Consider the following 60,948-nt stretch of genomic DNA (forward strand, 5'->3'; position numbering starts at 1 on the left):
CTAAGACCGGTTCACCAAACATGTGCAATGTGTCCCACTGTCTTTTCACTCACGCGGTGTGGACAATACCGCTGTGAGCAGGGAGCCATACCTCCTTGAGATCCTGACTTCCAGGCTAAGGATGTTGTACAGTGATAGAGGATTGGCCTAGCACATACATGGTTCAGTTTCAAGTACAGCAAAAATAAATATAAGCCCAGCTGGGGATGTCTGGATCATACAGTAATTCTGCTTTTAAGTTTTGGACCCATCTCTGTACTGCTTCTACAGAAATAGTTGCATTGTGCTCTTCAAGATGTCCTCCCTCCCTCCCTCCCTCCCTCCCTCCCTCCCTCCCTCCCTTCCATCTTTCCTTCCAGGAAATAAAGTCTCACCCGCAAGACAATACAGGCTACTGTCACTGCTCTCCTTTGCTCACCAGACCTGACAAGACCCTACTGCTGGAGACACCGTACACTTCAGTCACAGGACCTGGAGAAACCAAGCTGGCACTGACCAGGAAACCTCCCACCTGCTGGCTAACTTGTATACCCAGCTCGTGTACTAAGAGAGGGTGCCGCTGTAGGCTGCAGTATGGGCGGGTGCTGGGTGTCGATAATCTTACCCGTCTGTGAAACCTGGGAGACGCGATAATGATTAACACGGCAAGATTTGCCAGTGGATGCAAGGTGGCACGAGTGCTGTAGTGGTAACCAACTGTGCTCTGATCAGATTTAAGGCCCGCTCCACAGGAGGAAGCACATGCCCGATGCTGTAAACCTAGCCGAGAACCCATGGTTAGGAGCGCACAGACCCGAGGGCTGAACTACCCCCATTATTCTGCTAAATGGACACAGTTATCAAACTGCCCTCTAAGTCCTTATCTCTCAGACCCGATTAGATGAGATTCCTTCTGCAGCGGCAGGCGGCTAGTGCAGAAACTCACAACTGATCAAATGCAGACAGTGTCAGAGGAGGGTTCAACCACAAATGAGGCGTCTCTGTCTCCTTCCCTCCCTGCCCTCAAGATTCAGGCTCATCCAAAGAGCTTGAGTCAGAGGCTGAACAGGACTGAAGCAAAGCAGCGTCTTCTGGACATGAAAAGGTCACTACATCCATGAACTCAGCAGCTGTGGGTGCCCACCAGATGAATGCCTGCAACGTTCCAGCAGGAGGGGGGGGGGCTCAGGAGTCCTCGCCCCTAACAAGAGCCACGGACAGTTACTGGCTTCTGGGGGAGGGAGACTCAGTTTTCTTTAAGGCTGTGATCATCTGCTGTGTGGATGGCACCGTACCCAGCAGGACAATATAGACATCAGAAACTGGTCTTGACGAGTTATTTAAAACAAAACAAAACACACGCGCATACACACAAAGTCGTGGTGGATCTGGTCAGGAGTTAGAGAGAAATATGGTGAAATGACGAAAATACATTGTATAAACTCCTCAAAGAATTGATATTTTTAAAAACCTATTAGAGTTAAGAAAAAAATAAATCAAAGAATTAGGGTCTCACTGTGTAGTTGAGGTGTCTAGACCTTGGAACCCTCCCTCCCCCACGTCTCCCAATCGCTGGGATTTCAGGCATGTGCCACCATGCTCACCTCAAGGCGCTCTTAATGATAGCCTGTTCTGATTAATTGCCAATAAACAGTGTACAGGGAGCCACAGAATCCCTGGTCCTCAAATCAACGACCTAGGGAGTATGGGACATTTGTGAAGTCTGAGGTGGGGCCATGTCACTGAGATACTGCTATAGGTCCCTTTAGATTCTTGTGCTGCGGGGTTGGGGATTTAGCTCAGTGGTAGAGCGCTTGCCTAGATTCTTGTGCTGCTCTGAGCTGTGCCTGCCCCCACCTGGACTGCTCAACCCGAACAGGAAACGAAGCACACTTCATCTGTCAAGATAGCGCTGGAACAATTTCAGCTAGGTGAACGGTGACTGGGAGGATAGGCTGACTCTAGGGAACCCTCTAGCCACCTCAGTGGATTGTGTAGGAAGCCAAGAGTCACTGCATAAAAGGCTGCAGTCCGCTGCTGAGCTCAGCCTGGCCACCCTTAGCTATGGAGACCGTCTAGGGCCACACCTTCCCCTTAGCAAAGGTCTGCTGTGTGTCTCCTGTGTTTCTCCTTCTCATCTGTAAGACTCGGGTGTGAGGGTCAACTTTTCAGTCAAACAGCATATATTGTGAAAGGACTTGACTCAGCCCAGGACATACCAAGACCAAGTTCTCAGCACAAAGGGAATGTGTTTGCCCCCGTGAGACAAAGACAGGAGACAGAGGACAAGAGAGAAGGGAAAAGAAACAAGGGATATTAGCCCCAGAGGGACAAAGGACTGCCTCTGGATAGACAAAAGACAGAAGTAGCCCATAGGCAATGGGCAGTTTATAAAGGAAAAGGGGAAAGCCTTGTTAGGACGAGTTGGTTTGTTTTGATTGGGTGTGTCAACTAGGGAAGCCAAAAGGGGAATTTTGATTGCTTCACTTCCATACTTTGACCATGGTGGTCTGGTCAAGAAGAGGAAGTGGCCAAATAATGGAATAGATCTTGCGGGATAGCTTTACTAATACAATTTAGCAGATTAGCAAGGGGAGAAGAGTAAAAGCAAACCTGTCTGCACCACCTCTGCCATGCCCTGTCTGCTAAAACCATCCATATACCCAAGTCATTCCCAATGTCCACCATGCTCAGGTCTGCTAGACGTTCCCAATGTCCACCCTGCTGCCACCCCCTAAGCTGGAACCCTACCACTTGGATTCTTGGCAAGGCCGACCCTGTGGCTAGTCCCACCTGTGTGCATCTCTAATCACCTCCCACTGCCAACTCTGCCCACTGACACCACCCCCTGCCCCCACTCCACCTCCAACCCCACCCTGCTCAATTGCCCACAGCCAGTGCTGGCCTTTAACCTTATAAGGTTCTCTTTCAGCTTTCATTGATTTGCTGTGGGGCCATCTTAAGCTCTCTAGTCCAGCTTTCTGCACACACACACACACACACACACACACACACACACACACACACGCACACGCACACACACACACCCGCTGTCCCACTCTGCTCCACATGCAGAGTGGAATGCCGACTTTGTTACCTCTGCCTTGGACTACATGTGGCTGAGACCAGTCCACTGAACTCCCTGTGGTCCCTTTCCCCACCGCTGTCCCCACTGTCAGATGTCTAACCACACCAGCTGTTCTGAAATCACCAGCATTTACTCAGGATCAGAAAAGAAGCCCACCTCAAGTCCACCAAAGCCTTGAATATACCTTATTACCAAGTGCTGCTGCTCTGTCTTCAGAGTACAAAAAGGTAAACAGATATTGAGAGAAAGTATCCATCTGATAAATCTCCTGCCTGTTGGTTCAGGCAAACCCTAGGAAGCCTATCCCCTTTGTTCTCCAGTTGAATTGTTTCTTTTTAAAGGATATTTTTATTAAAAACTTACTAAAATATTAAACACAATTTTAAATGAAAACACTGTCATGCCAAGTGCTATTGACCCAGGTGGACCTGTTCCCTGATATTTTTTTCTGGTTATTTTTTTCTGGCTTGCTACTTTTCTATTTCTGTTTTCTATCAATACATCTATTTCGGGGCTGTAATTATATGGTATATCATTAGATATAAGACACTGAAAGCAGCAGTTTCTCCTCCCTGCTTTTATTATTGCATAAATGTGTTTCTGTTGCCTAGGAATTAGCAGTTTATTTTATAAAGGTATTATGTATGTTAGGTATTTGAGTGTATGACACTCATGCTTGCTACCTCCCCTACTTGCACTTTTTTTTTTTTAAGATTTTGTTTATTTTATATATATGATGAGTACACATTAGCTGCCTTCAGACACACCAGAAGAGGGCATCGGGTGATGGTTGTGAGCCAACATATGGTCGCTGGGAATTGAACTCAGGTCCTCTGGAGGAGCAGTCAGTGCTCTTAACCACTGAGCCATCTCTCCAGCCCCCACCACTTGGATTCTTGGCAAGACCAACATGACAGAAGAGTGTATCAGATCCCATTATAAATGATTGTGAGCCACCATGAGGGTACTGGGAATTGAACTCAGGACCTCTGAAAGAGCAGCCAGTGCTCTAAACCACTGAGCCATCTCTCCATCTCCAGGATTACCAGCTTAAACGAGTTGATATTTATGTGTTCTGTGGTTGGTGGTTGGGCCTTTCCAGTTTTTGGTTGGTAAGCAAACTCATCTGTGTAGCTCTTTTTTTAAGATTTATTTTTGGCCCGGTCCTTTCCGCTCGGCCGTTCTCCTGTACAGGAGGCAGCCATGGCGCCCGGCCGGAATGGCATGATCCTGAAGCCCCTCTTCCACAAGGACTGGCAGCAGCGAGTGGACACGTGGTTCAACCAGCCGGCCCGCAAGATCTGCAGACGCAAGGCCCGGCAGGCGAAAGCGCGCCGCATCGCCCCTCGCCCCGCGTCCGGTCCCATCAGGCCCATCGTGAGGTGCCCTACAGTTAGATACCACACCAAGGTCCGGGCTGGCAGGGGCTTCAGCCTGGAGGAGCTCAGGGTGGCTGGTATCCACAAGAAAATGGCACGCACCATCGGCATCTCCGTGGACCCAAGGAGGCGAAACAAATCCACGGAGTCACTGCAGGCCAACGTGCAGCGCCTGAAGGAGTACCGCTCCAAGCTCATACTTTTCCCCAGGAAGCCTTCTGCTCCGAAGAAGGGAGACAGTTCTGCTGAAGAACTTAAATTGGCCACGCAGCTAACAGGACCTGTGATGCCCATCCGGAATGTGTACAAAAAGGAGAAGGCCAGAGCCATCACGGAAGAGGAGAAGAACTTTAAGGCTTTCGCCAGCCTTCGCATGGCCCGAGCCAATGCCCGGCTCTTCGGCATCCGAGCAAAGAGGGCGAAAGAAGCCGCAGAGCAAGACGTTGAGAAGAAGAAGTAATGCGCGGCTGGAGAGTTGTAATAAATTTTCCATAAAGCAAAAAAAAAAAAAAGATTTATTTTTATTTTCATTTATGTCCCTGTGTCTGTCTGTCTGTCTGTCTCTGTGAGTGTGTGTGCATGTGTGCATGAGTGTGTGAGTGAGTGTGTGAGTGTGAGTGAGTGTGTGTGCGAGTGTGTGAGTGTGTGCATGTGTGTGTGCGTGAGTGAGTGTGTGTGTGTGTGTGTGTATGTGTGTGTGTGTGTGTAAAGCCAGAAGAGGGCCCTGGAGGTGTGGTTACAAGTAGTTGTGAGCTACACAACACGAATGCTAAGATGAAACTCAGGTCTCTGATGCCCAAGGTACTGTGACCCAGTAAATTTTCAAGACCACCAATAGGTCACGGGTAGATATTGGCCTCTCCACTACGGTGTCACAGATTAAGCACAACTTTCACACCGTACAGATCTATGGTTATTTCCTTCCCTCCTTCCTCGTTATTTTAAGACAGGGTTTTGCTATGTGGTTAAGACTGGTCTTGAATTTAATTTGTTGTCCAGATTGACCTTAAATTGACAGTGATCCTCCTGCCTCAACTTACAAAATTTCCGGGGCCTTGGAGATGCGCTGCTGCCTTCAGAGGCATCCAGCCTTTTGACATTGTGACATTTTAGGCTGTTTCCATAGCTCCCCTGAGTTCAAATTCCAGCAACCACATGGAGGCTCAACCATCTATAATGGGATGTGATGTCCTCCCTCTTCTGGAGTGTGTGAAGACAGCTACAGTGTACTTATATATAATAAATAAATAAATCTTTAAAAACAAAGTTACTGTTCCATGGGCCTGCACATGCCCTGCTGTAGGAGAGACTTCCTTGACCATCTGGCTTTTCATCCGGACCACCCACACCCACTCCCGGTTGAACTCCAGTTGCCTTCAGTGTGACCCGGAGTCACTGTCCAGCCACACCACAGGAGTCCTGCTGCAGGAAAAGCCCCATCCATCCCCCCTCTCTCCACCTGTCCATCCTGCTTAGCATCTCTTAACAATAAGGAGTGTGGGGGAGGTGGGTGCGGGAGGGGGAGGGGAACACCCGGCCACTATCTAGAGAAAATAAGCCAGTGTTTGATAATAACAAACAAACAATTAAGCAACGACCTCCATGCTGGCTACAGCACTGTTGTGGTTCCGTGGCACCCTGTGTAGCCAGATTTTTTTTGTCTACTTTATTGGTTTCTTATATCTACCACCCTTTTCATCCCCATTGTCTTCCAACCCCCCCAATTCTAGGTAGGAGAGAAGGAAGGTTAGAGGGGAAAAGAGGCGTTGATCTTGTTAGACTACTTCCTGCTGATTAGGGGTGGGGAAGTTCCTTAGGGCAATCTCTGTATCCAATTTCTTCCTCTAAACCACTGGACAGACCCCAGCAACCGGAGCCAGCAGCAGCCTCTCAGGGCGCTGGCGTTTTTATACTCTCTCAAGAGTCCCCAGATTTCCAAACAGACACTGTCTTCAGCTGCAGAATCACGCCCCTGCCAGAGGTACTCCATCTGTGGACCCAGAGAGGACTGGATGGCAACAGAGAAATTGAACAGTTTTAACTGGAGGTGTGGCAAAATTCCATTTGATTTCCCCATTTTATTTAAATTCCTTACAAACATAAGAGGTGCAGGGGTGGGGCACACAGCTTTAATCCCAGCACCTGGGGGGCAGAGGAAGATGCATCTGTAGGAGTTTGAGGCCAGCCTGGTCTATATAGTAGGTTCCAGGAGAGGCAGAGATGTATATTAACAACTTTGTCTCGGGCTGGAGAGATGGCTCAGCGGTTAAGAGCACTGATTGCTCTTCCAGAGGTCCTGAGTTCAATTCCCAGCAACCACATGGTGGTTCACAACCATCTGTAAAGGATCCGATGCCCTCTTCTGGTGTGTCTGAAGAGAGCAACAGTGTACTTATATATAATAAATGAATAAATCTTAAAAAAAAAAGATGCTGTTAAAAAAAAAACAACTTTGTCTCAAAAACAACAACAACAAAAATCAAATGAACTTGTTTAGTCAAGGAACCAAGGTGCACATTTTACACATCAAAGCAGACCTGGCCTCCAGGTTAGGGTCTCCCAGCATTCCTCAGAGTCTCCTCCCTATATAATCCAGACATTTTGGTCTTCTCTTTCCTTCTCTCTGTCTCTGCCTCTCTATCTCTGTCTCTCTCTGTCTCTCTGTTTCTGTCTCTGTGTCTCTGTCTCTCTTTCTCTCTGTCTCTCTGTCTCTCTTTCTGAGATCTCTGTCTCTCTGTCTCTCTCTCTCCCCCTCTGGGCTCTCTCTTTTTCTTCCTCCTCCCTCCCCTTTTCTTTCCCCATGGTGACTCCCCTGGCCTCCTTGTTTCACTGATGGAGAAATAACTTCTCAGAGCTTTTCAAAATGCAGTTGAAGGCATGCAGTTCACACACATGGAACTTAAGTGCAGCCAAATAAGGAGCGCTCCCCTCAGAGGCCTGTGTGTTGGCTAGGGGATCCCCCACCTCTAATCTCAGGCCCAGATCCCCTCTCTCCAGGAACGAGATAGCACTTACCTAGAAGGCCAGTAGTGCAGATAAACTGGACTATGTTATATAGTATATATGATATATATATATATATGTTATATATATGTTTATATAGTTATATAGTAAGTTTATAATTTAGTCATCCTAAATGTGGTTTTGGGGAAACCATGCACTTGGACTCACATACTCTGATGCAGAGGCAAGAGAGCCACAAGAGACCCATCCATCCATTCAAAAATTGCTTTTGGCCTCCCAGAGACTGTGGCATTTGTTTAGGTTATGAATATGTATTGGCCACCTGCTAAGAGTGGCATTCTGAAAAGGTGACTTTTCAGCCTTTCCTGGGGAACGAGGCAGGTTCACCTATCCTGAGAGTTGGAGGACAGGCAGGAAACCCAGCTTTAACTGACAGAGACACCCAGGAGGGATTTCTGGAACAACAGGCTCCCTCCAGAACCCCCTTCAGAGCAGTACCTCAGAAAACAGAGAAACAGAGCAGTCAGGGAGTGTCCCCAGATCCATGGACTCTGTCTGAGGGAGGAGCCAGGCTGCAGGAGCACCTGGGAAAAGAGCAGAAGGCGTCTGTCTCCCAGGGAAGAGCTGGACATTGAGGTGTGGCAGCCTGGAAAAGAGATGGGGTGAGACAGGGCAGCTGCAAACCTGGTTGAAGGGACAGGGTGGTTCCTGTGTCCTCAGCACACCCGAGAGGGTCCTAGGAAGGGACTGGTGCAACTTTCCCACCCATAGCCAGAGCTTTGGGGGTGTGTGGACCCTGCTCAAGGCTTCCTGTAGTCCCAGTTGTCCTGTGCGGCCCTGTGAAGGCCAAGCCCAGGGCTTGTGAATCAAGGGCCTCATGTCGTCCTGAGAGGTCAAAGCAGTCCCTCTCAGAGGCCTCACACCTATGCCTTCCCAGCTAATGTCCCCCCCACCCCCCAGCTTCCCAGGGAAGGGCTGAATCACAGAAAGGAAAGAGGTCCATGACAGATGGGACACCTAGGAACTCGATCATGACTCTCTGTGATACCCTATCCTCACCCAGAGTTCTAGTCAGGGATGGCACAGGAAATAGGTCCACCTGTGCTCTCCTGCCCCCTAATGGTCACCCCATCTTAGCAGCACAGAACTGGACCTTCACAGTCAGAACTTGGCGATTATTCATTCCCAGGGGCCGGAAATCTTTGCTGAGCACCAGCAAATCCCCTTTCCTCCCCAACTTGCTTCTTGGTCATGATGTTTGTGCAGGAATAGAAACCCTGACTAAGACATGCTTTTTGGGTTGTTTCTTTGAGTTTGTTGTTGTTTTGGTTTTTGGATGGTTTTTCTGTAAGCCATCCTGGAACTTGCTCTGTAGACCAGGCTGACCTTGAATTCACAGAGCTCTGCCTGCGTCTGCCTCCAGAGTACTGGGGCTAAAAGTCGTGCACCACCATGCCCAGTCTTATTTTGTTATAAACGTAATAGTTAGGCAGATATATGCCTTTAAGCCCAGCACTGGTTGAGGACAGCCAGAGCTATTACAGAGAAATCCTGTCTTGAAAAAACAAAAAGTAATAAAAATAAAATATTGTATCATTTTGATATTGATTGTACACTGAACTGCTCATGTTGTGAATAAGGTATGATAAATAAAATATGATTAAAGTCTAGTTCATCTGCATCTCTTTGTTCCTAATATGTCTGTCAGAAAGCTTTTCTGTTCCTTCCAGGCTCATTTCTGCTTCCGTTAGGGAGTATTCTTTTTTTTTTTTTTTTTTTTTTCCGGAGCTGGGGACCGAACCCAGGGCCTTGCGCTTCCTAGGCAAGCGCTCTACCACTGAGCTAAATCCCCAACCCCAGGGAGTATTCTTCTAGATCATTGCACCCTGGACATTCAGATCACAAAGACATGCAATGTCTCCACGTCGCTGCTCCCAACTCTCTGTTTGGTGGTTTGAAAAGCACTGCTCAGAGTGGCCTGGTAGTGCATGTGTAAGCCCAGCTCTCAGGACAAGAAAGATCAGAAATGCAGGTCTGTCTTAGGCTACCTGTTACTACTTCAAGGCCAGACTGGATATGACCGAGCCAGCTCAGTCAACAGGTTCTCCAGGGCAGGACCAAGGATTAAAAAGAAAACAGACGGGGCTGGGGATTTGGCTCAGTGGCAGAGCGCTTGCCTAGGAAGCGCAAGGCCCTGGGTTCGGTCCCCAGCTCCGAAAAAAAGAACCAAAAAAAAAAAAAAAAAAAAAACAGACAATTAGACAACATTGTAGCATGACCCCAGCCAGTTCTGAGGCTGCGGAGGGTTTATTTTTTTTTCCTAGTCTGCTTTTATACCATTTTAATTACATGCAGGTAATAAGGTCAGTTCTAGGTTAAGGGAACAAGGGAGACAATAAACAGGAGCAGTCAAGGAACAAGCAAGGCGATAAACAAAGTCCTATGATTACTGTTTCCAGGGGCTTATCAGGATGACCAAGATACCTGAGCCCATTTCCCTGTCCTAGCCCAATGTCAAATCCCTACCTGAGCTAACTCCTGGCCCATTATCAGATTCCTGCCAAGAGGCCCCGAAAGCTCTCCACTTGGATATCAATGAGATCCTGTCTCAAAATAAAAAGTGCAAGCAGGGCTGGGGTTCAGCAATAGAAAGCTGGCCTAATGGGCTGGAGAGATGGCTCAGTGCTTAAGAACACTGACTGCTCTTCCAGCGGTCATGAGTTCAAATCCCAGCAACCACAGGGTGACCATCTGTAATGGGATCTGGTGTGTCTAAGACAGCTACTGTGTCCTCATATGCATTAAATAAATAAATCTTAAAAAAAAATTCTTAGGAAGAAAGGAAGGAAGGAAGGAAGGATAAACTGACCTAACATGTGTAAGACCCTGGGTTCAATCCCCAGTCCTAGAAAATCCTGCTCACCTTGAATCTTCCAGGATGGTCATTTTAATCCCAGAAGTAGATGGCCACTGTAGGAAGGCAGAGGGCAGGGATATTTCCCCCACAGACTACAGAGCAGTTGTCAGAGCAGTGCTAGAGGGTAGGGAAGGCTCTCCAAGACACGGCTGCCTCTGCTTCTTTAAAATTGGGACTTATTTATTTCAGGAGGAGGGGTGTCTTGCCTGTTTGTGTGCCGGTGCACTGCATGCTTAGTGCCCACTGAGGATACGATAGCTAAAGAAACTCCATTTTGTGCTGGGAGCCCATCTTGGTACCAAATAGCCATTTGTCTCCAACTCAAGTTTGTGGAAGGTAAGTTTCGGCAGCCCTAACCCCTTGTCCCTCACCCAGACCTGCACAGGGGTGACCACCTGCTTGTGATGCTACCACTGACTGCAGATTTGCCTTCTGTACCCTGCTTGTGCAGACATTCAAGGACCATCGATCTAATCCTGGGAAGGCAGAACCGCTCCTGTGGTTCTCACCTTGAAATGCCCCACCTGCTCCCTTTCCTGCTTCCCTCTGAGTTGGAGACTGTAGTTAGAGACTAATAAATTCTGCTAATTATAATCTGAATTTAGTCTGGTGGTCTTTTTCCTGGTCATCTCAAACTCCATCACGAGGACAGAAGAAGATATCAAGTCCCTTGGATCTAGACTAGTGGATGTTCGTGAGTCGCTATGTGGGTACGGGAATCAAACCCCAGCTCTCTGCAGGAGGAACCAGTGCTCTTGACCTCCGAGCTTCTCTCCAGCCCCTACACACCACTTCCTAGATGGTGAGCTAGGACTCTAATGGAAGGCAGTTGTTTTGTTTCATTCTGGTGTTTGAGACAGGGTCTCACCAGGTAGGCCAGGCTGGCCTGGAACTCAGAGAGACCCATCTGCCTCTGCCTGCCGAATGCTGGGCTCAAAGTGGTAGAACGCCACACCTGGCTTCCTGATATGTAAGAGTTGTCAGCAGGGCTGGAGAGATGGCTCAGCGGTTAAGAGCACCCAACTGCTCTTCCAGAGGTCATGAGTTCAATTCCCAGCAACCACATGGTGGCTCACAACCATCTGTAAAGAGATCTGATGCCCTCTTCTGGTGTATCTGAAGACAGCTACGGTGTACTTAGATATATAATAAATAAAATAAATCTTTAAAAAAAAAAAGAGTTGTCAGCAATAAAAGGTTTTTGAGCATATGCATCAAAAAACGTCATCAAAAAATCAAATACAAAATGGCTCCCGGGTGTTTCCGGCTGTGTTCCTGTGTTGCAGTGCATGGCTTCACTGCATCCTTGGTTCTGAACACGTGGCAGGCACACTCTATGCTGTGTGTGTCCGCAGACCATGCAATGCCAACAGAGCATATAGCAGAATTTTAGCAGCGCCATTGTATCTGGCAGGAATTCCAGAGTCGGGGCGCCTAGGCTTTGAAATAGCCTTTTGTGAATAGTCCTTGGTTGTTACGTGAGGTTTATAGAGTTGCTCTTCCGGAGGGATTCACAGAGCCTTTGCATCACTTGGTCCTGAGACCTACCTAGCGAATAGGGAGTCTCCTAGGCCTGAGTGAGGCTTAGGTAACTGTTCCTTCAGACACTCCTACCTAGATCAGAGAAGTTTTGGTATTTGGAAATTGACTTGCTAAAAGTGCCTTTTGTGTTTCAATCCAGAGACTCTGCAAAGCAAGTTTGACATTTAACCCTGCTCCTGAGAAGCCTAAATTCATCCTGCAGTGTCTCCCTGTACAGGTCAGCGGACAGCTGCTGGGAGCTAATCCTCTCTTCCTGTCATGCGGGTCCTGGTCAGGCTGGGTGGCAGGGTACCATTACCCACTAAGCCATTTCACTGGTCTGGTTTTTTATTTTATTTTATGGGCACGGGTGTTGTCTCTGTATGCGTGTCTGTGTACCACTTGTGTCTTGGTGCCCACTGAGGTCAGAAGAGAATGTTGGATCTTTTATAATTGGATTTACAGACAGTTGCTGTTGCTTGGAAGCAAACCTTGGTCCTATGGAAGAGCAGTCAGTCACTGTTCTTTACTGCTGAGCCACCTCTCCCAGTCCCCAATATTTGTATTTTTTTTATTGAAGGTCTCATATAATCCAGACTGGCCTCGAACTCACTGTGTCAATGACTTTGAATTCCCAGTCCCCCTGCATTTCTAGTGTGCTGAGGTGCTAGACATGAACCTGTATTCCCAGCGCCATTAGAAGCTTTACCAGATGGGTATCCACACCCCTTAGACGTCACCAGTCTACTCAATCAAAATACATGCAGGAGAAACAGCATTATCCTGAGCTCCAGATGTGGAGACGGTCAAGGGTCAAGGGAAATGACATAATTGCACAATGGAATACTACACAGCTCTGAAAAAGACCAACTACCATTACACACTACAGCTTTGTATCTAAATGATGGACTGGAATACTACACAGCTCTGAAAAAGACCAACTACCATTACACACTACAGCTTTGTATCTAAATGATGGACTGGAATACTACACAGCTCTGAAAAAGACCAACTACCATTACACACTGAAGCTTTGTATCTAAATGATGGACTGGAATACTACACAGCTCTGAAAAAGACCAACTACCATTACACACTGAAGCTTTGTATCTAAATGATGGAATTCCAGAAAGTAATTGTTAAAGTGATAACTAATACCTTTGTGTATTTATGAATCTCCTGTAGAGGATGTCTATATAATGAGCTGCTAAAACTTAGTTGATAAGTCAAGCTCTCTGAGTATGGTTGTTTCTGTTGTTTTTGATTGAGTTTGGTGTCTTGTCTCACAATGTAACCCAAATTGGCCTGGGACTCATTTTTTTAAATTTTATTTTTCTTGGATGTTTTATGTTTTACATTTCAAATCCCCTTTCCCCCGTCTCCCATACCCCCTTTCCCCTCCCCGGCCTGGAACTCTTAAGTAATCCTCCTGCCTTAGCCTTTTGAGTACTGAGATTTATATGCATGTGTCACACACAATGTCTGGAAGGCTACGTGTACTAGTCAGTATTTTCTAGAGGCACAGAATGTATAGACTGAATCTGTCTGTCTGTCTGTCTGTCTGTCTGTCTGTCTGCCTGCCTGCCTGCCTGCCTGCCTGTCTGTCTGTCTTATTAGAATGGCTTACAGGCTGCAGTCTAGCTGGTCCAACAATGGCTGTCTATGACAGAAGGTCCAAAAATCTAATAGTTGCTCAGTCCACGAAGCGGGATGCTTCAGCTGGTCTTCAGTATATGCTTCGAGTCTAAAGAAGAAGGCTCTAATGCCAGTGGAGGAATGGACTTGCCAGCAAGAGCGAAGCAGACCAAGAGAGAGTGTCCTTCTTCCCTGCCAGCAGAAGGCTGCCCGCAGAGAGCTGGCCCAGATAAAAGTTCGATCTTTCCACCCCAAAGATTGAGATTAGAAGTGAGCCTTCCTTCTTCAAATGATTTAATCAAGGAAATACCCCTCACGGGCGTGCACAGCCACTTGGGTTTCAGTTAACTCCAGATTTGGTCAAGCTGACAACCAAGAAGAGCTTTGCTTACTCATTACAGATGTGGTCAGTTACCTCCAGACAAACACTAACTCTGTTTGTCCTCACCCCGCCCATGCTCCTGAGGGCTGGCTTCCCCACCCTTTCCTCATCAGAGTCACCTGGAGCCTGTTTGTTATCCATTCCTTACTCACTGTCAGTGTGAACTCTAGAAAGTGCCTCTGGAGGACCCTAGTTCTTACTGAAGTGTAAGGGCTATTAAGAGGCCTGGCCTCTTAATAAGAGGGCTTGGCGTAGAAAGTAGGTAGGTTATGGGGTTCATGTGTAGGACCCTAGGGACTTTCGCCAGCCTTAGACCCACTGCCTCAGGTCAAGATTAGGCCAAGTACCAGCTTCCTGCCTCGGATCAAGGATAGACCAAGTTCCATTCTCCACCCACAGTTCTCAGGAGGAACAGGGACATTCTTGAAAAACCACAGAATGTACTGACTGGTAGTCACCTGACCCTCTGGGCCCAGATAGAGTTCAAGTGCATGTCATGTGCTTGCTAGCCAATAGATTCAAAGGTCAATATGCTTTAGCCAATAAGTTTAAACTGTAACCTTGTTGATGTAACCTGTACCTCTAAAAAATATAAAATTTGCTTGTTATAGCCATTCTAGACCCTCGCCACAAGGGGCTGATTGAAGGTTGACCCCGAAGTGACAGAAAAAAATAAACCTCTTGCTTTCGAATTGAGCTCCGTTCTCGAGTCTCACTTGGTGGGGGCTGGGGGTGGGGTGGGGGATGTCTCCCTGTAGTTAAGGCTCACTTTGGGCCTTATACCCTCCTGCTGTGACTGGCTGACCCCAGAAGGAATGATGCTCCATGTCTATGTGAATGCAAACACGAGAAGCTCCTGACCACTCCCAGCAGTAGGCTTTGTTTTATGTAGAACTGAGCCTTGTCTTAATTAGAGTTGCTGTGATAAAAACCACAGCCAACCGACTGAAAGCAGCTTCAGAAGGAAAGGGTTTATTTCAGCTCACAACTCTCAGGGCACACTCCATCACCAAGGAAAGTCAGGGCAGGAACTCAAGACAGGAACCTGGAGGCAGGAACTGAAGCAGAGAACATGGAGAGGTGCTGCTTACTGGCTTGCTCCCCATGGCTTGCTCAGCCTGCTTTTTTTCTATAACTGCTCAGGGTGGTACCACCCACAATGGGCGGGCTCTTTCTTATCAGTCACAAGTCGAGAAAATGCTCCCAAGGGCTTGGCTTATGGTCAACCTGAAAGGAACATTTTCTCAATTGATCTTCCCTCTTTTCAGATGACCCTGGATTGTGTCGAGTGGACAAAACTAAACAGTGAAAGGTAGAAGTTTTAGGGTTGCCCCCCTAGACAAAAGTTTAGAGCAAAAGAGACTGGTCGGACCCTGGAACTACAATTACGCCAGCCGGTTTGGCAACTATCTCCCAGGAACTGACCATAAAGTTTGATTAAAATCTTAAAGAACAATCTTGAAAAACAGGAAGCTTCTCCCAGGAACTGGCGGACCATAAAGTTAAACAATCTTGAGAAACAGGAAGCTCCTCCTTGTGATTTTTCCCTGGTATTCTCGACATTTTCCAATGACGCCCTCCCTACCCCCTTGGGTTGTGGCTTCTTCCTTTAAATTCCCCTTCTCTTAGCTACGGGTGGTCGAACTCTACTGCCCCTGCGTGGGATACGAGTCTCGACCCCAGTGCACTGGTTCCTATCAATAAACCTCGTGTAAATTACAACAGGGAAGGTCTTACGTGAGTTCTTAGGGGGTCAAGTCATCCCGAGACTTGAGTGAGGGTCTCCCTGCTCTGGGGGTCTTTCACCAAAACACCTCTGTCTCTGTATGTATTCATATATATTGATTCAGTGATGTGGGCTCAAATCCCTCCCTCCCACCCTCCCTTCCTCCTTCCTCTCTCTCTCTCTCTCTCCCTCTTTCCCTCCCTTCCTCCCCTTCCTCCCTCTTTCTTTCCACTTTAATTCATGCAAGGCATTGAACCCAAGGCTTCGTGCACAGGAAACACATGTGATACTATAGGGCCACACCCCCAACTTACAAACAGTTCTCTCTTCCTGTAACATAAAATATTGTACAGAATGGAAACTTCAGAAGGCAAAAATGAATATAAAGAAAGAAACATATTAGCTGGAGAGATGTCTCAGTGATTAAGAGCACTTCCTGCTCTTGCAGAGGACCCAGGTTCCCAGCCCCCACATCGGGTAGTTAACAACTGCCTGTAAGTACAAGAGAGCTGACACACTCTGGCCTCTGGGCATCTGCACTCACATGGTACACATACACTTGTGCATGTGCATATCCCCCACACAAATAAATAATGTATAATAAATAAGTCTTTTAAAGAAAGGAACTAAAGTGCTGGAGAGATGGCTCAGGGGTTAAGAGCACCGACTGCTCTTCCAGAGGTCCTGAGTTCAAATCCCAGCAACCACATGGTGGCTCACAACCATCAGCAATGGGATCTGATGCCCTCTTCTGGTGTGTCTGAAGACAGTGACAGTGTACCTATATAATAAATAAATAAGTAAATCTTTAAAAAAAGAAAGAAAGAAAGAAAGGAAAAGAAAGAAAGGAACTAAAGACCTGGCATCATACACATAAAAATCATTGCTAACAGCTGGAGGTGTTTTCTTTCTTTTATCTCTCAAACACACATCTGTATCTATACACGTACAAAGCTATAATTAGGGGCCTGGGATCTAGCTGAATATCAGAGCCCTTACTTAGCAGGCTCAGTGCCTTGGATTCAATCCCCCAGCACCACAGAAACAGAAGACTGTAACCAGACATTAGCATTTCAGAATCGTTTGCTTCATTTTCCTTGCTCGAATACATTTCCATGTCACTAAATATTACTGCAACAGGGTTGTATAGGGTCTCATTGTGCAACACGGGCTGTCCTGCCTGGAATCACGTCATTCTTCTACCTCAGCCTCCCGGTGCTGGAATTACAGATGTGATCAGCTCTGTCCAGCTCTGTTTCACAGTCTTAATACCTTACACTCCTTTTTATGATTAGCCACGGTGTTGAACTGATTTTCAAATATTTTTATAGTCAAAGTCTTAAATTTAAGACCATCCGAGACCGGGGATGTAGCTCAGCTGGTAGAGTATCTGCCCAGCACACACAGCCCAGTCCAATACCCAGGACCACGTAATGGAACACAGTAGTCTGTTCCTATCATGCCAACACTCGGAGATAGACACCAAACAACACAAATGCTCTCCGTGCCAGCATCTGTTTGGTTTGATAAAAATGTATGTCGATTGGCCTATAGACAGCAGGAAGTGATCTCTCACATTCTGGATGCTGAGAAGCCCAAGGCTCTGAATGCTCGTGATGGCCGCCCGTCTCTGATGGAGTAGTCACAGATACTTGCAGACATCTCCCTGTCTGCATATGGGCCTGGCGTCAGCCTAGCAAGTGTCACCTAAAACAGTCATTAATTACATGATGCCTTAGCAACTAGACAGCCATCATCAGTGGCTCCTGCCTCACCTGTGGTGTTCATAACCATGGAGGTCATGCATGGCGAGGCTACTTTTTTGTGTTTGGTTTTGTTGTTGTTTTGGTTTGGTTTTGGTTTTATCCAAAACAGAGTTTCTTTGTGTAGCCTTGGCTGTCCTGGAACTCACTCTGTAGACCAGGCTGGCCTCGAACTCACAGAGATCTGCCTGCTTTTGCCTCCTGAGTGCTGAGATTAAAGGTGTGCATCATCACTGCCTACCAGTAATGCAGTGTTTGATCTCGTGACTTCATGCTCCTAAGTGATTTTTGCTCTTTTAGACAGGGCCTCATATAGCCCAAGCTGGTCTTAAACTTGGTATGTAGCTGACATCAGCCTTCAACTCTTTTTTTTTTTTTTTTGGTTCTTTTTTTTGGATCTGGAGACCGAACCCAGGGCCTTGCGCTTCCTAGGCAAGCGCTTTACCACCGAGCTAAATCCCCAACCCCATCAGCTTTCAACTCTTGATCTCTCTGCGTCTACTTCCAAGTCCCAGAGTAGCAGACCAGTGCTACCTTGCTTGGCTCCCAGGGTAAATGGATGCTTTGAATACAGTATCCCTCCTGTTGATCTGGACAGAAATAATGTTCCAAAGGGGGTTCCTACTTTTTTATAGTCCCAAGACTGGCATCTGTGCAGCTCCCAGAATTCCCAGGTGTGGTGCTAGAACAGCAGTCCTTGCGCAGACAGCTGGACTACGTTCCCATTTTCAGGCGTGAAGGACTTCTCATTGACCTACACTACTCCATGAAGCCTTGTGGAACATAGCATCACCACCACAGCCCTACCTTAGCTGCCCTGGGGCGTGGCAGGGCCTAACCAGCTCACACTCAGATCTGTTGCTAAGAGATTGTGCCTGGGGTGTCTGAGCACACTGGGTTCTATTGCCATCTTATAGGCTAATGTTGTATTAACGTTAAGAAGCCATTGGCTTTAGTAAAATCTTCATAGCTCAGGAGTATTATGAGCTGTGGTACTTTTGTAGCATACAGGAGGCTCTGATTCACTCCGTAGCACTGAAAAATAAGGAAATAAGGTAAGGGGTGGAGGCTCACACCTTCAATTCTCACCTTGGGGGCAGGGAGGGGGAGGGCAGGCAGAGGCAAGAGTTCAAGACCAGCCTGGCCTACACAGAAAGTTCCAGGCCACCCTGGGCTCCATAGTGAGATAGTCTCAAAATAACAACAAAAATGTAAAAAGAACTGTATTGCCTGGTGTTTTTTTCCCCCCATCTGTAAATGTTGATTGAGCCTCTGAGAAACCACATGACCCTATTCAGAAAGATTCCTTATCTGACACCGTAGTCTCTTTCCCAGATTGTGGCCTGACCCTTGATTGTGGCCACACCCATTGTGCCCTCCTGGCAGACAGATGTACAATTCAAACCACAGATACACCAAGTTTCTAACTTATCTTTTGTAGAGTCACAGTTTGTTTTGGGTTTCTTTTTTTTTTTTTGGTTCTTTTTTTTTCGGAGCTGGGGACCGAACCCAGGGCTTTGCGCTTCCTAGGTAAGCGCTCTACCACTGAGCTAAATCCCCAGCCCTTGTTTTGGGTTTCTTATTGGGTTCTGTTCTGTTGTTTTGTTTGAGATAGGGTGTCTCTGTGTAGCCCTGGCTGTCCTAAAACTCACTCTGTAGGCTAAGCTGGTCTCAAATGCAAAGATCTGCTGCCTTTGCTGGGATTAAAGGCACGTGCTACCTCTGTTTTGTTTTTTGAGACAGGGTACCAGCTGTTTTATCAAGAGATATTCTGGGAAGCCCAAGAATTTGTATATCAGATCCAAATGCCTAGAACTTGATCGTTATCTGGTTACTCCCCTATTGTTTGTTCCTGGTTTTAAGAAAGCCTTATTCACTCACCTAAATAAATGCCTGGTTTCTAGTCAGCTCAATGGTTTCTTTGGGCTATTGGGAGAGTAGAGCTCCTCATTTCTGTGGGGCTTCCCCACTTGGCTGCCTCACTCTCCTCTCTGGCAAGTAGTGGAGTGCCCCTTGCTGTCACAGCTTGGTACACAGTCTTGTTTGCCTCACTTGGATGGCCTCCGTCTATGTGACACTGGTTGTGGGTGTGTGGCTTTCCTTGCTGAGGCCCTTAGTCATCACCCTGGCCTGAGAGTTCAGCTGTCGCTGGCTCTCTCTCTTTGGATTTCCTTAGCTTCAGGGTCCTGGTGATCTCTGGTGAAAGGAATTCTGATGAGACACACAGGGTGGGGGGTGGAAGATAAGCAGGCATGACCACAGAGAAGTGAGCCCACTCTGGAGGCTGGGAGTAGGCAATGACTTAAGGGGACTATTGCTGCATCTGCATTTCAGGCAGGCTCTACCCTTCTCAAGTCTCTGTAACAAACACCTTTTCTGAGGGACCTTGTCCTGTCCAAGTAGCCGGCAAGCCTGCTCAGCTTGACCCTTGCAGGACGACACAGCGGTTGCCTGTCTTTGTTCTTTTTCAGAAAAGTTTCCTGCAGATAATGAGGTTTAGGGTCCTGGAAGTGACCTAGGTAGTGATCAGCTCAAAGCAGTTCAGTCTGTTGGGGCCAGAGCCATGACTCAGGTCTCATTCTTCTGGCTAGTAATTAGAGTCCTGCGATTTCAGTCATTGATTTTGCAAGCTGCTGATTATGAGGGAGGTGGCCAGCTCCCCAGTCCTCTGGTCACCAGTATGTAATTAGTCACCTAGCACTGGGAGAGATTTTTGCCTGCGGTCTTGTACAGTAAGGCCTGCCTGTAAAGTCAGTGAGGAAAGAAGAGGCTGGGGCAGGACGGTCACTGGAGCCCATGAAACTGGTCTAACAACACCAGGAGACCCAGTCTAATGAAATAGAGGGGAAGGGCTGGAGAGATGGCTCAGCGGTTAAGAGCACTGACTGCTCTTCCAGAGGTCCTGAGTTCAAATCCTAGCAACCACATGGTGGCTCACGACCTTCTGTAATGGGATTGATGCCCTCTTCGAAGAGATCAACAGTAACATATTACAATATGTAACATAAATGAATCTTAAAAAACAAAAAAAAAGAAATGGAGGGGGAAAAAGTGGGGACAGGAGAAAAGAATGGACGGGTGGATAAAAGAACAAAGGGTTTATAGCATTTGCCTACAATCCCAGCTCATGGGATATGGAGGCAGAAAGATCAGGAGCTTAAGATCATTCTCGGCCATATAGTAAGATCAATGCCAGTCTAGGCTACATAAGACCCTGTCTCAAAAACACAAAGGAAGGGGTTGGGAATTTAGCTCAGTGGTAGAGCGCTTGCCTAGCAAGCGCAAGTCCCTGGGTTCGGTCCCCAGCTCCGGAAAAAAAAAAAAGAAAAAAAAATACAAAGGAAGCCAGGCTGTGGTGGCACACGCCTTTAACCCCACACTCAGGAGTCAGAGACAGGCAGATCTGAGTTTGAGGTTAACCTGGTCTACAGAGCGAATTCTAGGACAGCCAAGGCTACACAGAGAAATCCTGTTTCGAAAACAAAAACAAACACACAGGGGTTGGGGATTTAGCTCACTGGTAGAGCGCTTGCCTAGGAAGCGCAAGGCCCTGGGTTTGGTCCCCAGCTCCGAAAAAAAGAACAAAAAAAAAAAAAAAAAAAAAAAAAAAAAACCCTAGCATCCTGTTGTGAGCCCTCGGTTCCAGGACTTGGGAGGCAGAGGCAGGTGGATCTTGGTGAGTCTCAGGTCAGCCTGGTCTACAGAGTGAGTAGAGTGAGTTTGAGGACAGACGGGTACACAGTGAGACACTGTCTCAAAAAAGAAAGGAAAGAAAGAAAGGAAGGAAGGAAGGGAGAGAGAGAGAGAGAGAGAGAGAGAGAGAGAGAGAGAGAGAGAGAGAGAGCAAGCAAGCAAGCATTTAGGGAATACTCCCAAGGGTGTGATTACCACACCCAGCCCAGTCAGCATGTCATACGGTCTACCAGACTATCTAATCTGGAAGCTCTTGTCCAGAAATCCTTGTTAGGCAGAGGAAAGTGTCAATTCTTTTCTTTTTCTTTTTCTTTTTTTTTCTTTTTTTTCCCCAGGGCTGGGGACCGAACTCAGGACTTTGCACTTCCTAGGCAAGCGCTCAAATCCCCAACCCCTGTCAATTCTTTTCTTTTGTGTGATCGATTTGTTTGTGTGTGTGTGTGTGTGTGTGTGTGTGTGTGGTGTGGTTTATTGGTTTGTTTTTGTTTCTTTGAGTCTTACTGTGTAATTCTGGCTGCCCTGGAATCCACTATGTCAACCAGGCTACCCTGGAACTACAGAGATTTCTTTCTCCCAAGTACTGGGATTATAGATGTGACTACTGTACCTGGCTTCTTTTCTCTTCTTCTTTCTTCTTCTTTCTTCTTCTTCTTCTTCTTCTTCTTCTTCTTCTTCTTCTTCTTCTTCTTCTTCTTCTTCTTCTTCTCCTTCTCCTTCTCCTTCTCCTTCTCCTTCTTCTTCTTCTTCTTCCTCTTCTTCTTCCTCTCCTCTTCCTCTCCTCCTCCTCTTCCTCCTCCTCCCCTCTCCTCTTCCTCTTTTCCTCCTCCTCCTCCCCTCTCCTCCCCTCTCCTCCTCCTCCTCCTCCTTTTGATTTATTTAATTTTCTGCCAGATGCAGCCTTCTTTTTGTTTTGTTGAGATAGGACTCCTGCCTTTTCTTTTGTACTAAGTAGCATTTCAAAAAAACTGTGACAAGGGGTTGGGGATTTAGCTCAGTGGTAGAGCACTTGCCTAGCAAGTGCAAGGTCCTGGGTTCGGTCCCCAGCTCCGAAAAAAAGAAAAAAGAAAAAGAAAAAAAAACTGTGACAAAATGTACACATGCAAATTTTCCCAGTTTGATGTTTTTCATTTATTTATTTGTTGTTGTTGTTGTTGGGGTTTTTTGTTTTTTTAAGACAGGGTCTCATGCTGCCCAGGCTGGCCTTAGCCTTGTGGTCTTCCTCTTGCCTTCCCCTCCTGGGCCATACCCATATCTGACTTATTTATTTGTGTGATTTTTTGTTTGTTTTTATTTATGATGAGGTCTCACTATGGGTCCATGGTTGACCTGGACCTCAGAGATCTGCCTACCTCTGGGCCCTGAATGCTGGATCCAAGGCATGTGCACTATGCTGGGCTCCTTCACATATGAGATAAGACCTCACGATGCTGCCCAGGACTTACAGCATGCCCCGGCCCAGTCAAGGCTTCCCTCTGTAAGGCAGCTGTGTTCAGACTCACTGTGTAGGCTGGTCGGAACTGAAGATCCTCTAACCTCTGTGCCACACTACCCAGCCTGTGGCTGTTTCTGAGACAGGGCTCCTTCCGTAGCTCAGGTTAGCCTTAAACCTTTTGCCCCTCAGATCGCAGGCACGTGCCACCAGGCCTTGCCTGTTCATTTCTCTTACAGTCTCGAGCACTTGAGATCACAAGTATGAGACAGGGCAGCTGGCTAACCCTAGACCAGCTGAGTTAGTACTGATATCAACCCACCTGAGATCATGTTACATGATAAAGGAGTAGGAAGGCAAAGGATGTGTGCTTCTTATATGTGTATATATGTGCCCAATCATATTCAGACAATAGGACAGAAAGCACATGACACCTAAAATTCTCACCGCTCAGCTGCTATGTGGCTAGAAGCAAGCAGCTAGTATCATGATATTCCTTAGTTCTCCAGAAACGTTCTGAAGTATCATGTATAGAGATACTGAATCCTTTGTATCTCACAATTTTTTTTAAAAGATTGGTTTATTTATTATATATACAGCTTTTCGCCTGCATGTATGCCTGCAGGCCAGAAGAGGGCACCAGATCTCATTATAGATGGTTATGAGCCACCATGTGGTTGCTGGGAATTGAGACCCTTGGAAGAGCAGCCAGTGCTCTTAACCTCTTAGTCACCTCTCCAGCCCCCATCTCGCAAATCTTAAGTGCTCTTATTTTGTGTATTTTCTTTTCTATATAACGTAGTTTTATTTAATGTGCATCGGTCTTTTGCCTCTATGTGTGTCTGTGTGAGGGGGAGTCAGAACTGAGTTTCCAAAGAAACCAGAAATTTCCACTTCATCAGTGTTTGCCCACACTATGTGTGCACAACCACGAGTGTGCCTGTGTCTGAAAGGGGCCAGAAGACGGTGTTGGATATCCTAGAATTAGAATTACAGATGGTTAGGAGCATCATTAGGGGTCTGGGAACTGAAGCTGGGTCCTCTACAGAAGTAGTAAGTACACCTAACCACTGGGCCATCTGTCCCAAACTTCTGTCTGTCTATTTCTAATTACATTATCTCCGGCATTTTGTTATATCAGCACAAATAGACAAACAAAGAAGATCTTCCTGGAGCCTGAAGGGAGAAATTAATAAAACTACCAAATGGCAACCGGGTAGTGATTGCTCAAAGAAAAAAAAAATTTTTTTTTGAGCTGGGGACCGAACCCAGGGCCTTGCGCTTGCTAGGCAAGCGCTCTACCACTGAGCCAAATCCCCAACCCCTCAAAGCAAAATTTTAACTATCATACAATTCGACAATCTCACGTCTAAGGATGTGTACAGCATCAAAAGCAAGATCTTAAAGAGATATTTGCAGTGGTGGGGTTCACACTGAGCGTTCTGTGTGTGGAGGGCACACGCACTGCCACTGAGCTGTGCCCCCATAGAAGAGCCAGTTGAACAACTGAAGGGGCTCTGTCAGGCTCTAGCATGGCAAACCCAGGCCCGAGTGTGGCGAATGTTGCAGCGGACGATCAGATGACAGGTCGTTGGGAACTACTGCCGGCGCCGTGCAAAGACCCTGCCTCAAACTTTATGGAGTCCAGGTGAGCAAGCTTCGTCCTTTTGAATCTTCCTGAAAGTATAAATGCTGTTATTAAATATTCAAAATAAATCGGGGCCATATGAGCACATGGGCATGTTAAAATCATATTAGGAAACCAGACCCATGGGAACTTATCAACCATACAGGTTCAAAAGAGTGAAGTCAGTGCAACAATTCTCTCTGCATGAATCACTTCATACTTCCCAGCTTCAGTAAGGCCCCTTTGACCTCCTTCAACTTTGCTCTGCCCTGAAGCTCGTGTAGCCATTCTGTAGCCTACACATACATACATATATGTAGATGCCGTGGGATATATAATGTGGAATCTGAAAGTTAACAGCAGTGGCTAAGATTAGAACAAAAAGAACCTGTGTTTGCCTTGGCCAGCTGTCAAAGGAAATCAAGACTACTTGCAAATTTTAGCCTACGAAACCAATTTAGCCTGTGAGTTTATCGTTGTCCAATAAGTGATGTTGTGGAAAGAGACAGACCTATTGATGTCCCCGACGATGCAGCACACCTTCATGATGGTCATCCGTGTGCTAGAGAGGCAGAGAACACAGTAGCTTCGCGGTGTGCGAAGCTGAAAGCTTCTACAGTTCTGGTCCAACCCTGGAGGCCTGAAATCTCCCTGGGAAGTCACTGGTTTGAGGTCCATGTGGAAAAGCTGAAGAGGTTTCCAATGTCCTCTGGTGATGGCAAGAATGACAGATATAGTCACATTCTTAGGCTGCTTCTTCCTCCTCCTTTTTCTCTTTCTGTGTCCCCTGCCCTTTGGATGGTGCCACCCACATTCAGGGTGGATCCCTCATCACCTGCTACATATTAATCCTCTCTGGAAATGCCTCCTCAGATACCCAGAAGTGCATGCTACCGTTCCTAGATATCTCTTTTATTTTTTAAATTGATTTATTAAATATAAGTACACTGTGGCTGTCCTCAGACACACCAGAAGAGGGCATCGGATCCCATTACAGATGGTTGTGAGCCACCATGTGGTTGCTGGGATTTGAACTCAGGACCTCTGGAAGAGCATCAGTGCTCTTAATCTCTGAGCCTGTAAGACTCGAAGTGAGTCCTAACTACCAGGAGACTTCCCCAAGTGAGACACAAGAACAGAGTTTGATGCAAACGCAAGAGGTTTATTTTCCAGTGCATCTGGGTCAACCCTCAGTCAGCCCCTCATGGCGAGTAACTATAAGGAGACCCCAAATGGCTATAACAAACGGTTTTTATACTTTTTAGGGGTACAGGCTACATCAACAAGGTTACAGCTCAAACTTATTGTCTAAGCATATTAACCTTTAAATCTATTGGCTAGCAAGCATCAGTCAGTACATTCTGAGAATTTTCTACTCAAGAATGTTCCTGGGGGCTGGAGACATGGCTCAGTGGTTAAGAGCCCTGACTGCTCTTCCAGAGGTCCTGAGTTCAAATCCCAGCAACCACATGGTGGCTCACAACCATCTACAATGGGATCTGGTGCCCTCTTCTGGTGTGTCTGAAGACAGCGACAGTGTACTCATATAAATAAAAATAAATAAATCCTTTAAAAAAATGTTCCTGTGGGTGGAGAATGGAACCTGGCCTAGCTTCAACCCCAGGTGGGAAGCTGGAACTTGGTCTAGCCTTGCCCCGAGACAGGTGTGTGTAAGGCTGGAGAAAGTCCTAGGGTCCTTCAAGCCATCTCTCCAGCCCTCTTAGATATCTCTTAATCCAGTCAATTTGACAACCAAGACCATACACCGTTTGGTGGTCTTCACTGTCTGTCCCAGACTTCCAAGCATCCAGTAACTCTCTGGAGCTCACCCGCTTACTCTGTACGTACTCCTGTCTCACCATGCATGCTGGGTATCATCTGCTTTAAGAGTAATGAACGGGACATTCATATCCCAGGGCTGCCGGTGGCCCTGCAATATCACTTCTATCCCCAACTTTACCTGTAGCGTCCTACCCTCAGTGTGTCTGCCTGTGCTTAGCTTGGGGTAATAGAGGTAGAGTAATGTCAGCTCTGCTTTGGGGGAAGAACAGGCCGGATCTCAGTGGGGGAAGAGCTGCAAGGTTGTGAGTTTTCTGTCCTGTTTTGGTCACTTGGAAAGTGTACGGCTTTTTTTTTTTTTTTTTTTTTTTTTTTTTTTTTTTTTTTTGGTGGCACATTTTCATTCCTGATAAGTAGGACAGAGTAACATGTGGTCCACGGGAAATGGAGTTACGGAACGAGTAATCCCTCAGCACGGCGACGGGGACCTTGCAATTTCTGCTGTCTCCATCTGCAGGATTATTCTTAGTGAGGATTTAAACTGAACAGATGGTTCTGCTTGTCTAAAGTTGCTTCTGGAATATTCTGACCTTTTCTTTCCCTCAAGACAAAATGAGAACAAGGACACACCGTGGCGGCATTGGGTGTCTGCCAGGTTGCTGTGTGTGAGTCTCAGCTTCCTCTCTCCCCCAGCCCTAACGGGGTACCTGCCCTATGGGAGTGGGTACCTGTGGACATCCCTAACAGGAGCTGAGATTGAGATGGTCCACAGAAGTCTTCTTTATTCCTGCCTCCCACACCACAGATGAGGTCAACCCCACCTGTACACTCAACACAGGAAGGTTAAATTCCACATGTCCGACCTGAGAAATTACCGCCCACCAATGGACAATAGGCAAGCCAAGTGCCATCTGCTGACGCAGACTGGGTGAAGGCAGAGGATGTGGCTGAAGAGCCTGGGTGGTCGATGCTGCTCCTGAGAGTCCTAGGGGCTTAGTGCAGACAGGAGTTGACTGGCCCTACCCAGTGGAATGCTGGGAGTTTCCTGAGAACTCTGCACTTGCCGTGGGGCTTGGCTGAGGAGCTACCCATGGGCCCCTGAGTTCCTGAAGAGCTTAGCCTACGTTGTGCACGACCACCCAGGAGTTCATGCTGTTCGTAACATTCAGTATGGGAATTAGTCACTTAGTCACTTCTATTGCGTGAAGAGAAAGTGGCTGGCTTACAGTTTCAGAGGTTCAGTCCACTCCTGTCATAGCGGAGATCTCGGCAGTAGGCAGGCAGACTCGGTGCTGGAGAAGTTGAGAGTTCTAACAACCAAATCCGAAGGCAGCAGGAAAAAAAACGGAGACACTGTGACTGGCTTGGGTCTTTGAAACCCAACCCCCACCCACACCCCACTTCCTGCCAGTGACACTTCCTCCAACAAGACCACACCTATTCAACGGGGCTGTACCTCCTAATCTCAGCCAAGTAGGCCACTCCCCGCTGACTGAGCATTTAGACACAATAGCTATGGGACTGTTCTTATTCAGACGACCACGGTAGCTTGGGGACTTTAGGAGGGACAGACCGAGGCTCCCTGTTCCAGTCCACTCTTCAGGTGTCCCCGGGGCTGAATGTCACCAGCAGCTATAAGCTTTTGGAAGTCACTGAAGCAGCTTAGGGAAGTGACAGAGCTCGTTCCTGTGTGGGCAAAGCTTTGTTCCCCTGGGAGCCTAGGAGAGGATTTTGGGTGGGACACGGCGTCCCTCCTGCCTCCTGCAGAATAGACAGCCCGTGAGGCCATGGAACCTGTTGTCAGATCACGACGTTACCTCTCTGTTCCCACACCATGGAACGGTAGACAAGGGGGTTCTCAGCTGGGCCTGCCAGTCTCTACTTGGATAAAGAATACCCCAGTGACCCCTAGATAATGGAAAACGGTACTGCGTGTGAGTCCACCTCTCCTCCTGGCTCACACGCAAGAGGGAAACACTTGGGGTAGGATTTTATCTGGACTCAGAATACTGGCTTTAGGTTGAAGAGTTGACTTCCGAGTGAGTCAAACACAGACATGATAGACTTGCCCCAACTTTCAGCAGAACCGTCTCAGTCTAACTCAGAGAATAACCATAAAAGTAGACCCTTTCGACTATAAAGAAACTGGGCTTGATGGCTTAACATGCCCTCCTCGTCATAGTAAGTTAGTTCTAGGTCAGCCAGGTCTGTATAATAAGATGGGAAAACAGAAAGAAAGGGAAGAAAGAAAGAAAGAAAGAAAGAAAGAAAGAAAGAAAGAAAGAAAGAAAGAAAGAGGAAGAGAAAGGAAAAAGAAACAAACAGAGAAATGGTTGTGTGTATAGTTGTCATGAGCAAGAAGGTAGATACATGGGGTTGGGGATTTAGCTCAGTGGTAGAGCGCTTGCCTAGGAAGCGCAAGGCCCTGGGTTCGGTCCCCAGCTCCGAAAAAAAGAACCAAAAAAAAAAAAAAAAAGAAAAAAAAGAAGAAGGTAGATACATGAAGTTTGTATAACAAGTTATATTTTTTTTGCTAAGGGTCATCACACAATGTTCACGATCTGAATTCCTGACTATGGCCCTAAGCCTGGCTCCCCAAGGCTGCTCACCTGTGCGACACATCTTAGTAGAAGGTCAGGTCCATTCTCTCCCTAACAGAAGTCTCTGATTTGAGGGTCAGGATCCTGGAGGAGACTCTCCAACTGCAGGGCAAATCAATGTGATCTCTCTTCTTCGTATGTGCAGAGATTAATAAGAGGAAGTAAGAAAATGAACATAAGGGTCAAGAACCACCCGGAGGGCAGATGGGACAGAGCATGACACTTGGTACAACAAAGGTTACCTAGGCTCAAGAAGGTACCTGAGATCAATTGACATTCCACTGTCCACCCCTGTGGTCACTGAGCCCCTCCTGGAGAGGGCAGAGAGCCCGGGGCATAATAAAATATAACTGGTGTTATACTTACTATGTGTGCCTACCCTCTTGCTTGTGACAGTAACTCGGTGGCACAATGCTTGCCTAGCATGAACAGGCCGTGGGTTAGTTCACAGCCCTGCAAAGGAGAGAAAGTGGAAGACTTGGGAAGGTGGCATGAACCTGTGGTCCAGCTACCCCTGCTGACTGGGCCAGGAGTTCGAGGCCAGCCTGGCAACAAAACGAGATCTCGTCTGTTAAAAGAGGGGCAGTGGCAGTTAGGAAAGCAATATAGCTTAGGGCATTTGCCTAGCATGCTTAAACCCTGGGTTCAATCGGGTACTATAACAGAAAAAATAATTCATTCTTCTGGATGAATTAATTTTTAAATAATCTAAAAAACAAATTGTAGGTAGATGCCTGTACTCCCAGAATTTAGGAGACTGATGTAGGATGATCACTGTAAATCTGAGGCTAGCCAGAGAGCTATGTAGTGAGTTTTCCAGGACAGCCATGGCTTCAAAACAAGATTCCGCCCCAAAGAAAAGCAAAAGGTAATACAAATAACGGGGAAAAAAAATGGGTCTGGAGAGACGGGTCAGTGGCATGGTTCTCAGCACCCCCGTGGCATCTCACAGCCCTGTAGCTCTGGTCCCAGGAAGTCCGACGCCCTCCTCTGGCCTACATGGACAATGTATGCACATGGTCTACAGACACACATTCAGGCAAAACAGTCACATGCGCAAAATAAAAATAAACTCTAAAAAACAGAACAGTGCTCTCCCAATAAAGCAAGCCCCCCACCCCCAAAGTCACAAGTGTCGATGAGAATGTAGAACAATCAGAACCGTCATCTGTTGCTGTCGGGAATGTAAAATGGCACAGCCACTGTGGAACGCCATTCTGCGGAACTTAGGGAAGTTACATTTATAATCACCATTCGACTCAGATTCCACCCTGGATGCTTGCTTAGGACTTCGGAAGATGTACCCATGTAAAAACCTGCACACAATTGTTCCAGCACCATTGTCCCAAAAGGCCAGCGCAAACACCCATTGACTGACCACCCATTGACTGATGGAGAGATAAACAAACAGGGTGTGTCTCCATGGCCTGGAGGTGATGGTAAGGTATTTGCTGTGTGAGCTTAACCACCTAAGTTTAATCCCTAGACCCTATGTAAAGGAGGAAGGAAAAAAACAGACTTCACAAAACTGTCCCCAGGCCTTCATACACAGGCTGGGCGTGTGTATGTATGTACACACACTCGCACAAAAGGTTTGCTGTGTAAACGAATGAACAAACCTAAAGGTACATTGTCGAGGATCTCTCCCCACCCCTTCCCCAACAAGGATTCTCTACAGCAGGGTTTCTCAACCTTCCTATGCTATACCCTTACAGTTCCCATGTTGCGGTGACCCCCAATGTCTTAGGGTTTTACTGCTGTGAACAGACACCATGACCAAAGTAACTTTTTAAAAAAAATTTTAAGAGGTTGGGGATTTAGCTCAGTGGTAGAGCACTTGCCTAGCAAGCGCAAGGCCCTGGAGCCCTGGGTTCGGTCCCCAGCTCTGAAAAAAAGAAAAAAAAATTTTTAAAAGACTTATTCCTTTTTTTTTTTTTTTTTTTTGGTTCTTTTTTTTCGGAGCTGGGGACCGAACCCAGAGCCTTGCGTTTGCTAGGCAAGCGCTCTACCACTGAGCTAAATCCCCAACCCCGACTTATTCCATTTAATTATATATGAGTACACTGTACCTGTCTTCAGACACACCAGAGGATGGCATTGGATCCCCAGTATAGATGACTGTGAGCCACCATATGGTTGCTGGGAATTGAACTCAGGACCTCTGGAAGAGCAGTCAGTGCTCTTAACCACTGAGCCATCTCTCCAGCCCCCAAGGTAACTCTCATAAGGACAAAATTTAATTCGGGGTGGCTTCCAGGTTCAGAGGTTCAGTCCATTATCATCAAGGTGGGAGCATGGGCAGCATCCAGGCAAGCCTGGTGCAGGACGAGCTGAAAGTTCTACATCTTCATCTGCAGGCCTCTAAGGGAAGACTGGATTCCAGGCAGCTAGAATAAGGGCCTCAGGCCCATGCCCACAAGTGATACACCCACTCCAACAAGGCCACACCTCCTAATAGTGCCACTCCCTGGACCAAGCATATACAAACCATCACAGCCAACTGATGATGGCTCAGCAGTTAATAGCACTGGCTGCTCTTCCAGGGGTCCTGAGTTCAAATCCCAACAACCACATGGTGGCTCACAACCATCTGTAATGGGATACAATGCCCTCTTCTGGTGTGTCTGAAGACAGTTACAGTGTATATATATGTGTGTGTGTGTTTAAAAAATTATTTTATTGCTACTTTATAACTGTAATTATGTTACTGTTATGTATCTTCTTTTTTCTTTTTTTCTTCTTTTTTCTTTTTTTCAGATCTGGGGACCCAACCCAGGGCCTCGCGCTTGCTAGGCAAGCGCTCTACCACTGAGCTAAATCCCCAACCCCTACTGTTATGTATCATAATGTAAAAATTTGATACGTGACCCCAAAGGGGTTGGGACCCACAGGTTAAGAACCTCTACTCTGGACTCTCCCAGAGCTTAAGAGCTGGGAATTTGGATCATGTAAACAGATACGGTTCATGGGTAATTCATGAAGAACAGGAGACACACTTAATGTCTAGGAGTGTTTAGAACCCAGTGACTGAAAGGAACCCTTTGGGGACAGAAGTGTAGCTCACTTGGTAGAATGCTCACCCGGCCTGCATGAAGCTCTGGGTTTGAGATCCCTACTGTGTCGACGGGTGTGCGTTGCTCACTATAAACCTAGCACTCCAGAGGTGTGAGCAGGAGGATCAGAAGTTCATGGCCATCCTCAGCTGTGTATGGAGTTCAAAGCTGGCCTGCACAACCTCAGACTGCGTCAAAAGAAAGTCCTGGGGCTGGAGAGATGGCTCGCGGCTAAGAGTGACACAGTTGCAAAGACCCAGAACTTGGTTCCCAGCACCTAATTCAGACCGCTCAAAAGAGCCTTAAAACTCTAGCTCTAGGGCATCTGCCCTCTTCTTGCCTCCACAGACACCAGACATGCATATGGTATAAACACACACGCTGGTGGTTGGGGATTTAGCTCAGAGGTAGAGCACTTGCCTAGCAAGCGCAAGGCCCTGGGTTCGATCCCCAGCTCCGAAAAAAAGAAAAGAAAAGAAAAAAAAAAAACACACACACACACACACACACGCACGCTGGGTGGGATCTTGTTTGTGATCACCTCTCCCTAAATCTCTTTATCCCCTTCCTTATTATCTTTCTGACAAGCTGGCTCACAGTGCAGCTGCCTCTGTTCCTTTGGATCTGTGAGGCTCCCTGTACATTTCATACTGCCTTCTTCTATTTTGAGAATTTATTTATTTTCTTTTTTTTTAAAAGATTTATTTATTATATTTATTATATAGAAGTACACTGTAGCTGTCTTCAGATACCAGAAGAGGGCATCAGATCTTATTACAGATGGTTATGAGCCACCATGTGGTTGCTGGGATTTGAACTCAGGACCTCTGGAAGAGCAGTCAATGCTCTTAACCACTGAGCCATCTCTCCAGCCCGAGAATTTATTTATTTTCAAACTCATGTTTTCAGCACTCTTTCCCACAGCCTTAATGGCTATGCTGAAGATCACAGTATTCTACCTGTTATGGTCTGACACCCCCACCCCCTGAAGAGCTGTGACCACTTTGTTCCACACCTGCCAAACTATTTCACATCGTTGCTATAACATGCTTGCCAGTCATCGACACAGAGAAGTGAACTTGGCTCAGATCAAGGACATGCTTGCTAACCACATTCCCTGTCTAGTTCTGTATGTCCTGTATGAGCTTTGCTAGTCTTAAGTAATTCCACAAAGCTTTATGTAGGACCCATCAAATCAAAGGTCAATATAAACTGGTATGTCTAAAATATCTTGAGCTGACCACTGGGCAGCACTTCCTATATCTGTGTATGAACTCACTGTGTTTTTTGTGGTTTTTTTTTTTCTTTATAAGCTGACAGGGAAAGATGTTTGTTGTCATAGTTCAGATAATTCTAACTACATCCCTATTGAGGTAAAATTAAAAAAGTGCCTGCCCTTGTTCCCGCAAGTTCCCACTCCGCGCGGGATCTGAACACTCTAGCTGTTTCTCTGTTACCACTTTTACACGCTGTCCCCTTGGCTTTGTTACCACGCCTGAGGCTCACATTGAGTCCCACAGGCCATGCTAACCCCAAGCATTCTATAGCCTTGCACGGCTCCCGGTCACAGACTCTGTTCATACTCCCAACTACCCAGTGAAGTCATTACTCAGAAAACTGGAACCCAACACCCAGACTCATGTGTTAAATGCTCAATGTACAATACGTCCACACAATTAACTTACAGCCAACTGATAAGGATATAAACTGCCCACCTAGATAAGATAGTCTGCTCATCTAATCACACAAAATCCTGTATGCAGTCATCCCTTAAGAATATTCATAACAACCTGTAGATGTGCAGAGAGAAATCTTAACATTCACCACCATGTCCTCTAGGCTGCTCCTCTCTCTCTCTCTCTCTCTCTCTCTCTCTCTCTCTCTCTCTCTCTCTCTCTCTCCAGGCTCCTCCTCCTCTAAAACTTCTCCCGCCCATCCTTCCTTCTCATCCAATGACAGGCCTCGTTCTATCCTATATCTGCCTTCACCTGCATAATAACATCAACCTACTCATCCCTAGTCTGACCAATATCATGGTGCACATTCAATAAATTATTCTTTTTTTTTTTTTTTTGGTTCTTTTTTTCGGAGCTGGGGACCGAACCCAGGGCCTTGCGCTTCCTAGGTAAGCGCTCTACCACTGAGCTAAATCCCCAGCCCCAAATTATTCTTTCTTAACAGAGATTAGTGTTTATATGGTTTGTGTGGCGATTCCTGAACCCCAAAACTACTATTTTGCTGAGACGTTAGACACCCTTGCCTCCCAGATTCGTGCTGTTTTGGATTATCATGAAGTCACTAACCTTGGCAGAGAGGACATTCCTAGCAGGAGGAATGTGAAAATATGTGCACTATTTTTTTTTTTTCTGGAGCTGGGGACTGAACCCAGGGCTTTGCGCTTGCTAGGCAAGCGCTCTACCACTGAGCCAAATCCCCAACCCCTATGTGCACTATTATACAAACAAACCTTACGCCCACAGCAAGCGTCCTCTGTTTCAGGGTCGGGAAACCATGTCATACTGTCTGTCCCTTACATGGCCAAGCTGGACTCAGCATGTTCATGGAGGACGCTTCACTCAGACCATGGGCTCTACATCTAGTCTATCTCTGGGTTGGGGTCCTGAGATCTGAGATCTTGTCACCCACTTCAGACTGGGTCCTCAGGCCTCCTCTTTTACTTTACGTGGTCTCACAGTGTATTATCAGGGAATGCTGGGTAAGGTAACATTGGCCAAGGCAATGACAGCCACACTGGGTACAAATATAGCATCTTTATTTTGTGGCATTCTATATAAAGGTGGACAAATCCTAGCCTTTAGTACGGTCAAGACCAGGTGTCTAGAACTGTGCGGAGACCAGGCTAGGCTGGCTTGAGCTTGCTCAGTGGCTTGGCCAGAGGAGGGTAAAGGTACTGCGGCTGCATTGGAAATCTGGCTCAGTCTGCTCTGGCCTGGGCTCTACGGAAATGAGGCGCCGGGCACCACGCTGGCTCAGTGGGATACAGTCAGAGACACGGATCTCCAGGGTTCGTCCCTCCCTGCAACAGGAAGATTAGAGGGTCAGAGTGGTAGAGCTCTGTCTGCCCACGTCCCAAATGACCCCAGACTCACCCCTGGCAGTGTGAAACCAGCATGCCCACCAGCTCCCCAATTCGATTGTCTAGGGGTGGCTGGGAACGGTGTAGACACACTACAAGATCATCATGGCCTTGGGCGTGTAGCACCACCAGCTGGTCCCGTCCACTGGTCACACTCAGCCCTGTCACCTGAGACGACAGCTTGGGGTCAGGGTCACATCAAGCCAACCACTTCCTTCCCGGAAGACTTTCCTGAGCACCCCCTGGGCAGCACTGCCCTTGGCAGAGCGTCCGCTCCGGTGTCCAGCCACCCACCTGCCGTCCTCGCCTCTCTGAGCCCCGCTGACTGAGGGGAAGATTGGCATGACACCATGCAACAGCAGTGTGCGCCATGAGAGACAAGTTCAGATTCTTGTTGGAGTGTGCTGCTGGGGCTGACGCTTGGTTTATTATGCTTTGGGGACATTTTTATTGCCATACTGGCATGTAGCTACTGTACCACATAGGGTGATATCTGTGGTCCTTTGACTCTCACAGCAATGAAGTCACCAAGGGTGGGAGACCCAGACATAACACGGCCTGATCCCCGCCCCCAGCTACTCCTCACCCTGTGAGAAAAAAAATATTGGGAACAAAACTGCCCATGCAAAGGGGACCAAATAACCATAGAGCCAGGCAAAGGAGGGGACAGGATCCCACAGGAGGTGGCTGAAAGCTATGGTAAGGGCTCAGATCTACACAGGCAAGAGGCCCTCTAAAAAAATAACAAAGGCAGAGAAAGGGACCATTTGGCTTGGCTGAAACACGAAGGTATGGGGGTGGGGGTGGGAGGTGGGGGTGGGGAGGGGTCGAGGTACTTGAGAGAGAAAGACACTGTAGGGTTTTCAGAGGGGTGCTGACTGCCATCCTTTGGCTAAGGATAACCTGGTCTATCAATCCCTAGCAAACCATGAAGAGGAGGGGAGGGCTCCCAGGGCCCTCATAGACACGCCACAGGGGATATAGTATGTCCACAGTGCTCACCGCATCCAGAGGCACAGCCCGCATCACCCGGTACTGTCGTCCAGGTTCCAGCTTGTAGAGATGCCGGTCTGTGAGCAGAAGGGCCCGGTCCCGGCGCTTGCGGAATCGATTCACCTGCGGAAAAGCCGCCTGAGCCCAGGCTGGTACTCCCCATCCTTCTCCAGGCCCATCTAATCCTCCCTCTCTGTTTTTTTTCCTCGCGGGCTGACCAAGGATGGCCGTTTCTAGAGTATCAGAAGCAACCAGACCTAGGCAGAGGCTGTCTCAGGTCTCCCTGCTGAGTCCCTCCAGTCTTTGTCCCCCATGACCTCCAGGCCAAGTACCGACCTTGCGCACGTGGCTGGAGAAAAGCACGGTTCCGAAGCCATCCTTCTCCCGAAGTGCCTTTAGCTGCTCAGCGAACAGATGGGAAGCTGTGGGGTTGTCAGTGTCCTGAGGACAGAGCATGGAAGACGGATGTGTGGGAGGGGCTTGGGGTCATGCTTGATTGACAGAAACTCTCGGCCAAACACCACCACTGTCCTTCACCGTGGGGAGCCCCAATCGAGGCCCTGTACATAAATAAGCAGCTGGGCACATGGCTTCTCTGAGAGCAAAGGGCACAGAACTGTTTTGACAGTCTAGCCACCTCCTTTTCCTGTGTACTAGCCTGGCTGGCCTGGCCCATATATGTAGTTGTAGAGAAAGCCTTCAGAAGGCGAGAGTGCCTTGCATGTCTCACCCAGCCACATAGAGACCCAGGATGGTGTGTGTCATAGTCAGCATCGGTTGTCAACCTGACACACCCAGGAAGAGGGAAAGTCAATGAAGGAATTGTCCCCTCCAGATTGGACTGTAGCCATGTCTATGTGGCATTTTCTTGGTTGCTAACTGATGTAGGAAGACCATGTCCACTGTGGGCGGTGTTATCCCTAGGCAGGAGGGCCTGGGATGCTGAAAATGATATCTGAGTAGGCCAGAGAGAGTGAGCCAGTAAGCGGTATTCTTCTATGGTTTCTGCTTCAGACCCTGCCCTGGTTTTCTATTTTTGCTTCCCTGGATGATGCTCTGTAATCTGTAAACTGAAATGAAACTTCTCTCTGAGATGTTTTTGGACACAGTATTTATCACAGCAACAGAAATCAAGCTACGAGAGATAGCAAACTTACAGCAGCCAATTGAGAGTGAAGGGAGCAAGGCAGCAGATGTATTGAAGTATTGGTGTGTGTGTGTGTGTGTATGTGTGTTTTGTGTGTGTGTGTTTGTGTGTGTGTATCTCTGTGTGTATGCATACATATGTATGTGTTTGTGCCTGATGGGGCACTATAATTGAGAATATGAGGAGCTGGGCTGGAGAGATGGCTCAGCCATTAAAGGGTAGGCTCACAACCAGAAATATAAGAGAATATGAGGGGCAGCTATACCTGAGAACACAGGACTCTCAGGGGTCAGGGACTGCTCTGCAGACTCTAGGAATCGATATGGTTTAAAAAAAAAAAAAAGCCCAAAACCTGAAGCATGAACTCTTAGGACAGGACCAAGAAGAGGGTTCCACAGGCCAGGCAACCCCGGGATAGACAGAATAGCTGGTAAGACCCACAGCAGTGCCAAGTCTCAGCACCCCCATTGTCCTGGACCTGAGTAATACTCACAGAGGACAGGTAGTCTCGGGCCCAGGCCCTCTGGCAGCCCCAGTCCTGCCTCAATCCTTGCAAGGCCCCCATAGCAGCCACCTTGGCCTTGATCTGGGTCATGTCTGAAGGAGGGATGTTCTTCACTAACTGCCGTGCCCGCCACCTTGAAGAGGACAGAGATCAGAAGGTGCCTGTCTCGTTGATCCCTTCTCCAGCCCTTTCCCCTAAAGGGTCATTTCTGAAGCCGATGTTGACTGCCCGTTGGGTCCCAATCCCTGCCTACCTCTCTGACCTTGGCTCTTTGTACCCAGTGTTTGCACCTAGGAGACAGCCTCTAAACCCATAGCCATCAAACACCTCCTGATCCGACACTTGCTTTGTGTTCTCTTTCTGGAGAACTTCAACTCAGACTTCAAGGTCCACACCAGCATGGAGTCCTCATTTCCCAGTTTTGACTAGCTAGTTTCCCTTGTGAAGACTTTGACACTGGCCCAGCTCAGTGCCGGGACAGTCATGGCACATGGATGGCCAGTTAATGTCACTCAGTCCTATCTCCCTGCTGATTAAGAGTGGGGATTCGGTGATGTGTCTCCCAGTCGGGCTCAAGCATTCAAAGGACGTTGGCTGGATGGGAAACCGTATGGTGGGCTGAGCATGGTACCTGCTGAAGAGAATATGGCAAGTATCCTGGAACGGCTGCAGCACAGCGGGTGGTGTTGGCCACACAAGGTCACGGCCATAGAGTGGGGGCTGCCGTGCAGCCTGGAACCGTCGCTGTAGTTCAATCAGGTGAGCGCGTACTTTGTGCCTCCGGAACCAGCCCATGATGGTGTAGATGGCCCTCAGTCGCCTGCAGCGCCACCTGGCCAGGGTGCCCCGCCAAGCCTAGATGGAACACAGGGAATAGACACGGGGTCATCACTAGCAAGGCGCTAGCCTCCTGATTCTAGGTTGGCCCTTGATCTTTCCTGAGTCTTGTCTCCCGGAAGGCTGGCTATCATGCCTTCTGCTCTTTAGAGCCAATTCTGTCCAGAGGCTTGTTCTTGGGTAGGCATATGGCCCTGAAGGACAGACAAACTGCTCAGTAGTCTGTAGTCTCTCAGAAAAGAGGAGCTCATCTATCCCAGGCTGGCACTTGTAGATGCCCTGGGAAGAAAGCTTGTGTGGGGGCTGGGGATTTAGCTCAGTGGTAGAGCGCTTACCTAGGAAGCGCAAGGCCCTGGGTTCGGTCCCCAGCTCCGAAAAAAAGAACCAAAAAAAAAAAAAAAAAAAAAAAAAAAAAAAAAGAAAGCTTGTGTGGGAGAGAGGAGAGAGGGGATAGAGATTTTCTCCATGGCTCCTGGAGACAGAGGGACATCCCCAGAATGTGACCGTCAGGAACATCCTACAAAGCAAATAGCCAGGGACCCACACGTGACTTCAAAATATCAGGAACACCATCAGGAGTGGGAGAGGAGAGGCACATTCTGCACGATCTGTGTGAACACCTGTCCCCACCCTCTCCTCGCACCTTCTGCAGCAGTAACACAATGATAGGAATCAGGTGAGCTCGGCTCTGCTCCAGAGTGACCAGCGTCCTTGGGGATCGGATGAACAGCTTGCTGTGACCAAAGGCCACATCCCCTTGTAGCCCATGCTGCTCCAGAAGGGCGCTCACCGCCTCCCTGTCAGAGCCCAGCAGGTGGTTGGGCCATGTGTACTCACAGGTCATCTTGTACCTACAAGACACGATGGTGGGTACTTGGCATCAGGAAGGACACACGAGTCCCCCTCCCTGGCCAGCCCTGGGAAGAATGTAGAGGTACTAGGAATTCTCGGAGCTAAAATCATGCCAGTATGCTTCTGGGACAGCTATGGCATGGTGGGCAAACCCTCGCCACGTTTCTCCCTATGCCTGCTGCTTGTGCCCTCACATTTAACCTTGCACATGTACATGTCTTCCCCAGATTTTCTCACAGACATTTTGGTGCCTTGGGGCTGGACCTGCACTGGCTCTAACCTGCGTTATGATGCAAGACGTTATTTAGTCTCTCTGTTCCTATCCCCTAAGTTCCACACAGAAGCCATGGCTCCCATTGTAACGGGTGTGGGAGCTTGTACCTGAGCAGGAACCGAGGGTAGGGCTGCCGGGAAGCAAAGCCAGCCCTGCGGACCCTCACATTCTCCAGTAATCCCAGGTACTCGACCTGGTGACGACAGTGGGCTTCATCGAGTCGTCCGGGTACCTTGTCTTCGTTGGGTTTTATGCAGCGGACATAGAAGGGCTCCTATAGGAACAGAGGATGCTTAGAGGCCTAAGCTAGCCATTTCTGTGGGTCCTGACTCAAGGAACCAGGGCTCAGTGTCTGGGATAGCAGAGTTGGGACAAGCGAAATCACAGCAGAACAAGGGTCCCAGAGGCCTGGAACCTAACCAGAACTCAGAGCTGGGTCTGTCCAGGAAGGAGATAGGAGCCCCTCCACCCCCACTTTATCCCATCCTCCCAGAGAGGTTGCCATTTCTGGATGCTCTGTGGTTAACACACCCTTCCATACCCTCCCCACCAATTGCTTCTCGGACTTTTGGCCCAAAGTTCCTCAAGAAAGCTTAGTGTCAATCTCCTGCCTGTGTAACCCCCAGCTTACCTGCAAGGCAATGAGCTAGGGGTATCTGGTTTCAAAGCCTGCCATTGCTCTGTCTCCAGTGGGGCAGACAGGGTTCAAGCAGAGAGAACAAGAATGCCCCTCCATGATGTGTGCCCGGGGCACGGAGAAGGGTTTGAAAGATCATACCTTGGAGGCCAAGTTCTCCACCAGGGCAATCATGGAATTCTTAAAGAGTGTGCCGGCTGTCAGGGGGCGCTTGGTCACTTCTGTGATGTCCTGTTGCCCGTCTGGCCACATGGCTCGCAAGGTGGGATCCATGCTGAAGACATATGCTGCTTTACCCAGATACCCTGGCAGGGTAAAGCCCACCTGACCCAATATGGCTACATAGTTTTAGTCTTGAACTTCAAGCTGTCTGTGAGTTAAGTAGGGATTAAACCCCAGAGTCCCTGCAGATTCCCAATCCTGGTCCAGCAAGCCATGCTCACCTATTGTTTTGTTTTTTTTTCAGACATTGCTTTTTTTTTTTTGTTCTTTTTTTTTTTTTTTTTCGGAGCTGGGGACCGAACCCAGAGCCTTGCGCTTCCTAGGTAAGCGCTCTACCACTGAGCTAAATCCCCAGCCCCCATGCTCACCTATTGTACAGCAGCCGTTTGAAGTCCTGGAAGAGAGAGTCTCTATTCTTGTCAATGAAGCCTTCCACAGAGTACCTGACCAATACCAGGGTAGGAGAGTAGATTAAGGGACAGGCTTCCAAGAAGGTCCCCACCTTCTGTCACCTATCTCTAATTTCCTGGCTCAGTTTCTTCCAGCCTGCTACCCTCTGCTGGGTCTCTCACATCTGCATTCTCCTTGTTACCTACACTTGTTCTCCTCAGATTAAGTTTTCCGTCCTGGAAAAGGACTCAGAGGCTAAGGCCCCAGGTCTGAAGCCAGGCGTCCCAGCACCAAGTCCTACATTTTCCACATGTGCACTGGGTGGCTTTGGAAGAGCCATGCAATTTCTGTGCTCCTCCATGTACATTAAAGACTTGAACCAAGGGGCTGGAGAGATGACTCAGTGGTTAAGAGTGCTGACTGCTCTTCCAGAGGTCCTGAGTTCAATTTCCAGCAACTACATGGTGACTCATAACCATCTGTAATGGGATTCAATGTCCTCTTCTGGGGTGTCTGACGGTGTACTCACATACATAAAATAAATAAATTAATTTAAAAAGTACTTGAACCGAGTCTACTGAGTTTCTACAAATACCAGCAATTACAGTTATGATGAACTTCAACCTTGTGACATAGACATGGGAGCCCCAGAATGATTATTTGGTTCTTGGACTACTAGAAAGTTTATTGATAAATATTGATTGGTTCTGTTTGTAGCACTAGTGAAGACCAAAGGCATGGGTTACTGGGAACAGGTATATGATTGTCTATTTTCTCTCCTTGGGAAGCTTATATCAAACACTGTATTTCTCCGAGTTGCCTCAAATCCACTTTAGAGAGGAACGAGGAGGGGTAAATTATTAGTTGTCATGACAACTCCAGAAGGAAAATCTAGGCTTCGATGCTCAGAGGCGGTGTGCTGGGTAGTTTCTGACAACTTGAAACAAGTTGTCTGAGAATTGGGAACCTCAATTAAGAAAATGCCTCCATTAGATTGTAGGCGAGTCTGTGGGATGTTTTCTGTTTCATAATCTCTAAAAGATTCATCTGTTTATTTTTATTTCATGGGTATGGGTGTGTCTATGAGTGTCTATGGGACCATAGAGACCAGAAGAAGGCGTCAGATCCCCTAAGACTAGAGTTACAGACAGCTCTAAGCTGTAGTGTAGGTTCTGGGAATTAAACCCAAGTTCTCTAGAAGGGCAGACAGTGCTCCTAAGCCCCCAGCCATCTCTCCAACCCTGGGACATTTTCTTGACTGATGTGATAGAGCACAGACCGCTGTGAGCAGAACCATCCCTGGGAAGGTGGTCCTGGGTTCCGTAAGAAAGCAGGCTGAGGGAGCCAAGGTAAGAAAGCACCAAGCATCATTTCTCCATGGCCTGTGCTTCAGTCCTGCCCCTATTGCCCTCCGTGATGAGCTGCAAATGCGTTATGCGACTGAAATAAACCTTTTGCTCCCAAAGTTGCTTTTGGTCATCGTCTTTATCATAGCAATAGAAAGCAAACTAGGACAGGTGTCTGGGGACTGCGGTGAGCCCTCACCTGGGGACTAATCAATGCAGGATCTTAACCAGGACATGGTGGTACACATCCATAATCCCAACTGGAAGGCTGAGGCGGGGGAACGGCAGGCTCTGGGTCAGACTGGGCTGTGTAGTCACAACGTAGGTAGAATATATAAGGGCTGGAGGCAGCTCACCAGTACAGCGCTTGCCTACCATGCACACAGCGCGCCAAGTTTGATCTTCAGAGCCAAAAAAGAAAGAAGAAATAAAGGAAGTAAGGAAGGGGAAGGGAAGGGAAGGGAAGAAGGAAGGAAAAAGAAGAAAGAGAAGAAAAAAGGGGGGGAAGGAAATGCAGGATTCTGGCTTTCTGGGATTCACTTTTCAACTTGAAAGTCCTTCAAATAACAGGGATAGAGCAGGGCTCAGGAGTGGATATTTTGCTATTAGTTTTTCTGTTGTTCTTGTTAACAGAGTCTCTCATTATGTAGCCCTGGCTGTCCTGGAAGTCATTATGTAAAGCAGGATGCCCTTGAACTTACAGACATCTGCCTCCTTTTGCCTTCCAAGTGCTGGGATTAAGGTGTATGCCACCATGCCTGGTTTGACCTGCGTATTTTTTTTTAAGAGTTATGTATGTATATGAGGAGTACACTGTCGCTGTCTTCAGACACACCAGAATAGGACATCGGATCCCATTACAGATGGTTGTGAGCCACCATGTGGTTGCTGGGAATTGAACTCTGGAAGAGCAGTCAGTGCTCTTAACCTCTGAGTCATCTCTCCAGCCCCTGACCTGAGTATTTTAAAAGAACTTCTAGATGCATACAGATGGGGCGAAACATAAAATTTTGTCCTGTATCTATGCTTCCTGGGACTTTGGGTGGGACTTACGTGACATCCCCTGCATAGTGTTTGATCTGGAAGTCTCGGCCAAACTCCATGGTCTTGTCCGTAGGGCAAAGCTATGGGACAGACCAGGGTAAGACACAGACGATGGGAGTAACCTTGTAGTTTACACAAAGGGACAATCCCACGATCACCTTTGCTGGACAGAGGTGACTGTGACTTTAGTGCTATCAGGCTAAGTTGGCCAAGAACCCCATGAGGCCTGAGCGTCGGAACTCCTCCGTGTGTCCCACCCGCCCTCTGTGCTGCCCTAACATGGGGGACAGCGAGAACACCTGGCGGCTGGAATAGTGTGGGTGGTGGCGGTGGTGTGTGTCCAGGGTCTGCAGGAAGATCCGGTCAGTGATGGGGCCTGCCGTGCTGCAGGCTTCATCTAGTACAGCCAGGATGCCTCGGCGGGGCTGCTCTACAAGTTCCACAATGGTGGCGTTGTTGAAGTACTCGATCTGAAGTGGAGACGGCCAGAAGGGAGGCCCTAGAGAACCTTCCAACACCAGCCAGTCATGTCCCCCCTGCACGAAGCTGGCTTAGCACCCTCAGGTCACACGAGGCTCCTAAGGCCCCCTCCCTGACTGCCGCCAGCTCCCCTCTTCCCCCAGCCCAGGTACTCACGCTCTGCCAGGTGATGCCTTCTCGCTCATACTCCTCCTGCTCTTGCTTCAGAATCAGCTGGATAAAGAGCTGCTGGAGCTTCTCATTGCAGTAGTTGATACAGAACTGCTCAAAGCTGGGGGGTAGGGCGGGGCCTTAGAGGGGTTTTCACTCTCTGGGAGGGAGGTAGTGATGGGCAGCTGCCTTTCTCCTGCCCTCTGCACTGTGGGGTCTGAACTCTCTGCCCTACCACCCCTGCCCTAGAATGGACTTGGGAGCCACCATCCAGAGAAGCAGTGTGGTGGCACATGCCTTTAATCCCAGCACTCTGGAGGCAGAGGCAGACGGATCTCTGTGAGTTCAAGATCAGCCTGGTCTACAAAGCAAGTCCAGGACAGCCAGGACTCTGTTACATGGAGAATCCTGTCCCAAAAAACAAAAACAAACAAACAAAAAAAACCAAGCAAACAAAAAATGATAGGGGAGGTGAATGAGCCCCCAAATTTTGCTTGCCATCAAGTTCCCTAACTGGCTGGGGACACAGATAAGGCAAACTTAGAATACTCAAGGACTGGGGCTAGAGAGATGGCTCAGTGGTTAAGAGCCCCAACCGCTCTTCCAGAGGTCCTGAGTTCAATTCCCAGCAACCACGTGGTGGCTCACAACCATCTGTAAAGAGATCCGATGCCCTCTTCTGGTGTGTCTGAAGACAGCTACGGTGTACTTATATATAATAAATGAACAATTTTTTTTTAAAAAAAAAGAATGCTCAAGGACCAGCAGGAAAAGCCAAACATTTCTTCCTTCTAGACCAACCAAAGTTTCTGGTAGCCACGGTGGTTACAGGGTCAAAGGTACAGAAGGGGTTGATTGGTTTGCCTACCTGTTGACAGGGAATACTTCAAAGCCGTAGATGTCCAGCACCCCAATGACAGTGTCCTTGCCATCACGCCGAGGGTCCCGGTCCCGGGGTTCCATGATGCTGTTGATCTTGTTCACAACCCACTCAAACAGTCGCTGGTACATTGCCTGGAGCAGAGCACGGTGTTTTGTGCTACCAGCCCAATATTTCTGTCTTACTACCATGGCTTCTCCCTCCAACTCCTCTGAGAATACCTTTGCACAGGCGTCCCGGGCATAGCTGGCCTCAGCCACAGTGTGGCTCTTCTCAATGACCTCTCGGCCCCCTGAAGCCACTGTACGAGCCAGCAGGGTTCGCAGAACGAGGTCGCTGGGGGTGGCTGTCAGCTTGGCCACATATCCTACCAGGGCCTCGTCTGCCACTTCCAGGCCTCCTTTCTGTGGTCCATTTTCCTCTGTCTCCACAAATTCGATGTTTCCCTGGTGATGAAGGGACCATGAACAGGCTAGGCTCCATGTGTCCAGAGAGCCTAGCTCTCCTTTGGATGGAGAGAAGGAAGGAAGGCAGAAGGTGTGGGTATGGGAATCACAGCTTCCACTCAGACGGTCTACTAATCACTGTGGACTGCAGACGTGGCAGAGTTCTAAAGCCTTCAACTGGGGCCTCTCAAAGAGAACTGAAGCTGAAAGTTACTGAGGAATACTGAGGCCACAGTGCCAGAGGCTTGACTTTCAAGGCTCAGCTGTTAAGGAGCACAAGCTCTCCCAGACCCTTCCTGGGCATTGCCAACTTAGTCTCAGCAGAGGAGGGAGGCAGCTCAACTGGTATATCACTAGTGAGTCCAACCCCTCCCCTCTGGAGGTTCCCAGGCAGGGAGTTCACTCTCCCAGGTCTTCCAGGCCAAGCTCACCAGGTGCAATATGGCGGCTAGGATACGATGGATGGATTCTACCTCCTCGGGACTGAAGCCGATAATCTTCATGGCCTCCATCACTCCTTGGTGGCTCTTCTCATCACTACCCAAGGCCTAGGGGAGAAGGCGTTTACCACCCAGGCTAACGTGGACCCAGGAAACCTGCCCTTCACAGACCTCGGATCTCCATCTCTGGCACCTGCTCGCCCCATCCCTTCTCCTCCACGAATCCCTGTTCTTCCACCCCTGGTACTTGTTCATCCTGTATCTGGCCCGAGCCAATCACTGTCCAGTCCCTGAGTCTGGCTGAGACCTGTACCCCTTGCCCTCACATTGTGCACACCCATGTTGAGCCCAGCTCCCTGACGCGTGAAATTATACACAGCGGGATTTCTCTCCAGATGCAGCTCTTGCAGCTCTTGGTCCTCGCTGCCCCGAAGCAACTGAAGGGCACACAAGTTCTTTAGTTAGGACACCGAGTTTCAAGGACCCTCCTCTACCAATCCCATCCCCCAACAGAAACAGGATGACTCAGACACAGAACCTGTGGTCAAAGCTGACTGTGTCCCAGGGCACTCTCATGTACTCTGGGTGTCCTATGTAGAGGACATCTCTGGTCTCAAGGATCTCCCACCCTTTGGTGTCTGGGGTAAGGTATTATGTTTGGGATAGGGGTTAGGGGAATGAAGTCAGTGGTTGGGGGCAGGTTAGTGTGGGATAGAGAGGGGAAACTGGGGGTAGTGAGGAAGGGATGGAGGACGGGTCCAGCCTACTGCCCCTCCCTGCTTCTCCTGTTTGCTAACTCTCATCCCCTCTCCACTCAGAGAGGCTTACCTGGTAGAAAGCATGGAAGTTCCTCTCCCCCACATGCTGCTTGAGAACCCTAGACTGAGGCAAGAGGGAGAGTTGGATTCCAGACTGGGAGGATATCTGTATCAGGGGCCCCATCATGTGTTACCAGGCAGAAAGCAGCCTGGGACACAGGAACGCTGAAGCCCAGGGAAGAGCCACAAAGAACTCTTGTTTTCCTACCATTCGACATCAAGTCACTGTGTTCCCAATCCCCAGGTCTCTCATGGAGGGGAAGGGCGTCCGCAGCCAAGCTCCCCACCTTCTCTAGCAGGTAGCTGTGGATGTGTCCTCCAACAGGATCCCCCTTGAAGTCGAAGTTGATGTCCATGTACTTGCCAAAGCGGCTGGAGTTGTGGTTGCGGTTGGTGCGGGCATTGCCAAAGGCTTCCAGCACACAGGTAGACTTGAGAAGAACGTCCTTCACCCTGTGGACAGAGGCACTGTCTAAAAACAAAGCATCCCGGGATGGGCCAGGAAGCTGAGCTGACTCTGAGGGACTGAGTGGTCCACCTTGTTCAGAGTTTCCCTGGCGCTGAGATCTGGGAGGATCCAGCTTGCTGGTGTCACATGCATTGTCTGTGTAGCTCTGAGCCCAGAACAGGTGCTCAGCAAATGCTATGTGCTGTTTCTTGTGGCCATTCCCCGTGACTCATCTGTTTTGCAATAGATCTTTTGCTACAGATAGTAGTGATGACTGACATCCCTACTACTGTCCTGCAAGCCCCTACCACATCACTACAGAAGAGACAGGCTAAGACTTCTGCAGGGTCTGTATGGGGAATAGAGGACTGGACAGACCAGCCTATCTCCTGGATCAGGCAGCTGGAATTTGCCTGCCTGACCCTCTCACTAGGTTGCCAATTTCTCCAGACTTCTGCCGGCTCCCCCCAGATGTTCCCTGCCTTGCTTTGAGACACTTTTGACAACTCCCTGTTGATACCACCCCTTCCCCAATTGGCAGGGTACATACACCTTGGCTGGATCTCACCTCCTATATCTGAAAGGTCCTTGGTGTGGCTTTAGAACTCAGGGAGCAGCCTGGCGCCTTCCCAACAGAGAGTGACTTAAGCTGGCCTTTACTCTCTTTTTTTCTTCCTAGTCCAGGGCCCTTCTTCCCCTAGCAAAGAAGCTTCAACCCAGCTGGGACCCCTCAGTGCTCACCTCTCTACCTCAGCCCTCTGGCTTGGGTTGGTGACAGCAGCAATGTACTGCATGATGTGCTTGCTGGCTTCCGTCTTCCCTGCTCCACTCTCCCCTGCCGAGAAGATGGGAAATGATGGAACCAGCTGGGTTTGGTACCGCTGACCCAGATCCCTGTCCCAGTCCAACCCACAGATGTGGAAGCACCATCATCCACATTTATTAATGAAGGGTGTCTCTGGCAACCAGTTCATTGGGACAGGTACCTGAGATGACAATGCAGGTGTCCCTGGATCTGCGCTTCATTGCCTTGTAAGCAGCATTGGCCACGGCGTAAAGATGAGGTGGTCGCTCATAGAGCTCACGGCCCTGGTACTTGGCAATGGCCTCTGGCCCATACAATGGCAGTTCCTGGTAGGGGTTCACAGATACCAGCACCTCGCCAATGTAGGTATAGATACGGCCCTTCTCAAACCTGGGTATGGCAGAACAGAACAAGGCCTCTATAGTCACATCCATGAGAGGCCCACATGGCAGGCCTCAAGCAGTCCTCACTCCCTTCCAGAAAGAGAAGAGAAAAGGGGCCTCATTGACTTAAGACCCCTTGGTGCCATCCTGAGTAAGCACCCAGAGTAGTGCTCAGCACAGTGCAAAGGGTGTGGTCCACACTGCTCTCTGCCAGGATGCTCAGGTCTCTGGAACCAGGAGGATCCATTCCACAAAGGTGAAAAGAGTCCTGGGTCTTTCACAAGAATCAGGGCTGGTCCCAGGTGACCCCCTGCAGGGCAGTTGGGCGGAGACTGAGAAAAGGGCACTCTCCCAGAGAAGGGGGGCCTTGGTTGTTTCCTGTCTCAGAGTCTAGGCGGGACCAGATCCGGAAGGGGACTCACCCTGCCCCACCCAAATCATAGGGTGGTGATTTGCTGGTCTTCGCACCCCCCAGCCATGGCCACCACCCCTCTCCATCCCATCTCAACTCCTCCACCCTTCTGTTCACAAACCAAGTTACGAACAGGAGCCCAGGGCTGTGCCTCTCTTGGATTTCATGCTCTAGGAGGGGTCCTGGCCTGCCTACTCCTTGGGGCCCCAACAGTCCTGGGTGTGTAGGGCCCGCCCAACCCCAGGCAGGCCTCTTCAGGGTTCCTCTTTCTCTGCCCCTTCTGACAAGTTACTCCTAGGGACTACAAGTTGTGTGACGTGCACCCACTGTCCTCCTCTGCTAAGCACACAGAGCAGGGACAGCATGCTTGTGAGCCTGCTTTTCATGAGAATGAGGTAGATTAACAAAGCAAGGAACTCATTTCCTGGATAGTGCTGTCCATGTGTCAGCCTCGGGGCTCCATCTCTGTGCCCGGTGAGAGTCCTGGTCCTCAGTTGCTCTCTAAAGAGCTTCCCAGCACACACAGACCTCCCTCGGAGGTGGGCATGAAGTCCAGCCGCACAAAAGGCCATTTGTCATGCCCTGCTTCTAGCTCCTGGACCCCTCCTTGCCTTTTTCAGTGAGCCTGGGACCCCTCCCAGGAACAACTCGATTGTTGGGATTCTGGGGTGGAGCCCACTTCATTCTGGAGTTCCTTAAGGAAACTCAAGTCAGGTCCCACATGAGACCCAGAGAAGAAGCATCAGCAGGTACAGAGAGGAAATGCAGTATAGCTCCTGGTCCCCATGCCTTTGCCCATCTTTCTCAGAGGTTATCATGCTCTGGGCTTGTTAACCAGGGTGTGGTGAGAGGGAGTGGGCAGCTCCATTTCTGACAGCTGGTTACTTTCGGAGTGGCCATTATCTCCTGCAGATGCTATCATTTCAGCCTGTGTTGTCTAGGTATGTGTAGCCCTGTCCCCATTCCTGACGATGGGACCAGGGTACCTTCCGTGCTTCTGTCAGGTCGGCGTGGATGATGAGAAGGGAGGAAAGGAAGGAAGAAACCCAGCACCCTCCACCCCCATGTCATGTCTACCTGAGCTGTAGGTTCTTCATAAACTCCTCCATTGTTAGTTGGTCCAAAAGCACAAAGTCTGGTTTCCCATACTCAGGACCTTCTTCATCCTCCATCCTGCCCACTGGAAGCCTCCAGACCAGGACGCCAGAGCTTTCTGTACAGAGGTCAAGGGGAAGACAGAAAGGGGAGGCCCAGCACTGCCTAACTCCTGCAGAACTGTAGTAAAGTAGGAAGTGGGTTCTGCCGGGGGAGTTTGGCCCTGCCCACTTGCTACTCCCTTGCCTGGGTGCTTCAGGCACTGTTTCCTGCTCCCTGGCCCGCAAAGCCTGTGCCTAACGGTTTGTTCTGATGGGATCTTTATTGGCCTCCTCCAAGCTCTTTCCAAGCAAGGCATGGGGGTACGTACTTGTACTCCCAAGCACTCCAAAGATTATGGGCAGGCTGGGAATGTAACTCAGTTGGTAGAATGTTTGCCCAATGTTCACAGAGCCCTGGGTTCAATCTTCAGAGCACTATTAAAAACTGGGCACAGATGCCAGACATGGTGCCACAAGCCTTTAATCCTAGCACTTGAGAGGCAGAGGCAAGGGGATCTCTGTGAGTTCATGGCCAGCCTGGACTACAAAACTAGTTCAGGATAGCCAGGGCTGGTTACACTGAGAAAGTCTATCTCAAAAAACTAACTAACTAACTAACTAACTAACTAACTAACTAACTAACTAACAAAAACAAACAACTCTGGACATGGTAGTGCATGTCTGCAGTCCCAACATTTGGAGAAGGAGCACAAGTTCACAGTTGTACCTTACTGCAAGTTTGAGACCAGTCTGGACTATACCTTGTATCAGGAGAATTTGGAAGATAACAGGGTGTGGTGGCTCATGCCTTTAATCCTAGCACTCAGGAGGCAAAGACAGGCTGATCCCAGCCTGGTTTACAGAGTGATCTACAGGATAGCCTGGGCTACACAGAGAAACTCTGTCTCTTAAAAAAAAGGGGGGGGTGGTTGGGGATTTAGCTCAGTGGTAGAGCGCTTGCCTAGCAAATGCAAGGCCCTGGGTTCGGTCCCCAGCTCCGAAAAATAAAAAGGAGGTGGAGGTGGAGGTCGCTGAGGCAAAGGCAGGAGGGTTGTCATAAATTCAAGGCCCACATAGTCTACGTGAGTTGAAAGCCTGATATAGCAAGACTGTCTCAAAACAACAGAAGCCCCTACTTGCCACAAGATTTTTGAGGGTTGGTTTCCAACCTTGGCTGCACCTAATCTGCTTGCTCATAGAGACCCCCCTTTCCCTTGCCTCTTCTTCTCGTTCTTCTTTCCTCTATCTCTGTAGTCCAAGCTGGCCTCCTGCCTCAGCTCCCCCAAAGTAGCTAGGAATTGTACCAGGCCCAACAAAAGGGATAGTTCTTTTCAAATTTGAAACATCTATTTTGAAACATCTTTGTCCGCCTGTGTAAGTGCGCCACATGCATGCCGGGTGTCTGCAGAGGGCTAGAGGGCTGGACAGCTGTAAACTGTAGCCCTCTGGAGGAGCAGCCAGTGCTCTTAACTTCTGAGCCATCTCTCCAGCCCAACAGATATTTCTTGACCCCTTGTGGTTACCCAGCCACATATTTGCTGCCCCAGAGCTCAACATTAGCCAGGCGTGGGCACAATGGAGTTTAAACCATAGACTTCCTGCCTGACCCAGCAGATGTGGGGGCAGGCACTCAGCACCCTGCAATTTCTCACCACAGTTACAAGGGAGGGGAGGAGTGCACCGTGCAGCCCTCTAGTGGGCCACCCTTTGGTAGGACCCTCTTGCATACACTCTTTCATCCAGCCTCTGAGATAAGACCATTATCTCTTGGAGCTCTGGGCTCCAAGCTCTCATAGTTCTCAGCCCATTGTTGGGTTAACATTAAACATTTTAAAATGGCTAGGTGACACTCAGGTTTCTCTGTGCAGTCCTCCCTCCTGATCACAGGGTCTGCCAGCAAGCAGCTCTCTCTGCTCCCTTCTCCTATGCTGGGAGGAGGCTAAACGTTCCCAAATAAGTTATTTGCAGGCCAGCTTAGAGAGAGACCTTGTATTCATAGGTGATCTGACAATTGTATTTTGTTTTGGTTTTGCTTCGTTTTTTGAAACAGGGTTTCTCTGTGTGCCCCTGACTGTCCCGGAACTAGCTCTACAGGCCGGCGTCGCCCCCCACATGCTGGGATTAAAGACGTGCATCATTATCATCGGCTGACAGTTGTATTCCAACCATTCCATTTGATTTTTAAAATTCCTTGATAATGCAAACGTCTAATGAAATTGTAAGTTCTAATCCACCATGTGGTAAAAGCAGGCACCGTTAGTGAGAAGATGAGCCACTGGTCTAAACTGTCCTAGATCCAGTGGTAGGGCTCCGGCTCCTCCCTGGAGCAGTACAGCCCTTCAGCCCAAGCCACGCTGCCTCAGTTTAAGCCTGATATGAGAACATTCCATCTGCAGCCTTCTGGGGCGGTGCTCTGGTAGGGTTTCCCCAACCCGGGGACTCCCACCCTTGGGTTTCACTTCGCAAAAAAACCCCAGGCCTTGAAAAGCTCTGGGACTTGTGGTGGTTCAAGTTAAGAAGGGACATGGGTGAGTTCCAGTTAACGTCTGAAACACGGAACTCTGTCATCATCTAATATTACACCTGTCATGGTATAGTGTATTTGGGGTTTTTTTCTTCTAACCACTTAAAAATCCCAAGATCATTCTTAGGTTCGAAGTTGACTCTCAGGTGTAGCATTAGACTCTGATTGTTTCTACACCCTGTCAGCACGTGATTGAGACTCTGGCATGACCCACACAGGAGTTACTATTGAAGCTAAAAAGACGACATATTAATTTCTCCCTGGATTGAACCAACTATGGGCCCTTTCCACACCAAACCCAGAAGCTTCAGTTATTTTAAGAGAAGAGTTGGTCAGGCGGTTCCCGCTTGAAGCTCCCTTATATCAAGCTTGCAGATAGGGCAAGAGGGTGGAGCCACCACCCACTCCAGTCTGCTAGGGACTAAGGAAACCCTGGCAGTTTCACTGTCTAGTTTAGTGGCAAATCGACCATCTTTGGGTATATGTGTCTCCCAGCACGAAGCATCTTTTGTTGGCACCCACCAGTATGGTCTTTACAACTGTCTTGCCACCCATACCTTAGCTTCCCCCATAAAATTGAACCATAGCTTTATATATATATATAAAATTTAATGAGTGCCATCTTCATGCACACCCGAAGAGGAAATTGGATCCCAACATGGACGGTGAGCCATGTAGTTGCTGGGAAGTAAACTCAGCATCTCTGGAAGAGCAGTGTTAACTTCCATCCCTCTAACCCATGAATCATAGTTTTTTAACCCATTTTTAAAGTTTGTGTGTGTGCATTTGGGCGCGGGAGTGGATGGTCTCTTGTTTGGGTAGTTTTTGTTGAGGGCCTGGCATGTCTGGGTACTGTCCCATTCATTCGCTGTCTGTAGTAATGAAAACTAAAATTTACTCATTGTACCTTCAATGGCCGACTTGGCCAGGCCTTGCCCACTATATTTCATAACAATGCCTGTGTGAGCTAGTCTGCGGACATACCCATGGACAGACTATACTTTTAGGCTGAATAGTCGATACTCGGGAATATCCCTTACTTGGCTTCCTATTCTTGGTCCTGACAATTATTGGTATATGAAGAGTAAGATATGGGTTTTCAAACACACTCAAAATGGCCTCAAGCTCACTGGAGATTCGCCTGCCTCTCCAGTGCTGAGATTAAAGGAGCGCTCAACCACTGCCTGGACCAAATTATGTACCCTGGGATGGGAAGAGACAGGGAATGCCAGGTTATCCTCTAGAACCGGTTTGACTGCCTGATACAGGGACTGGAAACACATACCCTTGACTGCTAGGCCCTCAACTCTATCAGCCAAGAGCAGATCCTCAGGATCTCGAGGTAGTCCCTTTGTACCTCATCCCAACTAAGCCTTGATGTGACCACAACTGCAGCAACCCTCCTCCATTCAACCAAAGTTCCAAACGGTCATTGAAAGTATGTATCCAGTATGGTGTGTGTCGTCGTCATCTGCACGTGCTTGATTGAGAATGGAAAGGCACCTTGGTTCATTTGGGCTGCCACCAGAGTCAGTTTGCCCCCCCCCCACATGTAATGTGGAAAGAAAACAGGCTAAGACAATTATATATAAAATCACATTTATTTGAGACTGGGACTTTCGAAGCCCAGTCTGGCCTGATCTAGTGTCCAGAAGCACTGATTAGCAGATGTGTTTTCCTCTAGCTGGCTACAATGGCTGCGGTTCATTCTATTCAGATGTCAGACAATAGGCACAGCTGGGTTCCTTATTCAAAATCTGAAGGAGTCTGGGAGGAGGACAAACACATAGATAGAATCAAGCTTAGGCCAGGAACCAGAAACTACGGATTGCTTTGTTAAAGGCCAAGGAGGCTTCAAAAGCGATCAACACAGCTGGAGTCTCATTTCAGTCTCCATTTCCGCACCTGCAAAGATTAGAAACACCAAGTAATGCTGTGATAAGGAGGTACTATCACAAGATTAAGGGCTGTTGTAAAAGCCCACTGCCCTGAGGGGCAGTAACAAAGCCTAGCTAGACTGCACCCCCAGTAAGCCATGAGGTCCATGGTCCACTCCCATTCCGGCAAGACACATGACCTCATGTACACCATGATGAAATCAAACCAGAGGCAAATGCCATCTACAAGAACCAGGACCCAGAAAGTCTATTTCAAAATAGTTTCATAAACTTCAACACAGCTAACCTTTCTGAGATTTAGTCATACGACTCATTACATGGAAAGGTCACAGGCTTCCTGTTTTATTTTATATATATGTGAGTACACTGTCGCTGTCTTCAGACACACCAGAAGAGGGCATCAGATCCCACTCCAGATGGTTGTGAGCCACCATGTGGTTGCTGGGAATTGAACTCAGGACCTCTGGAAGAGCAGTCAGTGCTTTTAACCTAAGCCATCTCTCCAGCCCTCGTTTGTTTTTAAATACACTTTTTGTAGCCAGGTGACTGAATGACGGGACAACTACTAAGTCAAACAGAAGCGGAGCCTGAGCTTTCTGGCCCAGGCCCATAATTCAAACTCCTGGGAGATGGAAGCATGAGATCAGGAGTTCAAAGCCAGATCAGGAGTTCAAAGCCACCCTTGGCTACGTAGCAACTTTGAGGCCAGCCTAATTGACAGGAGACAAAATTCCAGATGTGACCTAAGAGTGTCTTCTTGCACACTTACCGCTTCAGTGGAAGTTCCATGAAACAGCCCGATGGTTCTGAAGTGCCATCAAGTCACTTCGAGCTCCAGCAACTTAGGTTTCCTAGACGGAAGGAAGCGTCGGTGAGCCAAACACATAACACTAAGCTGCCAACCGTCCACAGACCTTACACCCCACAGCTAAGAGCAGGACACTTCCCTTTAGCACAACTCAGCCACGACTGGCCCTTGAGAAAACAGCATGGGAGATGCCTGCTATCAAATTTCAACCTCACAACCCCTGGACAAACAACCACTTCACACAGTAACGTGTGTCAACGACAGCCTCAGCAGAGAAAAGCACTTGCTGCCCTGCCTTACAACCACCCGAGTTTAGTCTCCAGGACCCACATGGTGGGAAAGAAAACCAATTCCTGCAATTCTTCTCTGACCGCTATGATCTATGCTATCCACGGGCCCACACACAGGGACATGCACACAAAACAGAATAAAGGTTTGAGTTAAGGGGCTGGAGTGATGGCTCAGCACTGACTGCTCTTCCAGAGGTCTCAAGCTCAACTCAGCAACCACGTGGTTGCTCACAAGCAGCGTAATGGGATCCGATGCCCTCTCCTGGTGTGTCTGAATAGGACAGAGTGCTCATATACATAAGATTTGAAATGGGGGCCTGGTGTGGTGGCACTCTTCACCCCAGCACTTGGGAGGAAATGACAGGCAGATCTGAGTTCAAAGGGCCAGAGACCCTGGCACGAAACATACCCAAGGTAAAGCACGAAGGTCCATGCTTAAGGATTGGGAGTTCAAGGTCACCCTCACCTAACTGGTTGTCTTAATGCCAAAAAATACCTCCCAACACCAATGCCTTCCGCTACAGGGACGCCTTCCTTAGCTATTGGCACACGGGCCAGGCTTCTACCATCTTGGGTCTCTCCGATCCTGGTTTTCTTGCTTGCTAAGAACCAGGCCCAGGGCCCACCTGGAGCAAACACCATGTGACCACACCTCGAGTTTTACTTGAACTCATGCTGTATTTTGTAATTGTTTTAAGGACTTAATAGTTTGCATTAACTCTGGACCACAGAAACAAACTCTACTCCCTTGTGACTTACCCAGGCGCCAGGTATCTGTCGTACTGTCTGAAATTTCTATAACCTTGCTCTGGAGAGAGCAGGGCAAGGCCTCAAACCACTTCACAATTGTTTTGGCAAGCACTGTAGGAATGCACAGGGTCACGGCAGACCCAAGCACGCTGGAGGCTTGCTAAGTGCATTACGAAAACCCTGTACAACCCACAGTCCACATCGCAGTCTCTCCTTCCCTTGAGAACTCTTGGGAGATTAGTCCTGAATGTGAATTCAAGATACGACGGAGTTTGGCTTCAGAGGCCCCAGATAACCTCTGTTCTGGCTGAAGAGTAAGGCTCTCTGGAAGAGGCCACCTTTCTTTCACAACTGACTTACCAGGACATCTTCTAGAAGAACTCGATCATCCCTTCCACGTTATGGGGCCACTCACCTGGCCTCGATGCCCACCTAGGAGGGGAGACAAGACACATTCAGCTCCAGCCTGGGCCTATCACCCAGTTGTATGCCCTCCAAACGTTCTTTCGTAAAAAGAAAATTAAAAAAAAAATCTCTTGAGGGGAGACCCCGCTTGCTTCCCGCAGGACTCGCTGAGGTTTAAAGGGAATCCCCTAGAAACAGGCGTGAATCACCCGGTGGCACGTGTTTCCCCACGGGGAAAACGTCCCTGCTTCACCGCAGGCTAACCTCCTGCTACCGAGCTCCCCAATTCCTACCTGGACTCGAAGTAGCCCTGCACCGCGCCTGTACCCTGATGACGACGGATGCAGAAAAGGTGAGGGCCGCAGCACATGCGACAAAGGAGCCGCCAACCATGGCTGCCATCTGAATGCGCACACGTGTCCGTAAAGTTATGGCCACAGCAGCGAGCGGCGCGCGCATGTAACGACATCACGCAGCCCCGCCCTGAAGCCGCGTGCGCGGGCTCAAGGATGGTGACGTCAGCAGTCCCAGGGCGTGGTCTCAAGCGCGGGCTGCGCCTGCTGGGCCCGCCCTGGTGTTGGTTGGTGGTTGACCGCAGGCGGACCTCAGCCTCGGCGGTTGCCTTCTACATCATATCCTCTTAGTAATCCGGGTGACAAAGCTAGGGGCTGGAACCGGAGGTAGCCAGGGCAATTCAGGCTGTGCCTTCGGGGCCGGCGCCCAGGCTGGGAAACACGTGGGCGCGGCGCCCACGGATAGACCAACACTTGGTAAAGTGATGTGCATAGACCAGCAAATGAGAGAAGGCGGGAAAGAAAACCTCGGTCAGCCCTATCTTCCAGAATCTTTATTTTCTTTACGTTTTGTTTGTTTTGTTCTCCGTGTAGCCCTGGCTGTCCTGGAACTCACTCACTCTGTAGAATAGGCTGGCCTCCAACTCTGAGATCCACCTGCTTCTACCCCCCACCCTCCCAGTGCTGAGAGTAAAGGCTTACGACACGAGTGCCCTTCTTTTCCTTTCTTTTTTAAAATATATGTCTCCCTTTTTTCCCCTTTGCAACATGAACTGCTTCATGAATTTGCCGCAGAAACAAGCACCACAAGAACCAATTTTTTTTTTTTTTTTTTTTTTTTTGGAGGTGGATGGCTTAGTTCTAGGTCTAAAAAATAATGAAAGCCCAAACAATCTCTGGTTCATAATGCCCTGTCAGAAGCTCAGACATCCCATACAGTGCCCAGATAAACCAACTGAGAACTGAAGAAGCCCGATGGCATATTCCTTTATATTTTTTTAAAGATATATTTATTTATTTTATTTTATACGAGTATATTGTAGCTGTCTTCAGACACACCAACAGAGGGGATCAGATTCCATTACAGATGGTTGTGAACCACCATGTGGTTTGTGGGAATTGAACTCAGGACCTCTGGAAGAGCAGTTAGTGCTCTTAACACCTGAGCCATCTCTCCAGCCCCCCGCCTTTTTTAAATTTATCTTTATGTGCCTGAATGTCTGCCCGTGTAAGGATGTCAGATCCCCTCGAACTGGAGTTACAAACAGTCGTGACCTGCCATGTGGTTGCTGGGAACTGAACCCAGGTCCTCTAAGAACAGCATCCAGTGCTCTTGACTACTGAGCCATCTCTCCAGTCCCGATGGCACATTCTTTTTTTTATTTTTTTATTTTTTGGTTCTTTTTTTCGGAGCTGGGGACCGAACCCAGGGCCTTGCGCTTCCTAGGCAAGCGCTCTACCACTGAGCTAAATCCCCAACCCCCAATGGCACATTCTTAATGAATATTGAACACACGGTTTGGGCTGACTAGGACACCATGATGGTGGAGAAATGGAATGTTCAAATCAAGCAGCACAATTATCTAGGGATATCTACATATGTGTGCATGTCTCTATGCACACATGCAGTGTCCTCAGAGGCCTGCTCATAAAATGTGGGTGCTGGACACCAAACTCCTTGTGCTCCTCTGAGAGAACAGCAAGCACTCTCAACCACTGAGCCATCCTTCCAACACCTCTCTAGTCCCTTTTAACAGCCACGTATCGCCAGCCTCTATATTGACCTAATTAATAAGTAGGCTTCTTGCGACTTATCAGTAAGCTTAGCAGACAGACGTCTAGCCTCCACTGTCCCTGACACTTAAGAATGGTAAGAACTGGGGTTGGGGATTTAGCTCAGTGGTAAAGCCCTTGCCTAGGGAGCACAAGGCCCTGGGTTCGGTCCCCAGCTCCGAAAAAAAAAAAAAAAGATTCTAAAAAAAAAAAAGAATGGTAAGAACTTCTGGAACCTACAGAGGGGATTTCCGCTGTGTGCCGTATTAGGCTCCCCGATGCTCCATCAGTGTAACTGGTAAACCCATCCACTTAAGGATTTCCTTGGCTCTGCTGTTATGAAAGGGCACGTGACCCCCTTCCAGGGAGGAGCATGTTATTCCGTATAGCTTGAATCCATGTTTCTCCATTGTCGCACATATTTGGCTTAGAATAAACTACTTTGCCATTTCCTTTAAAGAGTCATCATCTCATATTGACAAAATATTGTAAGCCACCTTGGATAAAACTGCTGTTCCCTTGTCAAATTGCTAATTTTTTTTTTCAGGCTTACATCTGTAGGAAACCAGAATGTGCCACCCCCAGATATGATTATAGAAATCACGGAATTTTTATAGTTACAGGATAAAAGAAATTCATAGATCAAGGCTCTTTTCAGATCTCTCTTGGTTTGGGTGAACACGTGTCCCACAGACTCGTGGGTTTGAACACTTGAATCCTGGCGGGTAACACTGTTTTGGGATGTTTAAGAGCAATGGTTCAGTCTTGTTGGAGAAAGTGTGCAGTGGAGGAGGGCTTTGAGAGTTTAAAAACTCTCGCCCTTCCTGGTTTCTCCTCTCTGCTTTGCGCTCACACTTCAAGATGTGAACTGGGCTGGAGAGATGGCGCAGTGGTTATGGGCACTGTTCTCAAGGCCCCAAGTTCAATACCCAGCAACCACATGGTGGCTCACAACCATTTCTAGTGGGAACCAATGCCCCTTTCTGCTACACATGAAATACTTAAATCTTTAAAAACAAAGCAGGGTTGGGGATTTAGCTCATTGGTAGAGCGTTTGCCTAGCAAGCGCAAGGCCCTGGGTTTGGTCCTCAGCTCCCGGGGGAAAAAAAAAAAGCAAATGATGTGTGCTCTCGGCTTCCTGCTCCAGCCTCCGTGCTTGCTACTGTGTGTCTCTTACCTTCATAGTGATGAACTCTTGAACCTTACACCCAAAACTCTTTCTTCTATAAGTTGTTTCGCTCCTGATGTTTTATTACAGTAACCAAGAAGTAACTAACATAAAATTCATTGGTAGAAACAACAGGCAGGCAGGTCCTATCAGTAGGTTTTTTGAGACAAGGTCTCATGCACCTACCTGGGCCAGCCTTGATCTTGCTATGACCTCGAAATACTGATCCTCCTGCCTCTCTGATCCTAAGTGGATTATGTGAGTGTGCTGTCATGTCTGGCTTCTTTTTCCAGTGTAGATTGGAATCAAAAGTAGGCAAAGGGCAGCTTCCTTAGTGTTAGCTGCTCTGGGCTCTGACTGGCGGCAGCTACCTGGCTCTCAGTGGCTCTCCCAGCATCCAGAGCCTGAATCTTATTTTGCAGTATTCCTGGTAGTGGAGCCAGGAGAGATTCCTGTGGTTTTCTAGCTGGCCCTTCTAGGAGTTTCCGCTGTAGTTACTGGAGACTGGCTGGCACGCTACGCAGGGCTAATAGTCCTGGATGTTATCAGCTCCTTAATGGTAACGAGAGAAACCTGCTCTACCTGAGATAGAAATCATGAACTGGCAAAATAAACCATCCCAAAGTGGCTTTTCTGTGATTGATTGTGGGTGTATAGAGCGGAGGCTGTCCCTGGATTGACCTGATGTGGGTGAGGGGAAGGTTGTAAGGTTGTTTCTGGTTATCTTCAGACAAGTTATCACCCCCCTCAGTCCTGGATGGACTGGTGGACTGAAACTCACCAAGCAGACCATGTTGGTCTCAAACTCAGCCAGGCTACTAAATCCAGGGAGGGAGAGTTGAAAGGGTGACGATGTATCAGGCTTGAGATCAGCCTGGACTCAAAAAAACAAAAAAACAAAAAAACAAAAAAACAAAACCAAAAAGCAAACAACAAACAAACAAAAACATGCATAAATCACTGAATTATGATTCTAGCTGTTTTCGTTGGGGTCTGAGTGACATTAATCCCTTAAACAATCAGACCACTTATTTATATCCTGTGAAGTCTGATGGACAACCAGCAGCAGATTGCACAAGAAATCAACCCTCAGCTATAAACACTGTCACAGGAAGCCAGCTTGGTGTAAGTCAGACTTGCAGGAAGCTCTCCGGTGACAACCAAAAAGTCAATTTATAACTTCTGGGCCAGCTCCAAATATTCAGGACCTGATTAATATTTGACGGCTTCCCTAATTTATACCCTTGCTCCCAATTTGAGACAAGCTAGAAGAAGACACCTATGTTCCCCTATCCAAAATATGTGAGGGCACAGAGTGGACAGACCCTAATAGAATGTGTGAACAGATGTCCACAGTGTGAGGTGCCCACAGTAGACAGCTTCTAACCAAGCCTGTGAGGTGTTCACAGAGGACGGACTCCTAGTATCTAATCAGGACCTTCTCCTCTCCCTCCCTGCCTTATTCTTGTCTTTGTCTTTTTTGTTTCGGGTTTGTTTGCTTGCTTACTTTGAGACAGAGACTTGCCGTATAACCCCTGCTGCCCTCAAACCTCAAACTCCTGGCAATTTTCTTTCTCTTCAGCCTTTTCTGTGAAAAGTACCAAGCCTGTTGGGAGCCCAGTACGAAGGTCCTTGTGCCCACAGATCTCCAGGGAAATCATGACCGTTAGGTACACAGGATGGTCCTCTCAGAGAAATGGGTGTAGAACCTGTTCTTCCATCCAGAAAGCTGGGGATTGGAGGTGATTGATTAATACCTCCT

At 48.3% G+C, this 60,948-nt stretch overlaps 2 protein-coding genes, 2 long non-coding RNA genes and 1 other non-coding gene across 11 annotated transcripts; 1 reads left to right on the forward strand and 4 right to left on the reverse strand.

Moving 5' to 3' along the window:
* Positions 1 to 2,256: 2,256 nt before the first annotated feature.
* LOC100360491 (60S ribosomal protein L13-like) lies at positions 2,257 to 9,080 on the forward strand. Its single transcript, XM_063273845.1, has one exon. The coding sequence runs from the start codon at positions 4,271 to 4,273 to the stop codon at positions 4,904 to 4,906; it is 636 nt and encodes a 211-aa protein (XP_063129915.1). The 5' UTR covers positions 2,257 to 4,270; the 3' UTR covers positions 4,907 to 9,080.
* Positions 9,081 to 18,803: 9,723 nt separating this feature from the next.
* On the reverse strand, positions 18,804 to 28,625 carry LOC103693157 (uncharacterized). Of its 3 annotated transcripts, XR_005493401.2 has the most exons (4): positions 28,492 to 28,625; positions 27,109 to 27,192; positions 24,615 to 24,812; positions 18,804 to 24,153 (listed from the first exon to the last, which is right to left on the reverse strand). It is a non-coding gene; the product is annotated as an uncharacterized LOC103693157 (long non-coding RNA). The 3 variants fall into 3 exon arrangements; XR_005493402.2 differs by lacking the exon at positions 28,492 to 28,625 and having other exon boundaries at positions 18,804 to 24,149; positions 27,109 to 27,295; XR_595897.4 differs by lacking the exon at positions 28,492 to 28,625 and having other exon boundaries at positions 27,109 to 27,288.
* A 5,666-nt stretch (positions 28,626 to 34,291) lies between these two features.
* Myo1g (myosin IG) lies at positions 34,292 to 49,433 on the reverse strand. 4 transcript variants are annotated; one of them, NM_001134843.1, is made up of 22 exons: positions 49,219 to 49,433; positions 47,528 to 47,736; positions 47,283 to 47,376; positions 46,381 to 46,546; positions 46,104 to 46,157; positions 45,611 to 45,712; positions 45,267 to 45,383; positions 44,611 to 44,835; positions 44,378 to 44,523; positions 43,516 to 43,630; positions 43,179 to 43,349; positions 42,889 to 42,959; positions 40,468 to 40,542; positions 40,019 to 40,151; positions 39,348 to 39,514; positions 38,758 to 38,965; positions 37,909 to 38,132; positions 37,266 to 37,410; positions 35,962 to 36,066; positions 35,635 to 35,748; positions 34,646 to 34,800; positions 34,292 to 34,572 (listed from the first exon to the last, which is right to left on the reverse strand). In NM_001134843.1, exons 1-22 carry the CDS (start codon positions 49,311 to 49,313, stop codon positions 34,416 to 34,418), a joined length of 3,048 nt encoding a protein of 1,015 aa, NP_001128315.1. In that variant the 5' UTR covers positions 49,314 to 49,433; the 3' UTR covers positions 34,292 to 34,415. The 4 variants fall into 4 exon arrangements, with proteins under 4 accessions (NP_001128315.1, XP_006251280.1, XP_006251283.1 ...); XM_006251218.5 differs by having other exon boundaries at positions 45,602 to 45,712; positions 49,219 to 49,432; XM_006251221.5 differs by lacking the exons at positions 47,283 to 47,376; positions 47,528 to 47,736; positions 49,219 to 49,433 and having other exon boundaries at positions 45,613 to 45,712; positions 46,381 to 46,520.
* Positions 49,434 to 53,383: 3,950 nt separating this feature from the next.
* Positions 53,384 to 56,458, reverse strand: LOC102547700 (uncharacterized). Of its 2 annotated transcripts, none has more exons than XR_595898.4 (4): positions 56,246 to 56,458; positions 55,908 to 55,979; positions 54,469 to 54,550; positions 53,384 to 53,706 (listed from the first exon to the last, which is right to left on the reverse strand). It is a non-coding gene; the product is annotated as an uncharacterized LOC102547700 (long non-coding RNA). The 2 variants fall into 2 exon arrangements; XR_005493400.2 differs by having other exon boundaries at positions 53,384 to 53,568; positions 56,246 to 56,427.
* LOC134478783 (small nucleolar RNA SNORA9) lies at positions 55,578 to 55,710 on the reverse strand. Its single transcript, XR_005493626.1, has one exon. It is a non-coding gene; the product is annotated as a small nucleolar RNA SNORA9 (small nucleolar RNA).
* Positions 56,459 to 60,948: the final 4,490 nt, after the last annotated feature.

Source organism: Rattus norvegicus, chromosome 14, assembly GCF_036323735.1.
Source record: "Rattus norvegicus strain BN/NHsdMcwi chromosome 14, GRCr8, whole genome shotgun sequence".
Taxonomy (NCBI): Eukaryota; Metazoa; Chordata; class Mammalia; order Rodentia; family Muridae; genus Rattus; species Rattus norvegicus.

Excerpts from the sequence above, each read along its gene's own strand:
- Myo1g (XM_006251218.5), bottom strand. The coding sequence starts at position 49,313 with ATGGAGGATGAAGAAGGTCCTGAGTATGGGAAACCAGACTTTGTGCTT. Across the intron at positions 47,737-49,218 it reads ATGAAGAACCTACAGCTCAG|GTTTGAGAAGGGCCGTATCT; the intron begins GTAGACATGACA and ends TGCCATACCCAG. Across the intron at positions 45,713-46,103 it reads ACTTCCATGCTTTCTACCAG|TTGCTTCGGGGCAGCGAGGA; the intron begins GTAAGCCTCTCT and ends TGTGCCCTTCAG.
- LOC100360491 (XM_063273845.1), top strand. The coding sequence starts at position 4,271 with ATGGCGCCCGGCCGGAATGGCATGATCCTGAAGCCCCTCTTCCACAAG.